The 72,089-nt window shown below is 40.1% G+C and overlaps 2 long non-coding RNA genes across 2 annotated transcripts; one reads left to right on the top strand and one right to left on the bottom strand.

Moving 5' to 3' along the window:
* Positions 1 to 31,157: 31,157 nt before the first annotated feature.
* LOC130457514 (uncharacterized) lies at positions 31,158 to 52,487 on the bottom strand. Its single transcript, XR_008916775.1, has 4 exons — positions 52,079 to 52,487; positions 39,497 to 39,539; positions 37,725 to 37,839; positions 31,158 to 31,530 (listed from the first exon to the last, which is right to left on the bottom strand). It is a non-coding gene; the product is annotated as an uncharacterized LOC130457514 (long non-coding RNA).
* On the top strand, positions 49,906 to 52,150 carry LOC130457515 (uncharacterized). Its single transcript, XR_008916776.1, has 3 exons — positions 49,906 to 50,309; positions 50,414 to 50,524; positions 52,050 to 52,150. It is a non-coding gene; the product is annotated as an uncharacterized LOC130457515 (long non-coding RNA).
* Positions 52,488 to 72,089: the final 19,602 nt, after the last annotated feature.

Genomic DNA, 72,089 nt, shown 5'->3' with positions numbered 1-72,089 from the left:
CAAGAAGTCTATTTCTATTATATTTTAAGGGAATTATTGCTATCCCTGCATCTTATCAGTATCAATTAATAAAGAACCTTTTTTTTTAAACCCTTCCCTTTCATTTTAGAATCAATAGTGTGTATTGGTTCAAAGACAGAAAAGCGGTAAAGGCTAGACAATGGGGATTAAGGGACTTGCCCAGGGTCACACAGCTAGGAAATGTCTGAGGTTAGATTTGAACCCAGGACCCTGACTCTCCATCTTCTGAGCCAACCAATTACCCCCTAATAAAGAACTTTTAAGATGAACAAAAGGCTTCCCTCATAAGAGCTCTGTGAGAGATGAAACAAACATTAGCAATCTCCACTTTACCACTGAGGGAAACTGAGACCCAAGGGGATTAAATGACTTGCCCAGGCTAGTAGATGTCAGAGCTGAAGGTTTGTTGGTCCATTCAATGTCAGGGAAGTAGGCTGTTGGTCAAGCAGTAAATGAATAAAGCAACAAGGAAGTGTAGTGTGCCGTTTGGCCACTAGGTGGTGCTGTTATTAATCATTGGGCTCATCTCTGCTTTCCCAGAGAAAAGTGGCCATCTCCCCTGGGCTCAGTAGGGAGCCTTCCATCTACATACTCAAATTGCTCCCTTTTCCTATCAGTCTGAATTCCCAACGCTCTTGTTAACATCTGAATTGGCCCCGGGTTCAATCTAGATCTAAGGGTATGTTCTAGAATATCCTCGAAAATGACGAAAATAGGGAATTACTGTCATTTTTGCCCCACGCCACATCTAGGACAAGTTCCTCCACTCTCCCTCCAATCCTCATTTCTAAGACAGCCAATTGACATTTTAGCGTGGTTTCTTTTGATGCCCTTGCATGATTTCTTTTTAAATTTTGATTTATGATTATGATTTCTTTTTTTAAAAACACACAAACTATAAATGAGTGTGAATAGAAATTCTACAGAACAAAACTGCCAAGAAATCATTTGCTGGATGATGTCCTCCTCAAAACCTTCTGACTGTTTCTCCAAACAGAATTCCTGCACTTGCCACTATTAGTCCGGGGCAGTAAAACAATTAGGCACAGGAGTTCCTTTGTCTGTTCAAAGGCTGGGGCCCCAATTACCTGGGGCAAGGAAATGGCAGAGGAAGGGAATTTGTCCTCCTTCCTGCTTACTATCTTCCACAGGCTCTCAAAGCTGTTAATCCAGACGCCCTGGAATCTGTCTTTGCTGTGGATCTTGTGCCTTACAACTTTCTCTCCCCAAGCCCCTCCAGCTCTGACTCCTATAGCCCCAAGAGGAAACTAGCATCCTAGCTCCGGATCTGGTCCCAGGCACAGAAGATGCAAACATGGAAAACTGCTAGCATAATGGACATGGCGGAAAATATCAGTCGGTAAAATGGGGCTGCCAGGTCCCCATGGTTCTCATTGGTGATGAGCACATCTGTCCTCCTTAGTACTGGCTGTATGGGATGCAACGAGGGGAAGGGTGAATTGGGGAGTCAATCTCCAAGCAGAGCCGTGAAAAATGCATTAAGGGAAGGGACAAGATTGAGCAGCATACCTCTATGCAGAATCTTCTCCTGCATTCTGACCTCTGGGGCCTCTTCAATGCCAGCCTCAAGCCTAAGGGAGCTGGGGGAAAGTAGCATCATAGACCTTGCTACATGTGTTTAGATGAAGGAGTGAGGCAACAAGTATTTCTTAAGTGCCAAGTGCTATAAAGTATTAACTCATTTTTATCCACATAACAACCCTTTAAGTTAGGACAACTACTCTTTAAAGGGAGGTGTTTTTAATATTCCATTTTATAGATGAGGTAACGAGGCTAAGTGACTTTCCCAGGGTCATAGTGAGGTCAAATCTGAACTCAGGTCGTCCTGACTCGAGCTCCAGAGCTCTAACCAGTTGGTCACCTAGCTATCTCTTTCCCATAGTATGGTTCTGCATATTTGCCTGAGGCATAGAGAAGGAAGAAAGGAGAGGAAAGAAAAAAGAAGAAAAGTAAAGAAAGAGGGAAGGAAGGGAGAAAAGAAGAGAGAGAATGGGAGAAAAAGAAGGAAGGAAGGGAGGGAGGAAAGAAGGAAGGAAGGCAGGAAGGAAGAGAGGGAGGGAGGGAGGGAGGAAGGAAGGAAGGAAGGAAGGAAGGAAGGAAGGAAGGAAGGAAGGAAGGAAGGAAGGAAGGAAGGAAGGAAGGAAGGAAGGAAGGAAGGAAGGAAGGAAGGGAGGGAGGGAGGGAGGGAGGAAGGAAGGAAGGAAGGAAGGAAGGAAGGGAGGGAGGAAGTGAAATAAGCATTATTGTCTACTGAGTGCCAGGCACTGTGCTAAATGCTTTAAAAATATTATCTCATTTGATAGGGGAAGGCAATGCCATTAGAGACCTGGCTCTTAGAATTCACATAGGTCCTAGAAACTTTTTTTTTAAATACTTAACATTCATCTTGATGTGTCTCTGGGGACAGGTTAGGGTTAACGTAGCCCTAAGTTTTATAGATTGAGGAGGACTCGGGCATCCTTTTGCAGAGCACCTGACTGAAGGGGTCGAATATTTGTCCAGCCTGCATAAAACATGAAAGCCCAGAGGTCCCTTAGCAGAAGCAGGTCTGCCCATGTCCTTGATCCTGTCTCTACATGCTGTACTAATATCCATATGGATTACCCCTCCTTCTTCTCCCCCTTGCCACCCCCAGGGACTGTGTGCCAAACTCATTGCTAAATATATATTAATAAACTCTGATCCATTATGACTGTCTCATGGTTTCCCCCTGCCTTTTGCTGCCTGCAAAACATTTTTCCGATTAGAAGGCCACCTGCTGTTTCGTCTATTACCAGTGAAACTGGATGAGTCTCCTTGGGTCCACTGGGGGTTGGCAAGTAAAGCTATTGTACAGGGTTGAAAGGGAAAGAATTAAAAAGGAAGTTAATGCAGTCACCAGGGAATAACTGGGGAGAGAAAATGCCACTCTAGGAAAAGAAAGGCTGCGCGCTGATTTTCTGAAACATTGTGGCCCCACACAGGACAGTTGTCATTTGGGTGGGACCTAGAGATTTCTAATGTGCTGATTGTTTCAAAGAATCCTGTAACAGGAAGTGATTTGAAGGGGGACAGAAGTAGGGGTGGGAGAAATCTTAACAGTTGCATCAGATTTCATGGTACCCCTATGCCTGATTTCATTTTATTCTTTCACTTTTAGTTTTTTCCAAAAAGCCAATAACATCATGTGGAAAACCTTTTAAAGTAGACTGATCATTGGAGAAATCACATCATTTGAGACCAAATCAACAGATGCCCAGAATAATGCTGCCTTAGAGACTAGGCCAGTAGGAGCCATTAGTGCCATGGTAAGAGTTGATGGCTCTAGACATTGATCACTCTCAGTTTGGAGAAAGAGCTTTGGGTCTGGAATCTGGAGGTCTGACTTTGAGATCAGCTCCTCTGCTTATCCGCTTTGTGCATTGGGCAAATTACAGAATCATTCATTCAATAAATGGTCATCATCATCATCATTCCCATTGTCCTGTCTACCCTTAGATTTGTCTCAAAAGTAGACTTTTGGTAAACCTACAGAAGACAAATTTACATCTTGGATAATTTATTTCAAATTGCTTGCCTTCTTTCGGAAAGAAGAGGGGAGGGGAAGAAAAAAAGAATATGGATTCAGTATTTTTTTAATAAAGCATAGGGTTTTGGACATAACTAATGTGAAAATTTATTTCCTTTGGATAAGTATATTTACCATAATTTATTACAGAATTAAAACAAAACAAAATTATTATATCACATATTATATATAAAATATTGAAATAAATGCTAACTTTTTAAAAATAAGTATACAACTGTGTTTTTAGTCTTTTACAAAAAGTGGTTATTTTATCCATTTGCTCAATAGTCCACCAAACAATAAGTATAAAAAGTTGGACAGTGAGTTGTCTGAGGGATATCTATATCTGAATTTTGTAGAATATAAGATAGGAAGCATAAGAAAATAATAATTATCAAAATCCTAAGGGAATAGAATGAGATATATTATCATGAAAGCAGCTAAATAGTCCATTTACCTAGCTGGGCAACCCCAGCAAGGCACTTTAATCTCCACCTGCCTCAGTTTCCTTCTCTGTAAAATGAGAATATTTATAAGCACCTGTCTCCCAAAGTGACTATGAGAATGAGTTGAGATGATCTTTGCTAAGTGCTCTATGCACATTAGTTATCACCACTATCGCTATCATTCTGCCAACTACTGGAGTTGGCCCAAGGATGCTCCGTCCTAATATTTTGTCCATCTACAGGAAGCAGCCATTTTATCAATCCATGTAGTAATCCACCAAACACTAAATATAAAAGAATGCTAGCAGGATATCTATTTGTCCCAGGATCATTATCATCTAAATTCCATTAAACAAGACGGCAATGAATGATCTTCCTGTTGATCAATGCAGAAAATGCAAGGAAAGAGTAGAGGATGTGTACAATATCTTTCCACTAACCAAAAAGTTAACACTTACCAAATATCTAGAGAAACCCAATCAATAACAAAAATGGATTAGATGCCTATTATGTGCCAGGCACTGATGATAGGAGGACAAAGAAGGAAACAATCCCTACTTTCAAGGGGTCTGCATTTTCATGGGAGGTCAAATACATATTACGTGTGCATACATACAAATATGGAGCCTAAATATACAGTTAATTCATACAAACACACACAGTTTGGTTAAGCAAGGTAGCTAGGGAAGAAGGGAACTAGCAGGAGGGGGGTCAAAAAGGATTCCTATAGAAGATGGTGCTAGAGCTGCATCTGGAAGGAAAAGGAAGACTAGAACCCACCAGAAGCACTCTATCCTTCATAAACTAACACATGACAAAGCCTCATACTATAAACACAGACAATTAGTTTAGGCAATTAGTTATAGGAGAGTTGTTGATGGGAATTGCAGAATGGAGATTCAACTGCAGAGATCCCTACACTGATATCTTGGGTCTAAACCAAAAACAAAGCAAAGCAGTAATGATAATAATAAAAGGTGATTGGGGAGGTGGGGGATGAGAGCTAGGTCACTCAGTGGATAGAGGACCAGGCCTGGCCTGGAGACAGAGTCCTGGGTTCAAATATGGATTCAGACACTTTCTAGCTGCATGACCCTGGGCAAGTCACTTAACCCCTATTGCCCTAGCTCTGAACGCTCAACTACCCTAGAACCAATATACAATACAGATTTTTTAAATATAATTTTTATTTTATTTTATTTTTCATATTTTTGCCATGTTTCTATGATCCATGTTCTCTCCCTCTCCTCTTCCCTCCCTCCTTCTGGAACTGACAAACAATTCCACTGAGTTGTACATATATTATGATATAGTATTGATTTTAAGATAGAAAGTAAAGCTTTTAAAAAAGGTAATAGGGTATATTGTTTGTTTGTTTAAAAACAAAACACATTGGGTTAGGTTAAATCAGACAACTTCAAATTCAAGCTCTGTCAGGTACATCGGGGACAAGTCCATGACCATAGTCTCTCTATGCCTCAGTTACTTCATCTATGAAACGGGAATGGTGATACTTGTATGACCTAAATCCCATTACAAGGAAAGTATTTTGTAAGCCTTACAGTGCCATAGAAATTGAGTTATAATTATAAATGCTGCTATCATTATCACGTGGGCAGCTAGGTGGCACAGTGGATAGAATATCTGGTCTGAAGTCAGGAAGACTCATCTTCCTGAGTTCAAATCCAGTCTCAGATATTTCCTAGCAATGTGGCCCTGGGAAAGTCACTTAATCCTGTGTGCCTCAGTTTCCTCCTCTGTGAAATGACCTGGAAAGAAAATGGCCAACCACTCCAGCATCTTTGCCAAGAAAACTCCAAATGGGGACATGAGGAGTCAGGCACAACTGAACAACAATAAAATCAGTCTAAAGTACAGTGACATGCCTTGCAACCAGGTTTTGTTGTATTTACCACACAACCAGCTACTGATTATCCATGGTAATTGACCACAAAACAGCATGGAGAATTGCCATCCGTTTAGCTATTAGCTTCTCTGCCATGACCCCTGAGCATCTGCTGACTTGTAGCCAAGTGTCCTCTCGTCTGGGCTTCCCCTCTCCTCTCTAGCTGCCTCTGTCCTCTGCAGAGGGAGGTCAGGCCTCCGTCAGGATCTGGCTGTGAAGACAACTAAGTCAGCTGGCTGCTGGGGGAGTGGGTTTCAAGAGGAAGTATGTCCTGATGAAATTAAAGCCCAGCCCAGCACTTCTTGGGAACAAAGCTGCAAAATGCCATCCCTGCAAATTCCCCAAAGACTAGTGAGAGATCAAGGAAGAAAGCAACAGAGATCTGAGTGTGAGAGAGAACTCACCAGAATATGCTACATCAGTTAAAGCTTCCCAGGAAAAAAGAAGAGTAGAGGAAAATCAGAAGTGGATAATGCTAGCCAAAGCAATTAAGGAGAATAAGATGTGCTCTTACAAATATCATGGGGAAAGGAGATTATAGAGAGGAAATAAGACTTAATAAATGCAGAGGACCATGAAATTGATGAGGACCATAAAGTGGCTGAAATACCCAATTCATTCTTTGTTAGCCTTTAACTGGAAAAACAAAGAAAAGACATTTGAGCAATTAGGAAGTAACTGAGACTTGAGAAAAATAGTTAACAATAAAATCCTGAGGAGGGAAATGTTTAATCTGTGTCTACCCACCAGTGGTCTCAAACTTTGCAATATGAAAATTACTTTAGTGAGCCAAATCCCACCACCACTATCAGCACCCTCCCTAAACACAAATCGTTTCCCATGGGGCAATATCCTGTGATATACTCTCAAATTATTCACTTAAAAAAATGAACCCTTACCTTCTCTCTCAGTATCAATTATTTTTAAATCTTTATTCTCTGTCTTGGAATCAACACTAGATTTCAGTTCTAAGGCAGAAGAGAGTTAGGGGCTAGGCAATCAGAGTTAAATGACTTGCCCAGGTGTAAATTTTAAAACTACTCTACCCTACTCAGGCCATACTTTAGAAGATCTGATTTAGCTATTTCCTGACTAATAACAATGGAGATACTTGATTTAACAGAATCAAGTCTTGGGAACTATACATTTCTCCACCCTACTTAGTTTAGCAAGGTCAGGAATGCCTGCACCATACTCAAGGATTAAGTATCTGAGGAAATGGCCTTCAACAGACATGTGCAGAAAAAGCGGACAGACCCCTGGGCTATCCTAAGTCAAGCTAAGCTATCATTGGTACAGATGAGATGCAGGAAAGTGACATAAAACCATCTATATAAGGCACATCACTTGCTCTCTCTCTCTCTTTCCCTGGAGAGGCAACTCTGGCTGGCAGCATGCTAAGCATTCTGACATCTTGGCGTGGTGGCAGCTATTGTCTGGGTTTGGCGGTGAGTTTACCCTTGAGCTGATTCAGGTTCAGGCATCTTGGCTGAGCCCTTTGGAGTTCAGGCTGATTCTTTCCTCCTTACTCTTCAAAACCTTATCTTCCTAGAGTCTCTGGTCTTCCTCCTGGCACTAGCCAGGCGAGAGAAAATCTTACACCCTTTTCTTTCTTCCTTCTTCTTAATTTCTTTCCACTATATAAATTAAATCACCCATAAATTTCCAACTGACTTGGTTATATTTCTTTTCTATTTGGGATATCCATGACGACCAAATAATTAACATAGTTTAGGTCACAATGCTAAATTATCCTTTACACAGGTCCCCCAGCTAGGAAGAGTCCAAGACCAGATTTGGACCAAGAACCTTCTATCTCTAGACCTGGTTCTCTATTGACTAACTGCCCATCAGTATCAATTCTTTATTTTTTCAGATTATATGTCAATATAATTTTTAATATTTGTTTTCTTACATTTTTTAATCCATGTTCTCTTCCTCCTTCCTACCACTCCTTAAAAAAGCAGGTAATATAAGTTGTAAATATATTATCACATAATATATATTTCCATGTTCATCATGTCATAAAACAAGACTCATATTGCTTATACTAGAAGAAAGTTCATGAAGGAAATAATGTGAAATACAAATTCTAAGAAAGAAGAACAGCAAGGGCTAGACAATCAGAGTTAAATGACTTGCCCAGGGTCACACAACTAGGAAATATCTGAAGCCAGATTTGAACCAAGTCCTCCTGACTCCAAGCCTGGAACTCTATCCACTGTGCTATCTAGCTTCCCTCAAATGACTAACATTTAGAGATATATGGAACCCATAATTAGGACAAAGTAATGGGACCTTTGCCCCAAATCACGAAAAGTAGAGGGTAAAAAAACTTAGCACGTGTTCCTTCAGCAATAGAGAAGCCACTAGATTAACAAATTCTCTTTCCTATTCAACTGAATTTGCCTTTTTTAAAATTATTTTTATATCACTAATAAAGATAATATGAGGAAGCTGTGACTTGCCCTGGGTGCCTCTTATGCTGCTTGCCTGCTTCAGTTACCAAATCTTCTAGTTATGGTTCCATTAGAGAGCCTAGAATTCAACCTCTTTAATTTCACAAATGACACAGAATGACTCAAGATCACATAGTAAATTAATGGCCAATCTGGGATTAGAACTCAGGTCTTCTGACTCTAATTGGTTGACATTTCCTACATCATAGAGCATTTTTCTATGTGAGAAATGAGAAAGCAGGATAAAGCAAGACACAGGGAGAAATGGAGATAGACATGATCTCAAAGTCTGCCCAATATTCTTAAATACTACATAAAAGGCACAGGAAGTTGTTATCACTGATTGCCCCAATCTCCCCAAAGCCTCCAGTTATTTACAGTTCCCATACAACCCGTTTTCTCATGGGAGAAAAATGTAACCTGCTAAACTCATTTAAAATAAAGATGTTTCACCTCTCCTAAGAGCACTAGCAATTTAAGAGAAGGTAGACTAAGTGGGTCTAGGCTTAATATTAAGAAATTGTTATATAATGGTGAAAGACAGCAGACAACCCTTTAAGATTATAAATTACAAAAGGAGGTATCCATCTGCATCAGGGAAGGAAGGAAGGAAGGAAGGAAGGAAGGAAGGAAGGAAGGAAGGAAGGAAGGAAGGAAGGAAGGAAGGAAGGAAGGAAGGAAGGAAGGAAGGAAGGAAGGAAGGAAGGAAGGAAGGAAGGAAGGAAGGGAGGAAGGGAGGAAGGGAGGAAGGGAGGAAGAAAGGGAGGAAGGGAGGAAGGGAGGGAGGGAGGGAGGAAGGGAGGAAGGAAGGAAGGAGGGAAGGAGGGAGGGATAGAGAAAATGGATATTTTGTCTGCTTGTTGTTCCTTGTTGAAACTCTGACCAGAATCAGTCTACATGTTTATCACAAAAAGGAATTGCTTTAAACATTTCATTGTAAATATTTATAGATTATAATTTTCTAGTATACTAAAACTTTTATATTCTACCTCTCTTTCCTTAATTTCTTTTATAACATAAATTGTCCTCTTAATGAAGTCACACATTATCTTACTCCAAGAGTCCATTATTCATACTCTCCTGTAGTATTTCAATTACCATCACATTAACTAACCATATTTCCCCTCATTCTTCTTTTGAAAATATTAGCCAGGCAATTTATAATCATGCCATTGCTCTTTTCTTTATACAACAATTATGTTCCCCAAAATTTTCCTCTTTTTTCCTTCAATGGAGTATTCATATGCCTTATTGGAACAAAGATCAAAATTAGTACAAAGCTAGAAGAAGAAGAAAAGAAAGACATGGCATATATTTTAAAAGGCTAACAAGTTATTGATAATGAACATGGTAATAAAACGAAGAAAGGATATTGGCACTGATTATAATGATCTTGTGTGTAGTTTAACCACTGTAAATTAATTGCCATAACAAGGGAAACAAAAGAGCCTACAAAGCACTCTTGATAGCAAACATTTAACTTTATTTGTCATATAGAGAGAGATCATGGACAAAGGCAACACCAGTTTCGAATATAAACTCATTTGTATCATATTCTGGCAAGGGATTGTGGATGATTATGAGGAGCAGCATTTTATTGCAAGGAAGACTGACTCAGTGACCCATTGTTCCTACACCAGCTTGTCAATTGGTGTTGGGGGAAGGTATCACTCAGTCTGCAGCTTTTTACATGATGATATTCATCAGATAGTAAAGTCGTCCCCCTTCCTGTTTGTACCTGGACTTTGTTAAGTATTTGCTGCCTTGGGGAGGAACTGAGATCCCCTGGATGTTCTCCTTTTGTTGATGCTGGGCCTATCTGAATTGTCTGCATCTTGTGATCTCATTACAAAAGTTATCAGTAAAAGCTGGCCCCATTGTGAAGCCATTGCTATTCCCCAGTGATCAGTTCATCAATGTTTTGCTGCCTTGATATATTTTAATAAATTCTGAATTTTCTTTGTCCTGAATTTTGCCTCCTTAATCAGGGTAGAAACTTGAACAAAGAATTTTCCTGTCAACAACTTCATAAAACAGAAGGAAGCTGTGAAGGATAAAAACCAAAATTTAAAAAAAGCCTTGTGAGAGACCACCTAAGCATATGTTACCCTGAGGACACTAAGGATGAAAGAGAAAGGAGGAGAACAAACAGAAGAAAACTGGAAAAGATCCACAGAAATTAACCCAACCAGCTATTTGAACTATTAGGGACAGAAAAGCCACCCCCAAACTGAATTCTACTGTCACAGCCTTGGATATGCTTACGTAAGAGATAGAAATTAAAGAGAACAAAGATAGGGAAAGCAACTGGATAAAATCAAGTGGGAATAGAGAAGCTATATGCAGGTGGGAACAGGGTGTTGAGGAATAGTTTCACAAGGTATGTAAAGGAAGAGAATATACCAAAGGTGTGTAAGGATAAGTGATAAGGGATAGAGAAAAATGCATAGATTGTCTTTAAGAGGAAAGGAGGAGGATTTAGACACAAACCCTGGGAGAAGATTCTGAAAGGAGAGGAGGATCTTGGGAGTTTACTGGGTTTAACAGTCTCTCCTGAGCTGACTTTTCCCCTGAGCTGGTAAGGAAGATTTTTGCTTTGACATCCCCTGGGAAAAGACTAATCTTGTAGAAAGATTAGGAATTCCTGGGTTGGAGAACTGCCTTGGAGGAGATCTGCCTTTCCCTAAAGTACAGAGACCAACCTGTCAGAAACAACTTGGTTAAGGTAAACCTAAGGGTTTTGTCACCTGGGACTTTGGGTTTATCTAGGAAGCCAACCCAGGCTTTAGGTAAGGACTCAATACATCTGTGAGTCCTGCATCCTCAGCCTTTTAAAGACAATCTGTAGTATATAGGTAGTCAGATAGCTTTTGGGGTCTAGATAAGATCAGGGAGTGAATAAGAAGGGCTTGAGAAGATCAGAAGAGCAAACCCCGGCTAGTAGGAGCATAGATTGGTGGGAGGAGTTATAGATTTATATATATATATATATATATATATATATATATATATATATATCCCACCCTATATATATATAGGGCTTTATTTATCATTTCCCTACCCTCAATAAACTTTGTTTTTTATAATTACAAGAGTTGTGCTTCACTGGACTTGGGAGGCTCTTAGTTGGAATTTTTTTTTCAATTTCCAATCCCTCTAGGTCCTTTCCATTAAACTATCTCCTTTTGGAGGTAGTTTTCTCTTTCAGGTGTGGGGAAAATCTTAGATCTTTTTTTTTAAACCCTTACCTTCCATCTTAGACTCAATACTGTGTATTAGTTTCAAGCCAGAAGAGTGGTAAGGGCTAGGCAATGGGGTTAAGTGACTCATCCAGGGTCACACAGCTAGGAAGTGTCTGAGATCAGATTTAAACCCAGGACCTCTCATCTCTAGGCCTGGCTCTCAATTCATTGAACTACCCAGCTTCCCCCTCTTAGATCTTATTAGTTGAAAAAAAAAAAGATGACCAAAAAAAGATTAGCAGCCACTCATAGTTATGCTCATATTTAGAATCATCTACATCCACATCAAGAAATTTCTAAGAAATCAGGAAGATTCATCTTCATGAATTCCAATCTGGTATCAGACACTAGCTGGCTGACCCAGGGAAAGTTAATTAACTCAGTTGACCTCAGTTTCCTCATCTGTCAAATGAACTGGAAAGAAATGATGAGCCACTCCAGTATCTTTGTAAAGAAAACTCCAAATGTAGTCACAAAGAATTGGATACAACTGAAAAAAAAGTCTAAAAATCAATAAAATGAAGATATTGGGGGAGAATAGTCAGGATTTCCAAAAGATGGGCTACAGTGGACCATATTATATTCACTTAAATGACCAAAAGATGTTTTGTTGTTATTGTTGTCATAACCACAATTGGAATTTCTTGACAAAGATACTGGTGTGGTTTTCCGTTTCCTTCTTCAGTTTATGTGAAGGATAAAGAAACTGTAGCAAACAGGGCTAAGAGATTTGCCCAGGGTCACACAACTATTAAGTATCTCAGATCCAATTTGAATTCCACAAGATGAGTTCCTGATTCTAGGCCTAGCATTCTATCCACTGCACCATTTACCTTCCCCACTGAAAAATGAAGAAAGTGCAAAATTTCAATGGGCTTTTTGTTTGCTGATTATTTTTAAGGCATTTTATTCAACAGGACAAAAGACTGCCTTAACAGCTTTCTTTCAGCAAAAATGTCCCCTATTCATATGTCAAAATCATTCAAGATTGATTGAAAGCTCCAATAACAGAAATAATCTTGTTCAATGACCCTCAGATCATTAACATCAGGGGAGGCATAAAACGGGAAGACAAGAGCTCTAAAGATATTCATCAATCTGAGGGAGGAGATCCTGAACAGAATCCAAGTTGAGGAGGAATTCCTTGGGAAAGATGAGGTTCTTCCAGATGTTCCTATCTATAGATGATATTACACTGACTGTGTCAAGCCCCAATACACTGGAAAGCTTCCTAGAAAAGATCTGTAAGCACTCAAAAGAATTTGACTAAATCATCCACATGGCAGTCAGGGATAGGAATCTGGACAGAACCTTGTATCTGGAGAAAGGCGTGAGTTCAAATGCATCCTTACTGGTTGTGTGGTCTTGAGAAAGTCAATTAATCTCTGTTTGCCTCAGTTTCCACATCTGTATGTGCCTTCCTGGCTTGTCGTGAGGACAAAATATGAGATAAATCCTAAAGTACTATATAATGCTAGTTATTATTATATGGGAAAAACTAAGGGGATAGAGAATGCCCATTTCCCAGATTATGACATGCAGTTTACTTATAGAGCTTATGCATCAGAATATATATGTGTGTATTTACACACACACATAGATGGCAGAGAGTATAATAAATTGGATCTAGAATTAGACAAGAGGAGAAATTGCCTGAATTGCCTTCAGAAAACTGTAAAGCTCCTTTAATAACTCCAAATTCTCCCACAAACAAAATCCCATCTGTTAAATACCAATATTCTAGCCATGTTATATGCCTGCAAAGCCTGGAATGCTTGTCTCAGGAGAACTGAAAATAGGCAGATTACAAGAGATAACCAAGACTTTTGAAGAACAGATGTGAAAGCTTGTATCAGAGAAATGTATCATGAAAAAAGAAAATGGGCTGCTTGTGTGGTGGTTTGGTGGCCAGGGTAAAGAAGGGTAGTAGGGTGAACAACCTGAGTCCTCTGCTCCACTGGGTATCTTCCCACCTCAAGAGAAAGTGAAGGAGGGCTTCAGAACATTGGGCAGACTTCCAGGAGCAATGCTATGAGAGGATGTTGACAAGAGTTACACAAGATGGGTAGGTAAGGTTGAGTTCTGATTGACCCCTTGAAAGGGAGTGGCCAGTCCCATGAAGTCTTAAGATCCGGTTGACAATTGGAATGATGTTCTTAGGTTTGGAGGCCCAGTTATCCTCAAGTTTTCTAGAAAGAAAGGATCAAAGGCGGGGTGAAATACATTCTTAGACCCTACTTTATAGAGAGAGGGATGAGAGTAAGCATAGGCAAGTAGGACATGCTCCCCATACTGAATTATGGGAATAATCCCAACAAATAATACTCTCAAGATTTAACATGGCATCATTCCCAAGCAATCACTTTTTCAAAGACCTTTCCCCCAATGCCTGCCAACTGGTCTCTGTTAAAATCTAAAAAAAATAAAATAAAGTAACCACAAACACAAACATCCTAGTACAATAAAACATCTTATCTTGAGAGGGGATTGCCAAATCCTCCCACTGAAGGCTGGACTTTTAATGTATTTAGCTCTGTCTTCAAAAGAGCTAAGTCTTAACCTTTGCCCAACTTGTCATGTTTAGGAATATTCCCTCCTCACTTCCTCTTCCTTCAAAACATAATTCAGATGTGACATCAGACATGCTTTTCCTTATCTCCCCAGTAATATTCTCTCCCTCTTACAAAATAATAATTTTAAATGATAATCATAATAATAAAAATAATAATTCACTTTTATATAATATCTTAAGGTTTACAAAACACTTTATAAATATCATCTCATTTTATTCTCACTACAAACCAGAAATAGGTAGTATTATTAACCTCACTTTACATAAGAGGACACTGAGGCAGACATCCAGCTAGAATGTTTGTAGTTAGATTTGAACATTAGTCTTCCTTACTGGAGGTCCATCAGTCTGTTCACTGAGCTACCTAGTATATATTTATTTATTCTATTCTATTCTACTATTTTATTCTATTATTTGTTTTATTTATTATGTTATACATTATATTGTTTATTATATGTATATTTTTAGATATAGATATAGATATCCTGGCTTTCTACTTATGGTCTGTTTAAAAGTCATTTCTCATCTCTGATATATTTATGTATATGTGATATATAAATATATAATTATATATATATATATAAATACATTTTCTTTCCCTCTCTTCGCAAACAAGTAATCTGCATTTTTCAAGGGCAGTGACTCAGTATCAAGGTAGCATATGTTGTTGCATATGTTGGTTTTTTATTTATTATTTTATTTTTTCCAGATTACATGTAGATACAATTTTTAAAAATAAAATCCTTACCTTCCATCTTATAATCAATACTGGGTATTGGTTCTAAGGCAGAAGAGTGGTAAGAGCTAGGCAATGGGGGTTAAGTGACTTACCCAGGGTCACCCAGCTAGGAAGTATCTGAGGTCAAATTTTAATCCAGGACCTCCCATATCTGGGTCTGACTCTCAATCCACTGAGCCATCTAGCTGCCCCCTAGATACAATTTTTAATACTCATTTTCTGACATTTTGCAATCCATGTTCTCTTTCTCCCTTTCACTCCTCCCCCCCAAAAGAAGGTAATATAATAAAGCTTGTACATATTATCATACAATCTAATGCAATACAATATAATTCCATGTTTGTTATTATAAAAACAAAATACATATTGCTTACATAAGAGAAAAATCCATGGAGGAAATAAAGTGAAGAATGGCATGCTTCAATCTACATTCAGACTCTGTTGTTTCCTTCTCTAGCAGTGGATAGAATTTTCAGCAGGAGTCCCTTGGAGTCTTCCTGAATCGTTGCCTTGTTGATGATAATTAAGTCATTCACAGTTGATCATCATTTACTATTGCTGTTACTGTGTACAATGTTCTCCTAGTTCTACTCGATTCACTTTGCATCAGTTCATACAAGGTTTTCCAGAGTTTTTTGTGATAATTTTCTTTGTAATTTCTTATGGTACAATAGTATTCCATTACAACTGTATACCTCAACTTGTTCAGTCATCCCCCAATTGATGGACATCCTTTCAGTTTCTAGTCCTTGGTACCCCAAAAAGAACTGCTATAAATATTTTTGTACAAGTCCATCCTTTTCCTCAATCTTTTATCTCTTTGGGTTATAGGCCTAGTAGTGGTACTGCTGGGTCAAAGGGTATACACAGTTTTATGGCCTTTTGGACAAGATACCAAATTGCTCTCCAAATTGGTAGTATCAATTCGCAGCTCCACCAACAGTGTATTAGTGTCTCAGTTTTTCCACATCCTCTCCAACATTTATCATTTTCTTTTTATGTTGGACAGTCTGTTAGGTGTGAGGTAGTACTTCAGAGTTGTTTTAATTTACATTTCTCTAATTAATAGTGATTTGGGGCATTTATTTCATTTGATGGATAGTTTTAATTTCTTTTTCTGAGAATTGCCTGTTCATATCCTTTGACTATTTGTCAGTTTGTGAGAAGGGAATCTGTGTTTTGATTTGATCAATCAGAGATTTGAACTTCCCTTCCATTTGTTCTGAATTTGGATCAATCAGTGACCAGGGAATTGATCCTACAGGCACTGCCCCCACCCCTGTGGTGTCAGGTAATTGAGGAACTGTGATTGGTTCCTGGGGGGGGGGGTGATATAGAAGAGCTAGTGGGTGTAGTGAGGACTTATAAGATAAGCCCCAGCAGGAAGCTGGGGGAATTTATTGTTTTCTGAGGCTGAGATTCAAAGACAGACACTGAGTTTTTAGGCTCTGGATTATGAGGCTAGAAAATTTTTCATCTCATTTCTATATTTCTCTCTTATTTTCTTTTTCTTATTAATAAATCTGGCTATTAACAGTCTTGTGACTTACAGGTTAATTATAATTTTTGGCAACCACTCATTCTAATCATTACAAATTGGTGAATGGTTTGTATTCTTAAAAATTCCATATGCTGTTGCTATTGTTCACTCATTTCTATCATGTCCAACTCTTTGTGACCCCATTTGGAGTTTTCTTGGCAAAAATCCTGGAGGGGTTTGCCAGTTCCTTCTCCAGCTCATTTTATAGATGAGGAAATTGGGGCAAACAGGGTTACGTGACTTGCTCACGGTCCACAGCTAGTATCCACCACCAGATTTAAACTCAGAAAGATGAGTCCACTGCACCACATAGCTGTGCTATCTTGCATGTAATACACACTGGATAAATATTGAATTGAATTGAATATGCAATTCATCTTCCAATGAACCCAGAAAATCATAATAGGAAAATAAGAAGACTCAAATGAAAATCTAGGCAAGCAGTGCAGCAGGGATAGATTAGCTAGCACAGGTTAATGATTAAAGGCTTCAAATCAAATTTGTTCTCAATCCTGTGGATGCCACAATAAAGTAGATACAGGAAACAGCTGTTGTTCTAGAAGGCCCTAAAGAGTTTTAGTGCCACAAGGAACACTAAGAGACCAAATCAAAAATTACAAAAGTAGCCATCTATGTGGCGAGGATGTCAGAACAGCCAGTCCTGTTCCTGCAAGCCTTTCTCCTTCCTTAATCGCACTTCCATCACTTCTACCATAAGAAGATTGTCCCCAGAATAGAGATACTAGAAGAGAGGTTTCCCAGAGTTACTTCTCTGCAACTGGAGGAAGGCACATGGAAGCCATAACTGTTTTCTTACTTGTAGGATCACTTTTTAGACCTCTTTGCTAGTTCTTCATGCCCCGTCCTCTCTGCCTGAATAGAACCCAAAGTTCTGCCCTGGCTCTTTTCTCATCTCTATTTCTTTACTGATTGACTAATGATCTCACCATCAGACACAGGTTCAATGATCATCTCTATGCTGATGGCCCCAAATTTGCACATCTAGTCCTTATCTCTCTCCTGAGCTCCAGTTGCACATTAGCAAATACCTGGTAAGTATCTCCATTTTGGTTGTACCATAGGCCTTCGAAACTCAACAATCAAGAACAGAGTTCATTACTCAGTCAGTCTAATAGAGGTGATATTCCATCATGTCCAGAGCTACAGTTCTACCAGCTATGGGGCTACTCTATCACCCTTTAGGCTACTCCAGCTGCCCCAAGCCCAATATATTAGCCCCTGGGTCATTTCGCCAGTCTAGGCTATTATACTATCTTAAAAACTACTTTTTCTTCAAATAAAATTCTTTCTTATTTCTGGATGGAAAGGAGTCTGAGACATCCATTCTTGGGGTGAGAACTTGTGTGTATTTCTCCCACAACAAATCAGCAAGCATTTTCATTTTTTTACTAAATTTTTACTTTCTGTCTTAGAGATAATTCAAAAACAAAAGGGTAAAAGCTAGGCAAACTGGGTTAAGTGACTTGTCCAGGGTCACATACTTAGCAAGTACCAGATTTGAACCCAGGTGCTTCCAACTTCAGTGATTTATCCACTGTGTCCCTAACTGCCCCTTCAATAACCATTTTAGAATGCTTACTACATGCCAGACACTGAGCTAAGCACTGATGCTACAAAGAAGGTTAAAAAAAAACCAACTAAACCCTACCTTCAAGAAGCTTACATTCCATTGGGGAGAAAATATGTAAATAACTAAGATATATTCCAAGAAGATGAAACAGATTCTGAGAGAGGAAGGTACTAGCACCTGGGGGAGTCTGGGCAGCAAAAAAAAGCTTGTATTATATTTCCCCCCTAAAGCCATTCCTTCAGTAGGATTTCCTTAATTCTGTCCAGGACATTGGGACCCTCCAGGTCTCAGGTTTGCAATCTTGGGAGTCAATCCTGAGTCCTTCCTCTTCACCCATCTCTTATGAGTTGGCAAAGCTTGTCAATTCTACCTCTCTCCTTCTCACTACTTAGACAACCCCTCACTTTAGGTTCTCATGACATCATATCTAGACTATTGAAAAAGGGAGGTCATTGGTCTCTCGCCCCCAGTTACTCCCTTTCCCATCCATCATCCACACAGCTGCCAGACTGATATTTGTGATGCACAAATAGCAACTCTTCACTCCCTTGCTCAAGAAGCTTCAGTGATTCCCTGTGACTCTGGCATCAAATACAAACTCTTCTGGCACTTAAAATCCTTAGCAACATAAAATAGTTACAGTCTATCTTTCCAGGCTTATTTCACACACTCCCCCTCATACACTTTTTTTTTCTTCTTGCTAATCTGATCTACATGCTCTTTCGTGAAGACCACAGTCTGAAACTATCTTCATGCTTTTATTCTGGCTGCACTCCAGGTTTGGAATGCTCTCTCTTCACTCTGACTCGAGATTCCCTAGTTGTTTTCAAGGCTCAGTTCAAATGCCACCTCCCACCCAAGGCCTTTCCCCATCTCTTCAGCTGTTAGCATTCTCTTCCTCCTGAAATTACTTGGTATTTATTTACTTATCTGTGCATGTGTTGCATTCTCCTCTACCCCCGTAGAATGTAAATTCCTTAAGAATCCAGATTCTTTCTTTCTTCCCCCCTTCCTTGATTTTTCTTTATTTTTTCCTTCTTTCTTTCTCTCTTTTGCTCTTTCTCTCTCTTCCTTCCATTCTTTCTTTTTCCTTCCCTCCTTCCTTCCTTGCTTTTTTATTTTTCCTTCTTTCTTTCTCTCTTCTGCTCTTTCTTTATCTTTCTTTCTCTTCCTTCCATTATTTCTTTCTTTCTCCTTCCCTCCTTCTTTCCTTGCTTTTTTCTTTATTTTTTCTCCTTTCTTTCTCTCTTCCTCTCTCTATCATTCTTTCTTTATATTTCTTCTTTCCTTCCTTCCTTCCTTCTTAACTTTCCTCTTTTCTTACTTCCTTCCCTTTTCCTTTCTTCCCTCTTTCCCCCCTTCCTTCCCACTTTTCTTTATGTCTTTTCCTTCTTTCTTCCCTCCCTCCTTGACTTCCTTCCCTCTCCCTCTTTCTTTCCCTCCCTCCTTTCTTCCTCTCTTCTTTCCCTCTTTCCTTCCCTCTCCTTCTCTATTTTCCTTCTTGCCTCCCTCCCTCCCATCCTTTCTTTTCTTTCTTCTTTTCATTCCTTTCCCCAGAGACCCAACCCAGTACTGTATATCTATCTAGTAGGCACTTGGGATAAATGTCTATATATCTATCTAGTAGGCACTTGGGATAAATGTTTGTCATTACCAAATATAACAGCAATCAGGCAAGTTCGATATCCTGGAGTTCAACCCTCCCATTTTACAGGTAAGGAAACTGAGACTTCAGTGACTTTAGATCAGTCATAGGTAGAGAGCTAGGAAGTGAACTCAATTTCTCAGACCTTAAATTCATCACCAGATTGTGCGTGCTGCTTAATGGGCTCCTCAGGCACCATGGCTCTTCTGCCTCTGAGTGTGCATAAGTTAAGTAGCATTCCTCCTCAAGTTTGGGGATTCTCTCTCTTTGCCCCGCCTCTCCCCTCTTTCTGCCTCTTTTGACATATGCAGATGTGCTTAAACCTGCTCTTTTAAAAGGTCTTAAAGAGCAGAGCTGTCACAAAGTCAGTTTGCAAGGAGAACACATTTGCATCTTTTTCTCAGTTAGTACATTAATTGCAGATAATAAAGGTATTTAGCAACAGAAGAATGGTTGATGATCCTGAACTATAATAAAAAGACCTTGCCAGGAGCCATTTCCTTTGTCAAGAAAGAACTTGCTCTAAGAAAATGGGAAGCTGTGATTCATTCCTGTGCTCCAGAGATGTTAGTCTAAGTGATTCAGCACATCAGGCGTGGCCGACGCATGGTCCGCAAGCCGGCTGGGGTGCGCCCAGTTCACCGAAAGGGGTCTAAAACTACTAGGACCACCTTAGCAAGAAAGGTGGCCCACTTTGAAGCCTACATTCTTTTTCTGAGGAGTGGTTTAATATGAAAATGCTGCTTTGTGATCAGCCACTTCAGTCAGTGCTTTGGGAGAACACGTGGCATGCCCAGTTGGCAGAGATTTGGCCACCAAAAAAGATGCACTGTGGTTGCTTAGGAAGTCTTAGACAGAGGGTCAATCCTCATGATTTCCAAGCAAATCAATCCCAAGACTAGGCTTATCTCCTTTATGGGTGAACTGTTCTTGAACTATCTGTGGGATGGATGACACCTTCTCGGTGACTGATGCTTCTCGGGCTCGGCTGATCCCATCGCCAGGTGGATGAATCATGGTTGATCAGTTCAACTCAGAGTGAGGCAGCATGGTTTGGGCACAGGTCTCTGCCACTACATGTAGAATTTTCTTGAGAACAGACCAAGGGCAAATATATACTTTAGCAAGTCCGTGGTGGTTTTTTTTTCCTTTTTTCTCTTTTAATGTGGAAGGGAGTCTTCTTGACCTTGGGAGGGCCCATTCCAGTTTGGCAACATCTCTGATGCTTATATGGCCTTGGATAAATCATGTATGGGCAGCTAAGATGTTGTAGTGGATAGAATACTGGGTCTGGAGTCAAAAAGATCTGAATTCAAAAGTAGACTCAAACACTTACTAGCCATCTGACCCTGGGCAGGTCACAACCTCTATTTGCCTCAGTTCCTCATCTGTAAAATGGGGACACACTAGAGAAGCAAATGACAAACATATCTCAGTATCTTTGCCAAGAAAGCCCCACGGGATCATGAAGAGTCAGACAAGACTGAACACCACCAAATCACTTAACCCCTCTGGGTTTCTTTCTTCATGTCTAAATGAAAGGGTTCGAATCCATGGCCTCTGAGGACACTCCCAGTTCTAGCTTTGTGTTCCTATGGCCCCATCACTTAGTTAAACATGTTTTGCTGCCAGGATTCTAACTTGGTTGATGAGTTCCCTGGGCAGTCACATCAGCCTTTTTTTCTCCTTCTCATCAGAATGTTTTGCTTTGGATCTTTTGAAGTTTACTTCTGGGCTGCCTTCTCCTGTAGAATTTGTTTTAAACCCTTACCTTCCATCTTGGAATCAATACTGTGTATTGGTTTCAAGGAAGAAGAGTGTTAAGGGCTAGGCAATGGGGGTTAAGTGACTTGCCCAGGGTCACACAGTTGGGAAGTGTCTGAGGTCAAATTTGAACCCAGGACCTCTCATTTCTAGGCCTGGCTTTCAATCCACTGAGCTACCCAGCTGCTTCCTCCTATAGAATTTTAAAACATGAGCTCCTACCTAGACTCTAGCTGAATTTTTCAAAATCTTCTCTTGTGAAATCTAGGGCATATGTCTTACCATGCCTGCTTTTTCTCTCTTTTTTTCAAAACAGAGTGATCCAGGCCCTGGGAAGGGTCCATCATTTCTACTCTAGTAAACAAGCCCTTCCTGTTGGTAAGGACTTGATTCAGAATAAAAGTCCTTCCTTAATGATTCCTCCACCCTGACCCATAGCCAATCAATTGACAAACTTTATGGATTTTATCCTACGAAGTCGCTTATCTCAGTTCCCTTTTCTCCACTCACACAGTACTTTCTAGTGCAAACCCCCATCACGTCTCACCTTGTTGTTCTTGTTCAGTTATTTCATCTGACTCTTATGACTCCAGTAGGGTTTTTTGGCAAGGATACTGGAGTGGTTTGCCATTTCCTTCTTCAGCTCATTTTACAGATGAGGAAACTGAGGCAAGCATGTCTCACCTAGACTATCATGAAAGTGTTCTAATTGCCTTTTCTATCTCTAGACTCTCCCCTCTCCAGTCCATCCAGCTACCAAATTGATCTTTCTCGACCATAAAGATGACCACATCAATTGCTCTCCTTAAGACATACCAATGGCTTCCTGTTGCCTCTAAGACAAAGCACAAACTCCTCTGTTTGGTATTTCAAGCCTTTCCCAATCTGGCTCCAGCCTCTTTCCAGGTTCATTGCATGTTACTTCCCTTTATACAAAGCTCCTGTAAATTAAGCTGACCTATTTGCTATTTCCTGTTTAGTATGCCCTATCTCCCATCTCCACACCTTTGCACAGGTTGACTCTTGAGTCTTGAGTGCACTTTCTTTTCACTGACATCTTATAGAATCTCACGCTTCACACAAGGCTCATTTTCAGGGTCAATTTGTATATAAGATCTATCCAACACCCCTCCTTCTCCACCCCATCCCAAGTTTAAACTGTTTACCTTTTTGAAATTACTTTATATAATTTTGGTTTTTCTTGTCTGCAGACATTTCTAAGTTCTTTGACGGCGAGGATGGTTTAATTTTTGTCTTTGCATCCCCAGAGCCTGGCATAGTGTTTGGAACAGAATAATTGACAGTTATATGACCCTGGATAAGTCACTTAACCTTGTTTGACCCAGTTGCTTCATCTATAAAATAAGCCAAAGAAGGAAATGGAAAACTATTCCAGTATCCTTGCCAAGAAAACCCCAAATGAGATCAAAGAGTCAGACCCACCAAGAAAGCCTAAACAACAAATGCTGATTAAGCTGTGTTGAAAATAAAATTAGTGTTCTAAAACTATTAGCTACTGTGTGGTGGGCAGAGAGAGTTCTAGCTGCTGTCTGTGTAAGGAGCTGAGGATGAGGATGATTGGGAGAGAGATCCCCAATCAAACTGATGAGCTTACAGGGTAAAGAGCCTTTGCTTGAGACCTTAGAGAACACCTTTCCCTATAAAGTAGGGAGATGCCTGCTGACACCTTTTTAGGTGGGAGATGCCTGCTGACACTTTTTTAGGAAGACAAGGAGAAATCCTGATTAGATGTCTTTCTTTCTTTCTTTCTTTCTTTCCTTCTTTCCTTCTTTCCTTCTTTCTTTCTTTCTTTCTTCCCTCCTTCCTTCCCTCCTTCCTTCCCTCCTTTCTTTCTTTCTTTCTTTCTTTCTTTCTTTCTTTCTTTCTTTCTTTCTTTCTTTCTTTCTTTCTTTCTTTCTTTCTTTCTTTCTTTCTTTCTTCCCTTCTTCCTTCCTTCCTTCCTTCCTTCCTTCCTTCCTCCCTTCCTTCCTTCCTTCCTTTCCTCCTATCCTTGAATCTATACTAATGTAGATGCCAAGATAGAAGAGTGGTATAAGTGGTAAGGACAAGGCAATTGGGGTTAAGTGATTTGGCCAGGATCACCCAGCTAGGAAGAATCAGAGATTAGAACCCAGGACCTCCCAATTCCAGGCCTGTTTCTCTATCTACTGAGCTACCCAGCTGCCCCTACTTTATGCCTTTTTTGAAAACAGGGTAGAGAAAAGAGAACTGAGAATGGACTATACCAATTTGAGAGATGGAAGGGACATCTGGAAAGTATCATGGGTTTCTGCAAAGTAGACATGTTTGCCCACATGATCCAAGAGGGCTGTTCCTGAATAATGCACTGGATCCCCAAACTCCTGAGTAAAAAAGGAGAAATAGTTCACATTTATATATCACCTTAAGGTTGCATATTTATTTAAATTGATTAATTTAAATTTTTATTTAAATTGATTTTTCACAACAACCCTATGAGGCAAATTCTCTTATCATCCCCATTTCATAGATAAGGAAACAGAGACTGAGAGAGTTTAAGTGACTAGCCCAGGGTTACACCAATTATTAATAAGAATCAGAGGCAAAACTTAGACCTGGAACTTAGATCTACTTGTTTTAGTCACTACATTGAACTGCTTCTCAATTTTCCAAGCAGTATAATCCCAGAAGCTAAGCTTCTAACAGAGAAGACATATTGCTTGGGCAGCTTAGGGGTTTCACTTAAAGGTAACATCAAGTTTATGAGTTTAGAAGTTAAAGAGAGATTGGGGATGCAGCTGGGTAGCTGAGTGGATTGAGAGCCAGACCCAGAGATGGGAGGTCCTGGGCTCAAAATCTGACCTCAAATGTTTCCTCGTTGTGTGACCCTGGACAAGTCACTTAACTCCTATTGCCCAGCTCTTACCATTCTTCTGCCTTGGAACCAATACACAATATTGATTCTAAGATGGAAGGTAAGGGTTTAAAAAAAAAAAGATAGATTGGGACTTTCTAAGAAGCATATCTACTGAAGAGAAATGAAAATTATCTACATACTCCCCTGCTTCCTTGGGCCAAAAGCACATAATTTACTGTTGCTTACTCTTCCATCCATGTGGTCCCAAAGAAAAGTCTCTACTTTCAACAACTGAGCTGCCAACCATGGCTGCCTCAAGCCCTGGAGATGGCAGTGGCCAATGAAGTGGTGAAAAGTCTGGAGTATCTTGGAGAAGTTCCCAGAAGCTACATGTGCTTACCCACATGGCCCCTGAGTTGTCATGGACAGAATCTCTGATCCTAGACTCCTGTGAAGAGCATAGTAATCTAACATTGCTAGGTGGCATGAGTTTACAGTCCACTAAAACCACAAGATTTTTTTTTAGGACAAAATGCATCTTATACATCACCCTATGCTTGTGAAGTTATGCAAGTCTGCCTCACTTAAGTCCAGTTCATGTTCAAGTCAAGACATCATCCTCTGATGTGATTGGTCCTCTTCAAAAATGAAGGACAGGGGCAGGTAGGTGGCTCAGTCGGTCGAGAGTCAGGCTCAGAGACAGGAGGCCCTGGGTTCAAATCTGGCCTCAGATACTGTATGTCTATGTGACCCTGGGCAAGTCACTTAACCCCCATTGCCTATCTCTTATCACCCTTCTGCCTTGGAAACAACACACAAAATTAATTCCAAGATGTTTAAGAAAAAAAAAAAGGACAAACAACACCTTACCTAAATGGGCAACAATGATGAAAATGTTACCTCTGCCTCCAAAATCTTCAGTGTCTCTCCCATGATGTCCTCCTCTTTATTGACGCTTTATAGATTTCTTCTGGAAGTATCCTTTCTATGTAAATCACCAGAAGTGAGCATTAGAAATTCGGTTTGACAAGTTTTCGGAGGTGATCTATGCTTTCCTGGATGAGATGTCCTATATAGTTGATCTCCATTTTTCTTATCAAATAAACAAGTTGCTTCCTTAGTGCTTCTCAACAGGGAACCACCTATCATCATTACTCATCTCTTTTTCCTCTGACCTTAATGGAAAGATCTCTCACTTGACAGCTCTATGTATCTATATCATCATTCCAAGATTGACTCTCCAGAGAATCTAATTCTCTCTTCTTTGGTAGGAACAAATGCTCTATGGGTAGAGAGTCAGGTCTGGAGATGGGAAGTGCTGAGTTCAAATATGACCTCAGACATTTCCCAGATGCCTGACCTTGGGCAAGGCACTTAATCCTGACAGCCTAGCCCTTGTGACTTTTCTGCCTTGGAAAGGATACTCCATATTGATTCTAAAACAGAAGGCAAATACCACTACTGAATTTATACCCCAAAGAGATAATAAGGAAAAAGATTTGAACAAGAATATTCATAGTTATGCTCTTTGTGGTGACAAAAAATTGGAAAGTGAGGGGATGCCCTTCAATTGGGGAATGGCTAAACAAACTGTGGTATATGTTGGTGATGGAATACTATTGTGCTAAAAGGAATAATAAAGTGGAGGAATTCCATGGAGACTGGAACGACCTCCAGGAAGTGATGCAGAGCAAAAGGAGCAGAACCAGGAGAACATTGTACACATTGTATCCATATACACTGTGGCACAATCGAATGTAATGGACCTTTCTACCGGTAGCAATACAATGATCCAGGACAATTCTGAGGGACTTATGAGAAAGAACGCTATCCCCATCCAGAGAAAGAACCGTGGGAGTAGAAACACAGAAGAAAAACAACTGCTTGATCACATGGGTTGATGGGGACATGATTGGGGATATAGACTCTAAATAATCACACTGGTACAAATATCAATGATATGGAAATAGGTCTTGATCAATGACACATGTAAAACCCAGTGGAATTGCTCATTGGCTATGGGTGGGGGTGGGAGGAGGGAAAGGAAAGAACATGAATCATGTTCATGGAAAAACATTCTTCATCAATTAAATAAAATTTAAAAAATAAATAAAACAGAAGGCAAGGGTTTAAAACAAACAAAAAGAATGAAAGCTAATGGAGGGAATTCAAAAATTAATCAAAGTATCTAAGTGCTCAGAGGAAGAAAGATGATAACCTCATTATCCTCTAACCAGAACATATGGAGAATTGGGTCTAGTTCTGGGCATTTTATTTTAGGAGGGATGTTGACAAGCAAAAATGACTACAAAAAAACCCTGCAAATCACTTCCACTTAACATCTGTTTATTGTCCCCTTTTTATCTACAAATGGTCTAAAGACGATCTAGCAGAGTTCTGGAAATACTGATCAGTTAGAGTCAGTGTCTGTATTTTTGTACATTTGCTATTTGGGGAGAGGAGGTTGAAAACTTTTAAAAAACAGTTTGGGTAGAATTTTGATGAAAATGGGATGCTATGCAGTATTTTCTCTTCCTTGTTCTTTTTCCTTATTTAGACTTTAATGGCTGTTGAGAGCTCTTTCAACTCTCATATTCCATGATTCTCTGCATTCTGAGATGAAATAGGCAAAGAGAAGCAAACTGGAGTAAGAAATAGATTCTGGTTCTGGATAGGCTCCTAGCTAGGAGGTGACAAGGTAGCAAAGCCCTGCTGAATATTAATGTTTTCTGTTGTTGTTTGGCCTTCGTTTTCTTTCTTTAAAAAAGACAAAAACCAACAGCAAACCCTTACTGTCTAAGAACTAATACACACAAATATCATTTCTAAGAAAGAAAAGCGGTAAGAGCTAGGCAATTGGGGTTAAGTGACTTGCCCAAAGTCACACAGCTAGGAAGTGTCTGAGGCCAAATTTGAACCCAGCTTCTCCTCTCTCTATCTACTGAGCCACTTCAATGCCTCTCTTCCTTCAACTTTAAGAAGACCAATGATATCTAATGATGCCAAGAGAGTTGCCCGTGGAAAGCAGAATAATAGCCCAAAGAAAGATAGAAGCCCAATCAGATAGATTAGTGAATGAAAAATATTAATTAAGCATCTATTATGTATCAAGCGTGGCATTAAGTGGTGAAGAGACAAACGGAAAAGCTCACAGTTATAACAACAGAAGACAACTCATCTAGTAGGGTTTATCTTCAGAGCCAATTAGAAGGACCCAAGGGTTATTAAGGTGAAACTGCAAGTGAGATGGCAAGACCTAGAGGTTTCGAGGGGACTTGCTATTGTTGTTTTAGTGGTGTTTGACCCTGTTTGGGATTTTCTTGGCAGAGATACCAAAATGGTTTGCCGTTTCCCATTTTACAAATAAGGAAACTGAGGCAAACAGAGGGAAGTGGCTTGCCCTGGGTCACACAGCTAGTGTCTGAGGTCAGGTTTGAACTCAGATCTTCCTGACTCCAGGTCTAGAGCTCTATGCACTGAGGCACCTATCTGCCCTTAAAGGAGGTAGGAAAAAGTCAAATAATGTCAAGACTTTGGGCTCATCCCTTTGCCAGGCTGAGTGATGTATGTCATTATTAAAGAGATGAAACACTCTTTCACTGTGGATTTTATGTTCTCACAGGGCAGCCAGAATCCTATTGTAAAGGTCTTCCTCACCACCCCCACCCCCAAGTCTCATTTTACCTCCACAGTTCTAATAAGTAGGGTTTGAGGATGCCAAGGTATTGTGCTGTAATCCCCAGTTGTAAAGTGGAAATTTAAATGGGGAAGTGCTTCCTCCTGGGATTCTGCTAGGCAAGAGAAAGGGAATGCCCTCGTTTGAGGAATTGTTGCTGAGAATGTTTCTGATATTTTTCATTTCCTCTTCTCTTCCAATAAATGCTTTTGCTCATTCTATGCTGCTGTTTGCCTAGGTTTCGGTTAGCACAGAACAGTGTGTGCCAAAACAGACTAGGGACAGAAAGCTCAAGATACTGGCGATGCCAAGTAGATTGTGTGAATTGTTGAAAATGGTACTTCTGGTGACGATACAATGTGAAATTAGCACAGTATGCCGTGCATAGCAAGCACTTAACAAATGCTTTATTCATTCATTTAAATATTATTTTTATCAAGTTTTATAAAAACACAGAATCTTTTTTTTTTTAACCAAACCATTTTGGCAGTAACTGAGACTTGAGTTTACTTTTTGGAAGTCCGCCATTTTCACAATGGGATGTGGGCTGGTACAAGTGAAGAAACATTTATATTTAACAGAATGTATCCCACAAGAATGGACCCTTCCCCCAAGTCCATGAGGAGCTAGTGTGGACTGACCCATGGACAATCATTCTACTAGGTCTCCCATTTGTTTCCCGCCTGTAAAGACAAAGTATCCTTTTTCCCCTTGTCAACCGGTGGTGATCATACTCAGAACTTTCTACCTCTCTTCTTGAAATATTCATGAGATGTGTGTGAGACTTCTGAGGGCTCTATCGATGATCAGTCAATGAGTCAATAAACATGTGCTAAGCTCTGGAGAATCAAAAAAGAGGCAAAAGGCAATCTCTCTGCCCTCAAGGAACTTACAATCTAAATGGGGGAGACAACATATAAGGAAATATATTCAAACAAGCTATCTACAGATAAATGTTATTGAGGCACTGACTCTTTGTGACCCCATTTGGGGTTTTCTTGGCAAAAATACTGAAGTCATTTACACTTCTTTCTCAACCTCATTTTTCAGTTGAGGAAACTGAGACAAGCAAGGTCAAGTGACTTGCCCATAGTCGCCTCGCTGGTAGATGTCTGAGGCCAGATTTGAACTCTGAAAGATAAGTCTTCTAGTCTCTAGACCCAATATTCTAACCACTATGACATCTAGCATCCCCACAGGATAATTTATAATTTAATCTAATGATAATAATGTAATAATTTAAAGAGGGAAAGCATTGGAATTAAGAGGGTTTGGGGACAGGCTTCCTATAGACTAAGATGGGGTTTTAGTTGGGACTTAATGGGAGCCAAGGAATTCAACAGTTGGAACAGAGAGAGTATTTCAGTCAGAGGGGACGGACAGAGAAAGCCTTTGGCCTCTTTTATTACTTAATCTATAACCCTATTTTCCAACATAATTTTGTTGGTTTTCCTCATGTCCACCTTTGCCAACATCAACAGGCATCAACATGTATATGTTGATGTTGTGTCAATATTCTTTTTAATTATTACAATGTAGTTCATTGACTGTTGTCAAATTCTTTAGAAAATTGTTTGACTTCTTTATGCTTTGAGGTGGCCATTGGTGAACAAGTTGCAGTTATCTTCACAGGGCCGTGTTCAGTATTACTCGTTATGGACCATATAAGGTAAGAGAACTATCCCAGGAACTCGTGTTTTCTAGGCTTTGAGCACAGGAACAGACCATGTCAATTGTTTTATTTAAAACACCAAAAATTAAATTTACGTTTCTATACTGCGAAACTCGTGACTCTTCGTCTCCTTGTCCTCCTTTTCTGACCCCGCCACTGCAGAAGGGAAGGGAAGTCATAGAGAAGTGAGACCAATTTTGTATTTCTGACTGACCACCATGTCCAAAACAAATGTCATCGCTGGCGGCTGGCCTTCTGGAGATGAACCTATCCTTACTTAGTGAGCTAGGAGAGTCTTTGGTGAATGGGCACAGTGGGTTAGATTCATACATGAGACCATTATGGGTTGGCCACACTTGTCAGATTTTGAGCCTGTTATCATTGACTTTGAGATCCCATCATGCCATGATGAGGCAATGGAACAGGAGCCTAGGGAAAGGGCTCTGCCCCCCATCCTTTAATGTTTCAATTAAAGCAGCCTAAAATGATCTTAGCTTTTCTAGCTACCTATTATACTCCTGATATCTTCCCAGCTTCCAGTTCACTAAAACTTTTAGGCCACTGGTCCTCAATGACTGGTCCAGGGATCCCTGGGGTCCCAAAGGCCTTCTTAGGGGGTTGTCAAGGTCAAAACTATTTTCATAATAATACTAAAATGTTTAAGGGAAATAGCAAAAAAAACTCATATAATTCTTAGAAGGGATCCCCAATAATTAAGAGTGTAAAAGGGGTCCTAAGACCAAAAAGTTTGAGAACCCTGTTATGGGGAGGGGAGACGGGGTGGTTTTTTTCCATTTGAAATCTGTTGTAATCATAGTAATATAAGGAAATCATCAGTGTAAATTAGAGCTTTCCATTCATTCTTCATACTATTTCCGCAGCCCTTTCCATGATATCCTCCTTGCCCTTCTTTACGGCTCTGTAACCCTGTTTCCTGTTCACCGCCCCCTCTCATAGCTGATATTTCCATCTGTCTCCATTCTCTCTCTTAGCTGCATGCACCCCATGTCTTTCCCACATGCTAGGATTTTTCACAGCCTCCATCATGCCCAAGCCCAGCAACTAGGTGAGCTATGTAACCCCCAGTGTTGTTGGTCTTGGTAGATAGGAATGTGCCACTAAACCACAATGTACCTAATGGATGTCATTACAGAAACTGATAGAAAGAGCACCCAGAAGTCTCATCTTTGGAACAAGGGGGCCTACACTGGCAGTTTGCGAGGACCCTGGGGGCTGAACTTAATTTGCATAACTATTTGCAATGCACAATTTCCTTTTTACCCATTTAGATGGAATTAAATTCATTTTGGAATGCTCAGACTTATTGTTTCTTGATTCCCCCCCCCCCTTCTTCAAATGCACATGCTTCTGTATCTCCAAGTTCCAAATTTAGGACCTTGAAAATGAGTCCAACCAAGTCACGCCCTCACCTGGGTCAAATTCTCCTTAGTTCTGTCTTGGCAAACTGGAAGAAGAAGGAACATATTAACCTTATATTTATTTCTATGCCCCACGAGACCAGAGGATCCTTGGCCATGCTCTGTGGTACTAGTCATCATCCATTAACCCTTTCAAAAGAAAGGCTAATGCCCAAAAGAAATATTTTGCCCTAAAAAATATTTTCTCTCTCTTTTTTTCTTTTCTTTCTTTTTTTCTCTTCTTTATTCCTTTGTGTTCTATACAGCCCCATTCTATTGAGGATGGTCTCTCTGTCTCTTCCTTCTTTTAGGCACATCCTATATCTTCCTCACTTGCTGACATTTCACATTAAAAATGAATTCATCCTTGGAGCTTGGAAATCTTTCTTCCCTCTTATCCTCATCAGAACTTCTCTTCACAGGAACTAACCCTTCCTAGGGGAGAAAAGGGTGGGGGAGGATGAAAAAAAGGTTAGGAAAGGTTACATCTGCACCTTGTTGAGCATAAGACTCTAAATAATAGAATCTGGACCTCAGGGACCATTAACCTAACTCTTGTAGCTCAGTCATCTTTCAGTCATGCCTGACTCTTTGTGACCCCATGGAGTTTTCTTGGTAAAGATACTAGAGTGATTTACCATCTCCTTCTCCAGCTGATTTGACAGATGAGGAAACTGAGGTAAACTGGACTATGTGATTTACCCAGGGTCACACAGCTAGAAAGTATCTAAGGTCAGATTTGAATTCAAGTCTTCCTGTCTCCAGTAGAACTTGCTCTCTATCCACTGTGCCACCTATTTGCCTTAACCCTTATCTGACCAATAATCCATTGTAAAGCATCTCCAATGAGTGATAATCCAGTTATTGACCAAAGATCTCTTTGAGGTAGAGGTAACCCACTACCTCCCAAAATAGCCCTGTCCTTGTTTGGAAAGATCCAATTGCTAGGACATTTCCCCTCACGTCGAGCTAAATCTATTTCTATACTACTGCTGCCTATTGCTTCCAGTTTTGCCCTCTGGGGCCTAACAGAACAAGTCCAATCCCTCTTCCTCATGACAGCCCTATAAGATATGAGAGAACAACTATTATATCTCTCCTAATTCTTCCCTTCTTCAAGTTAGATCCCCATTTCCTTCAACCTATCTTCATAAGGCATCATTTCCAGCCCCATCTATCCTGATCACCCTTCCCTGCACCATCTCTATCTTTGTAGAGCCAGTGATAAAGGTTTTTATTTTTAAGTGTAAAAGCCTTTCTTAGGGAAAAAAAAGCAATATGTTGGATATGGCACATTGGCCAGTAGCTTGCTGACTTCTGCGCCATTTCTGATTCTCTCCCAACTAATACCCCCCAGCTTGATCTCAGTTAGTTTCCTCTTCCCAGACTGAAAAGAACTGCAAATTCCAGCTTGGATTTTGTTTTTGTTTTTTAAAACCCTTATCTTCCAGAAAGAACCTACTTGAACAACAGTACTTACAGCAGCTCTTTTTGTAATGGCAAAGAATTAAAAATTGAAAGGATGCCCATCATTTGGGGAATGGCTGAACAAATTGTAGTACATGTTGGTGATGGAATATTATCATAAGAAATGCTAAGCATGGGGGCAGCTGGGTAGCTCAGTGGATTGAGAGCCAGGCCTAGAGATGGGAGGTCCTAGGTTCAAATCTGACCTCAGACACTTCTCAGCTGTGTGACCCTGGGCAAGTCACTTGACCCCCATTGCCTAGCCCTTACCACTCTTCTGCCTTGGAACCAATACACAGTATTGACTCCAAGACAGAAGGTAAGGGTTTTAAAAACAACAAAAAGAAAGGAAATGCTAAGCATGGTGGTTTCAGAAAAAGCTAGAAAGATCTGCAGGAACTGATGCAGAGTGAAATAAACAAAACCAGAAGAACATTTGTACACAGTAAGAGCAATATTGGATGATGATTATCTGTGAAAACTTGGCTACTCTCAGCAATGCAATGCAATGCAATGATTTGGGACAATCCTGAAAGGCGGGGAATGCTATCCACTCAAGAGAAAGAACCATTGCAGTCAGATGGATGCGGATCAAAGCATATTATCTTTTATCTTTTATATCAGTGTATTTCTAGTCTTATTTTGAGGTTCTGGTTACATATGAGAGTGCTCTTACAACAATGACCAATATGGAAGTCTGTTTTGCATGACAATAAAAATAAAGTTGAAAAAATGAAAAAAACCCTTATTTTATATCTTAGAATTCATACTAAAGAAAAATAATAAATGTTGGAGGGGATGTGGCAAAATCAGGACACTAATGCATTGCTTGTGGAATAGTGAATTAATCCAGCTATTCTGGAAGGCAGTTTGGAATTGTGTCCAAAGGGCTTTAAATGACTGCCTGCCCTTTGATCCCATAGCACTGCTGGGTTTATACCCCAAAGAGATAATAGGGAAAAAATACATGTACAAAAACATTCATAGCTGCACTCTTTGTGGTGGCCAAAAATTGGAAAATGAGGGGATGCCCTTCGATTGGGGAATGGCTGAACAAATTGTGGTATATGTTGGTGATGGAATACTATTGTGCTATAAGGATTGATGATCTGGATGCTTTCCATATGAACTGGGAGAACCTCAGTGAACTGATGCAGAGTGAAAGGAGCAGAACCAGGAGAACATTGTACACAGAAAGTAAAACACTGTGGAAAAATCCAATGAAATAGACTTTGCTGCTAGTAGAATGCAACAAGCCAGAACACGCCTGAAGGACTTATGGGAAAGAATGCTATCCACATTGAGAGAAAGAACTATGGGAGTAGAATTGCAAAAAGAACATATGACATTACTTATCACTTGTATATATGGGTATGTGTTTGGGGGTTTAAGCTTTAAAAAATCTCCCCATAACAAAAATGAATAATATGGAAATAGGTATCAAGTGATGACATTTGTAGAACTCAGTGGAATTGCTTGTTGGCTCTGGGAGGGGGGAGGAAAGAAGGGAGGGAAAGAAAATGAATCACATAAACATGGAAAAATATTTTAAACTTAATTAATTAAAAAAGATTCTATCCTACAGTATGACTTTAAAAAAAAATCCTTACTAAGCAAACAATAGCAACAAGGGCTAGGCAATTGAGATTAAGTGACTTGCCCAGGGTCACACACAGCTAGGAAATATCTGAGGTCACATTTGAACCCAGTCTTCTTATACTTTCCTCTCCCCCCATACTTTATAATCCAGCCTCATGGTCTTTGAGCTGTTCCTTGTATAGGATATCCCTTCTTCCAATTCCATAACTTTTCTTTTCTTTTTTTTTTTTTTAATACTTGATCTTAGCCAAAAGACTGCAAAGCAGAGGGACTTGGGTGGAGCTGCTCCCTTCCCCCACTCTCCCATGGCCTGACATTTTTTTTACATTCTCTGCCCCTCTGCCCACCAGCCCAATGGAAGCACACAGAGGGTAAGCAGGCACAGGCAGCAGAGCTGGAGGGGAGCAGAGTGCTAGGGCCACTCCCCTCTCCCTCTCTACACTTACTGAGGACATTCCTTACTTCGCCTATCCCTCTACCCAGCAATCCAATGAGAGCACTTGCTCCCTCCTCTATGTGGGGTAAGGGTGGGGAGCATACCTAGCACTGGGTGGGGGAGGGCATGGCACTTGGTCTGAGTGGGGTGATGGTGGGGCCTAGCACTCCTTCTCTAAAAGGTCCACCATTACTTTTATAAGATTTGCCCTTTAGAAAGATCTCTTTGGTAGCTGAAGTGAGGAGGGAAAGATTTCAGGCAGGGTTACATACCAGCAGCTATTGTGATGGTCTAAGTGTGAGAGGATAAAAGTCTATACCAAGTATCAGTGTCAGAGGACAAAAGAGCACCCAGACCCCAGGACAATAAGGAAAATGAAGATCTATTATAACAGCAGATTCTTGATCCCATCATCAGGAACCATCCTTGGCTACAAGAGCTAGAAGAGGAGTGAAAGAAATGGGATCATTTTTCCTGGAAAGTCAAGAAGAAAACAAAAGGCATTCAGTGTGGGATCTTTTTAGGAAACTGGAAACAAAGGGAGTTACTTTAAAAAGATCTTTTCATCAAGAATAGTGTAAGGAATAGGATTCTCTCTGTCTCTCCCAAGAGCTCTGAACTTCTGTACTGTCCTGGTGGGTACACAAAGCAGAGAAGCCTGAATGTCAGGTGAGAATCATCAGGACACACAAAAGTGGCTTTGATTTCAGATGTCATTGAAGACAGAAGACCCAACATGCCAGAAGGAGATGGTTCCTTCCCTCAAATGGTGACAGTTTGTAAAGGACACAAATTGGGGGTTGTCTGATGCTTCCAGCAGCTTGGAAACATTTTCGTTAAGATTATATCTGTGATTCGATCAATAGTGAATCCTTCCTACAGATTCAGCAGATTCTAACGGGATCATGGAAAGGGTCCTGGATTTAATCATGACTAGCCTAATACCTGTGTGATCTGGGGCTACTCATTTAATCAACTTCTCTGAGCCTCAATTTGTTCATCTGAAAAATGAGGTTGAACTAGATGATATCTGATATCCCTATAAATGTTAATTTATGATTATTAAATAATCATATAAATAATTATATTTTTATTTTATTTTTGTTTTGTTTCATTTTATTATATTTATTTTATATTTATATTTTATTATATATTGTTTTTATATATTATCTATTATTTTTAGATGTTATATATTTATTATATTATTACTAAAAATAATTAATTGCATAATTCAATTATAATTGTGACAGGACCCAACTAACATGAATTCTGTTGTTGTTGCAAATACCAGCCCACATCAACAAGAAGAATTTGCTGCCCTGGATAAATGGGTATATTGCTTTCCTTCCTTTCCTTTTTTCCCCAAACTGTAACAGTTAAAATTTAGGGAAACTGAGGCAGATAGAAATTAGTTTCTCTCTGCAAGGAGTATTATATTTTTAGAGGTTTATTAAAGGTTAAAATATAAAGAAAATACAAGTAAGAAAGGCATGTGCTGGGCCAAGAGGCCCAATTCAATTTCACTCACATCATAAGACACGTCTGCTTGCCAGCGGAGACAGGAAGAGAAGAGTCCCCATGGTAGGAGACCTTTTAAATAATAATTTGCTCTTGGCCCAGGTGAGAATTCAGTGAGATTACAAAGCATTCTGGGGAAGTGGAGCAAGGACTTCTGGGGATTGAAGTCCTGGATTCAAGTCTCCATTTTTTTTTACATAACCCAGGCAGCTATGGCTTCTTATCTCCTACAAACATCTCCCCCTATGCCCGTATGTTGTCATTGTTGTTGTTATTCATTTGTTTCAGTTGTGTCCTACTCTGTGACCCCATAATATGGAGGGTTTATGTATAAACATACAGATGTGTGTATTAACTATATAGCTGTCATTGAATCCTACTTGACTTTATGATCCCATCTGGGGGATTTTCTTAGTAAAGACACTGGAGTGGTTTGCTATTTCCTTCTGTAGCTCATTTGAAACATAAAAAAACCCAAAGCAAACAGGGTTAAATGACTTGCCCAGGGTCACACAGTCACAACATGTCTGAGACCACATTTGAACTTAGGTCTTCCTAATACCCTATTATACCACCTTACACTTTATCACTAGTAAAAATTCTGTAGCAGTAATTCCAAAATACTTTCCTTATAATGACCTTGTGACAAAGATAATTCAAGTATTATTTTCCTTAATCTAGTAACATTAAAATGAGGCACCTGGGGGCTTAGACCCAATGTGCTAAAATTTAGAGAACTGCATGCATCTCCCTTCAGAAGCTAAGAACAACTTAATTTAACCTTAATTAGCAAAGCAATTCATTAAAGTAAGAAGCTGTCAGATGGTATGTTTCCTTCCTTTTCTTCCTCACTTCCAATCAAAACTGAGATGAATTTTTCCCCAGCAGCTACTTCCCAGTATCCCAAGATCCCCCTGATTCAACAACCAGATTTACCCTTAAAATTTTCTTTGAAATTTGCCACTTGCCCCAGGCACAAAAACTGCTGGTTACAACTCAGAGTGTTTCAATTTTACACAGAAGAAAAATATGTTTGTCAGAAAAGGTAAGTAGCTTACTTGAAGTCACATAGCTTGTAGGAACTTTTGAACTGGATGTCCCATTGTAAAAGTTAAATTAGTTTCTAGTAATAAAAGCATTATATTTTAAGAGATTTATTAAAGATTATTAGAAATCAAGGATACAAAATAATAAACACATGCCTAGGGCTGATTAGCCCATTCACATTTTACTCACTACATCTTGCAATCGCCTAGTGGAGGAAGAGAGAGGCTGAAGTAGGCATTACAGCCAGTTTAAATACAAATTGTGATCTCACCCAGGTGGGGACTCAGGTGAGATTATAGGGAATTCTGGGAAGTACCAAGGACTTCTGGGGATTGAAGTCTGGGGTTCAAATCTTCATTTTACATTATCCCCCTGAGGCCCAAGGAAGACTAGTCTCTCCGCTGAGGCTTGTAAACATACCAACTTTGAAATTACAATAATTTGAGGATAAGAGGAAAAGAGAAAAACAAAGATTGCTAGGCACATTGACAAAAAGCCAGTTAGGGGGCAGTCCCCTTTGGCATAAGAGTATACATACAAGTAAATGTTCAATCAACCACACCCAAAGTTTATTCTTGATCTTCTCATGCACAGCTTATGGTCTGTGGAGGCATCTTCATCGTGTCTTCTCCAAACAGTTCAGTTTCTGGACTCAGAGAGGTAGCATGTTTCTTAACCTAAAATTACTCTCAAAAGGAATTTACATTTTGCAATTTAGAATAATAATAATTTTACATTACCCCCCTGAAGAGGGTGATTGAAAAACACAGGGATCATTTAGGGATGCCTGGCTAAGTTATGAGGTATATGAATCAATTGGCAAGAGAAATTTAAAAAATCAGAAAATCCAAATAAAAAGGATAATTTCTAGATGAAATATAGACTATCAAACTCTTATGTGTAAAAAATTCTAAGTAAGGAAAAATAAATCTATAACAGGTTTTTGAATCAGGACCCAATTGAAATGATATAAGCAAGTAAGCATTTACCCAGTCAGTAGCCAGGACTACAAAAAGTTGCCACACTATGAAAGACAGAAAAGGGACTAGATTATAGGAGCCAAATTTGAGATACTTGTCTGTAAGTATTTTCACAAAGAGTGTGGATACAAGGAAGACCTACTTCTTAACATATGTCAAGCTTCACAACCTTGAGTCTCACAGTAGGTTCAAGTCTTTTGTATTGGCTTAGAAGTGCATCAATCTTTCCTGGATTGGTTTCTTCTTTTTTTTTTTGACCTGTGTCTTTTGGCACTATTCAGGTTAAGTTTATGCTCCTTTTTTGTATTTGCAAATTTTGGCTGAATTTAATCCCCAAAACCCTTCCCCTGCAATCCTAGTTTCTCATGTCCCTTCATGGTCGCCAAACTGTAAAGGGTGAATCCCAAATAATAAAATATCCAAGTCAGCTGCCAAATTTTATGGTGATTTAATTGATATAGTAGAGAAGATTTTAAGAAGAAGGAGGAAAGAAGGGGCTAATACCGGGCAGTAAGATAGGAGATCTAGAAAGTAAGGGTTTGAGTGTAAAGGAGGAAAGAATCAGCTTGACCTCCAGGAGGAAAGAATCAGCTTGACCTCCAAAGAGGCTTAACTAAAATGCCAGAATCTGAAGTCAGCTCCAGGGCAAACTCACCATCCAACACTCCAAGATGTTGGAACCCTTAGCACGCTGCCAATCCAGAGTCGTCTCTCCAGAGAAAGAAAAAGAGGCAGAAACTGATGTGCCTTATATGGACGTTTTTATATCACTTTTCTGCATCTCATCTGAAGGCCATCTCCTCAGATAATTAAATCTTGAGTTTGATGCAGATCTTTCAAAATCTTGTTAAAATGAGTAGGGTGGAGAATGTGGGTTTTCCAAGACCTGATTCTGTTATTCCAAGCATCTCCATTGTTATTGATCAGAAAGTAGCTAAATCAGATCTTCTAAAGAATGGTCTGATTAGGGTGGAATAGTTTTAAAATTCACACTTGTCCTGGAATCAGACAGAATCATTAAGCAAAATCCCATAAATTTTCTTTTTAAACAATTAATGGCATCATTTTTATAGTCTCAAGCTTTGGGGGCATGCATTGACATTATAGCAAATATATTTTAAACTTATATTACGGCAAAATAAAAAAGTTAAATAAAATCTTAATACTGGTGACGTGCTTTAAATATAAAAAGGAGAAAAAAATAAAAAGGAGAGAAAAAAATAAAAAACTGAAATAGTATATTGCACATGCAAGCAAAATATAATAATAAAAGAGTTTTTAAATTCAAAAATATAGCTTATAATCATTGACACACTGTGTCAGCTAAGGAAATGTATAATATAAGGTTTCTCACCAAAAATTAGATTGATTTCCTCTTCATATCTGGCCATGATCCACTGTGAATACGAGCAAATGAATTTTACAAGGTAACAGGTTTTTTTTAATAAAGGACAGTAGTACAAATATGTAGGTATCAATATCCCCAAATTCTCAATAGCCCAATTACTTACAATAGCAAACAAACCCACTATCATATTTCACATAAGTTGCTGTATGGCATTTTTAAAAGCCTATGAACTGATGGTTATTTGTCACAATTTTTACAAATGTAGCAAATCTTTCACCCTTGGCAAATACATTTTCAAACAAAGTAAAACTTATTTGTGTCTAGATCATCATCATGAAATCTAGATATCATTAGAAAATGTGGCAGAGGAGTCTAGGAAAAACTCAAACCTCTGTACTGTTGATGTTGGGTAAAGTGAGCTGAAGAGTTATAAATGAGAGATGTTCCTCTTTTGGGGAGCCATCCAGGGGTACCATGCCCTGGGATTAACTTCCTAGCTCCTTTGGTATGAGACTGTGATGTCCCATCCATTCACATTTTTATAAATGTGGGAGATGGAGATTAAATTTGTATTTCACTTCAGCTACTAAAATGGACCTTATCTCATGTTAGGGGCAGGCAAAATGACCAGAGTTTGTTAAAAAAAATTCTAAAAACCATGTCTAAAGAACCCTTAAAATCAATTTGAGATATTTAGCTCATTAAAATTTCCAAAGGTTGTTCTGATGAAGTCCATCTATCCTCTATGTGACAATTTACAAAGTCAAAAATAGAAAAAGCTGTTTTTATATGGGCTTATTCAACAATATTTGTTCAGTATAGTTATAGGGGGAAAGCAACAGAATATAATAGTTAAAACCCAGTACATTAAAATGATTCAGTGTAACAGAATAGTATTGAATTCATTAATATATGAACTTAAAACCAACAAAATTAAATCTTAAACAAAACAATCAGCAAGATGCAATAAAATACAGAGATTTTTAATAAAACATTGGAGTCTGAAATGCCTTAAAAATATAACCTCCAGTCTCTTTAGAGTTCATTTTTTTAGTTAATTACCCATTTAGATGCCTATTGTCAGAAGGCAGAAGATTGGTAATGGGGGTCAAGTGACCCTCCCAGGGCCACACATCCAGGAAGTGTCTGAGGCCAGATTCTCTAGGACTGGTTCTCAATCCACTGAGCCACTGAGCTGCTCCCCTATAGTGAGGGTAGGTTTTTGGAATCTGAGATTGGGCCAAAGAGTTGCAGGGAGCTGAATTTTCCCCCTGAATTCCAGGTGAGATAAGTAACAGAATCAGTGCACTCAAAAGATATCCTGTGAAATAAGCCATGCTTATAACTTCCTGTTTGGAAAAGTCTCTTCCTTCCCCTCATTGTCCCTCCCTGTGATCCCTGTAGCCTAAGGAAGAACACCCCCATTTTTACAAGCTGGTGTTTGATTCCAAAGACACAGAAGCTACCAGCAGCCTGGGTCCTGGGACTGGGCCTGGGGTGATGAGCGATCAGAGGCCAGAGCTGCAGGGGCTGGGGCTGGGGCAGCAATCTGGGTCAAGCAGGTCTGGACTGCTGGAGTGCAGAAGCAGACAGCAGGAGCCAGGCTGGGCCAACAGGGCTGGGACCAGGTGGGCGATATTGGTCAAGAAGGTCAGGAGGAGCTCAAGAATCAACTTGGCTGAAAAGCCTTGGCAGGAGGAACATGGCTTAAAAGAAGAATTATCTAGGCTATCTTTTAAATAAAATTTTTTGAGAAGTTCTCATGAAATCTAGTGGTTGCCATTTACTGTTACACCATAGGCATCTCAATCTCAAAATGTCCAATATAAAATTCATTACCTTTGACCCCAAACCTACCGTTATTCTGAACTTCTGTACTATTACCCAGGGTATGTATCATCATTCTTCTAGCCACTCAGGTTCCCACCCTCCATATTTTCCTCTGCCCCTAACTCTCATTGGCCCATATGGCCAATCAATTTTTGAATCTTCTTGTTTCTGTCTCCTTAACAATTCTTGTAAATGTTCCCCTTTTTCCATTTTTACAGCCACCATCTTAGTATAGGCCTTTACTATCTCTTGCCATGATCATTGCAATGGCCTCCTAATTGTCCTCCCTGCCTCAAATTGCACTTGAATTCAGAGTCCAATCTATCCTTTGCATAACCATCAAAGGTAATTTTGTAAAAGGCAGATCTGACCATTTCATCCTATTACTCAATAAAATTCAGTGGCTCCCAATTGCCTCCAGGATCAAATGTCAAGTTCTCAGTTTGAAATGTAAACTTTTTATCTTTCCAGGTCTCTAGGACATTGTTTCCCACTACAAGTTAGATAGCCCAGTCATACTGGCCTACTATCCATTACTCACATCCAAGACTCGATCACTAATGTCCTTGTCTTTGTACTAGATGTGCCTCATGCCTGGTGTATTTTCTCTGTTTGCTACCACCTTTGAGAACTCCTGGCTTTTAAGGCTCAACCCAGGCATCACCTTTGGAAGGAGGCTTTTCTCTGTCCTGTCCTTTCCACTGCTAATTCCTTACCACTAAAGGGAGATTGTATGGACTCTACATTGGCAACTTGCATATCCCTATACCTGTACATGTTATCTCTCCTATTAGAATATAAGGTTCTTGAGGTCAGGATTGTTTTCTATTTTTCTTTTTAGTGCTAGAACTTAGTCAGCTGAGATAGTTTACCAGGATGTGGCTGCTGCTTGTGGTACAGCTTCTTGGAGCCACAGGTGAGAGCCGGGCAGCAGGTGGACACCAATGGAGAATGAGAAGCCCTGAAAAGGGTTTAACAAGCCCTCACACCAAAGGGGCTTGGCTTTCCTAAACATGCCGTACAACCCTGGGCTAAAGCAGGTGGACAGTAACCAACAGACATCAAACTCAGTAAAGAATTAGGGAGTGTCTACCCCAGGCATGTGAAGACTTCCTCTGGCAAAAGGGACACATGAGAACAATTTGTTCCAAAGGTAATGAAGGCAGTTGAAGCAGGTCCTGTAGAGCACCTGAGAACTTTGTCAGACACTGAAGACATCTAGATCATCCACTGTATCTTCTCCCTGACTTTGGTCTTGCCACTGGATTTGAATGACTTAGGAAGAAAGAGTGAAGCTGCTGACTACTTTGTGTAGCTCTGCCACATTTAAATCTAACTTATATAAGAGCCAAAAGACATAATTAGAGATGTCACTCTGGCCCTCTTCAAATATGGACAACAACCAACCAGCACGTAGAACTTTGCCTGGCTATGCTTAAAAAATTCTTATTAATTGAAAGATGATTGGAGACTGCTGGGTGGCTCAGTGGATCGAGAGCCAGGCCCAGAGATGGGAAGTCCTGGGTGCAAATCTGGCTTTGGCCATTTCCTAGCTGGGTGACCTTGGGCAAGTCACTTAATTCCCATTGCATAGTCCTTAGAACCAATACATAGTATTGATTCTAAGATGGAAAGGAAGGGGTGGGGAGAGAGAAAGAGAGAGGCAGAGGCAGAGGGAAAGGAAAGAAGGAAAGGAAGGGTGGGAGGAAAGGAGGAAGAAAGAAAGAGAGGAAGGGAGGAAGAAAGAAAGAGAGGAAGGGAGGAAGAAAGAAAGAGAGGAAGGGAGGAAGAAAGAAAGAGAGGAAGGGAGGAAGGGAGGGAAGGAAGGAAGGAAGATATTTGATAGAGTCAGAATTTGAATCCAAGTCTCTCTCTTGACTCTAGTTCTGGAGCTTATCCCACTATGCCATAGAGAAGTACCATGCTATTGCATTCAGCTGCCTTCCAGGAGGAAGGCAACAGCTGCTTTATTCTATGATTTATAGAACAGATTTGCATTTCTTAGTCTTTGAAGCTTGCCTATAATCTGGCACATAAATATTTGAAAGACAGGCTGGCATGGCGAAAGCAGATTGAAGCAGCCTAATCAAACTGCTATCTTGGCAGTTATGAATTTTCGTCTTGTATTTATTTAAAACTCCCTCATTGCCCTAGGGTCTCTCAGGGTGTGTATACAAATGTAAAATCCAAGGTTAAAACTGAATACAAGAAAAAAACAAAAAACAAAAAAAACCCAGAATGCAAGAGCCCAAACTGCTAGAAGGAAAAGCTGGTGGGTCTCCCCCTGGGAGGCTGGGCCTGCCCAGGGAGGCCGGTTTGGCAGCACCTACTCGGTGAAGGTAAAGAACAGTGGGCAAAAGGCAGGTGCTGCTGCCCACAGATCGCTCACATAAGCAGGGACTTTACCACTGCTTAAGATGGCAGATTCATCTCAAATTAAAGTGTTTCCAAGTTGCTGGGATTCTCACCATTGCCAGCATTTGTGTCCTTTACAAAACTTTGTTTGCCAGGATAGAACTGACTCCTCACCAAAGGGGAGGCTGGACAGCCCGGATCTCTTTTGCCTTCAGTCCATTAACCGCTTCTACTTACCTTTCCCCTGTCTGGAGAACCTGCTTTAAATTGGAGCAAACCCTTCCCTCTCAACCTGACCTTAAATCAATGGCCAAAGACAAAACAGACCTTCCTATGAGCAAGTCAAACCTTTACCATGACCATGATCCACTCAGGATCCTAAGTAGAAGAAAGGGAAGAAACATTTCTTAAATGCCCACTATGTGCCAAGCATTATACTAAGTGCTTTATAAGTATTTCTCATTTGATTCTCATAACAGCCCTGAGTGATTGGTGCTATTATTATCCCCATTTTATAGTTGAGGAAACTGTGGCCAATGAAAGTCAAGTGACTTGCACAAGGTCACACAATTAGACTTTTCACTCAGGTCTTCCTAACTCTAGGCCTGGTACTTTATCCACTGAACCACCTAGCTGGCTCTGTGCAGTTTTTTTTTTAAACCTTTACCTTCTATCTAAATATCAGTTTCAAAGCATAACAGTAAAAGTTAGGCCACCAGGGTTAAGTGGCTTGCCCAGGGTCACACAGCTAGGAAGAATCTGAGGTCATATTTGAGCCCAGGGCTTTCAATCTCCAAACCAGGTTCTCTCTCCAATGAGCCATCAAGCTGTCCCTCTGGGCAGGTTTGAGGCTAGAAGTCTTGAGAATAGCCATGCCCTTTCTCAAATATATAAAGAATGGAGTCAAATTTATAATACTACAAAGCATTTCCCAATTGACAACTAGTCAAAGGATATAAACAGGCAATTCCCAGATGAAGAAAGTATAACTATCTTTAGTCATATGAAAAAAATGCTCCAAACCATTATTAATTACAAAAATGCAAATTAAAACAACTCTGAAGTAGCAACTCACACCTATCAGACTGGCTAACATGACAAAAAAGAAAAATTATATACGGTGGGGAGCATGTAGAAAAATTAAGACACTGATACATTGTTGGTGGAGCTGTGAACTGATACAACCATTCTAGAGAACAATCTGGACCAGACTCAAAGTGCCATAAAACTGTGCTTACTCTCTGACTCAGCAATACCATCATTAGGTCTGTGTCCCTCCAGAAGGATTAAAGCTTGGGGGAAAGGACCTAAGTGTACAAAAATATTTGTAGCAACTCTTTTTGTGGTAGCAAAGAACTGGAACCTAAAGGGATGCCCATCAACTGAAGAATGACTAAACAAGTTGTGGTATATGATTGTATGGATTAATACTGGCCAAGATGATCACCCAAAAACCCTAAAAAGACTTACACAAAGTGATGCAAAGTGAAGTGAGCAGAACCAGGAGAACCTTGTACACAGTAGCAACAATGTGTGACAACTAACAGTGAACGACTTAATTATCATCAACAAGGCAAGGATCCAGGAAGACTCCAAGGAACTCCTGATGAAAAAAGACTTTCTGCTGCTAGAGAAGGCAACAACAGAGTCTGGATGCAGATTGAAGCATGCCATTCTTCACTTTATTTCCTCCATGAATTTTTCTCTAGTGTAAGTGATACGTGTCTTCTTTCATGACAGGATGAACACGGAAATATATATTGCATGGTAACACAGGTACAGCTTATATCCTATTAGGGGGCTGATGAGAGGCAGGGTGAGAATATGGGTCCCAAGATGTCAGGAAATGATTATTGAAAGTTGTTCTAACAAGTAATTTGTGGAAAAAATTTAAAACTGATTTAAAAAAAATTTTAAAGAGAGAATAGCTGTGCCTCTTTCCTCCCAAACCCCTCAGGCCCTGCCTCCAGCCCAGCCTTTATAGCATCATTATGGGAAGCAACTGCTGTGGAAATTCTTACATGGGAACTGCTTCTTCAAGTGATATAGCCATAGCTTCTGAAGGTCCAGAAGAAGAAAAAAAGTTTTTGCCACCAAAGTCCAAGTCACTGTCAAATGGTTCAACATCAGAAACATAACTTGGCAGCAGAAATGACATTAAGGAAACTGCATAACCATCTGCTCTCCTGCTGTACCCTAAGGACCATGGGATCTTTCCGTTTGACTTGCAACAGAAAGCTGTGTCTATTGTCACTCCCATTGGAATGTGAATCCGTGGAGAACAGAAGAGGTCTTAATTTTCTTTTCATGTCTTTAGCATTTAGCACAGTCATGACTGACTTTGTGATCCATTTGATTTTGGAGTGATTTGCCATTTCCTTCTCCAGCTCATTTGATAGATGAGGAAACTGAGGCACAACGAGTGAAATGACTTGCTCAGGGTCACTTTGGCAAATAGTACTTCATATAAGCTTTTTCATCCTTTTATTCATTCATTCACAATGGAAACAAGGAAGCATGCATGGGAGCTTCTCAAGGTTCACATTTTTAAGGAGTGGCAGTCTCTAAAAAGGAATATTATTTTCAAAATTGTCATGGTGGCTCAAAAAGACCCTTGTTCGTTCATCAGACTCCCTTTGCCTCTTTGTTCAGATGCTCCAAGATCTTTTTTTGGTCAGGTCTTGTGATTTCATTGATATAGAGAGGCCCCAGTGTGGGAGTTCCTTCCAATGGCAGCGATTGGCATATAATCTTAGAGAGCTGTCTGTCTCCATATAATCCCTCTTTTTTCTGTCTTAGAGTCAATACTAAGTAACAGTTGTAAGGCAGAAGAGCAGTAAGAGCCAGGCAATTAGGGTTAAGTAACTTGCCCCAGATCACACAGCTAGGAGATGTCTGAGGTCACATTTGAACCCAGGACCTCCTGTCTCCAGGTCTGGCTTTCTATCTACTGAGCCAATTAGCTGCCCCGTCTACATATACTCATGGAGAACCATCTTCTAGGCCCCTGGAAGGTAAAGGATTTGCCAAGCTATTGTGTATCAAAGACTGAACTCAAACCTAAGGCTTCTTAACTCTAGGACTTAGTATCTACTGTTGCAAAACTTTTATTCAGCATCAAACCTGTAGTACCCCCTTTATGCATTCAAAACTATTCCCAACCCATACTGCTAAACCCTGGCATAGCTTAAGAAAGAGATAAACTAAAGCCAGGGGGAGCTAGTAGAGCTTAGCTTGCTGGAAGTATTCAATTTTGTCCCTAGACCAGGGTCAGAACTGTGCCCTCAAGTCAAGTCAGCAAAGATTTGCTAAGTGCCAACCAGGTGCCAGGCACTGTGCTAAGCAATGAGGGTTCAAAGAAGAACAAAAAAGTCCTGACTCTGAAGGAGCTCCCAGTCTAATGGAGGAAGGCAACATGCAAACAACTATGTTTAAACAAGATATAGGACAAATTGGAGATGATTAGCAGAAGGGAGGCATTATGGGAGATTGAAAAAGCTCATGTAGAAGGTGGGATTTTAGCTGAGACTTGAAGGAAGTCAGGGAAACCAGGAGGTAGAGAAAAGGATGGAGAACATTCTGGACATGGGTCATGGTCGGGAAAATTCATAGTCAGTAGATGGAGGCTCTTGTTCAAAGAGCAGCAGGTGTCACTGGAGCACAGAGGATCTGGGGAGGAATAAAAAGACAGAAAAGAGGAGCAGCTAGGTTGAACAGTTAATAAAGAGCCAGATCTGGAAACGGGAGATCCTGGGTTCAAATTTGGACTTAAACATTTCCTAGTAAGTGATTTAACTCCAATTGCCAAGCCCTTGGAACCAATAGACAGGACTGATTCTAAGATGTTAGGTAATGCTTTTTTAAAATTATATTTAGACAAGGGGAAGCTAGTTAGTTCAGTGGATAGAGAGCCAGGACTGGAGACAGGAAGTCCTGGGCTCAAATCTAATCTCAGAAATTTTCTGGAAGTATGATCCTGGGCAAATCACTTAACCCCACTTTCCTAGCTCTTACTGCTCTTCTGTCTTAGAATTGGTACTAATTCTAAGAAAGAAGATAAAGGTTTTAAATTTTTTAAAAAAGTTTAAATGATAACAAAGGTGGGTAGGCAGGTTATGAAGGGCCTTGAATGCCAGAGGATTTTATACTTGATTGCTGATGTGCTAGGAACCAATGGAATTTATTAAGTAGTGAGATGAAAAAGTTAGACCTTTGCTTCAGGAAGACCATTTGACAGCTGAGAGGAGGATGTCCTGGAATGGGGAGAGACTTGAGGCCAAAAACACCTTCTGATCATTAGATATAGAGGCATCCTGTTGCCAAGTTCTTCAGGTCTACTGATCAGTATGCTGGAACATTCTGTGCCCAGATTAGAAAGCATCCATCCATTATAGTCGCCACACACCCACACATACATAGATACTCAGATATAACCTATCAATGGAAGAGAGAAGGCACTGGGGGAAAAAAGTAATCCAGATAACACTTACAGATGAATTATAGATTTTCTTTGCTCTCTAGTCAACCCACATATAATAATTCTATCTGTCCCAATATTACCAGGCCTCCAAGGTAGACTGTTTCCCCCAAATCTCTGAATCAAGAATATAAGAGGGGAATAGAGGCCACCCTTACCATCAGGGGAGGTTTCTAGCTTGGCTCTGGTTTACTCAAAAGTTCTAAGATACCCGACACCTAAACATGGGTTTTTCTTGAGCTGGGTGGTGCAGATTTTGGTCAAACAGAGACATTCTCTGAGTATGCTGGGCAGAAATCTCTTAAGAGAGACAAGACACGGAAAGGTTAAATATAGGACTGAAAACATAATGCAATGAAAAGACCACCACATCTGGAGTCACAGGATCTGGGTTCAAATCCCATCTCTATTCCTCTCCATGTGGCTGTGGGCAAGTTACTTAGCTTTTGGCCTTTTTTTGTTTCCTCACCTGTGAAATGATTATTGGACTAAATTACTTTCTCTTAAAACCCTTACCTTCTGTCTTAGAATTAATATTATTTATTAGTTCTAAGGCTGAAGACTGCTAAAAGCTAGGCAATGGAGGTTAAATGACTTCCCCAGGGTCACGCAGCTAGGAAGTATCTAAAGCCAGATTTTTTTTTTCAAACCCATATCATCCATTTTGGAATCAATACAGTGTATTGGTTCCAAGGTAGAAGAGCAGTAAGGGCTAGGTGATGGGGGTTAAGTGACTTATCCAGGTTCATATAGGTAGAAGGTATCTAAGGCCAGAGTTGAACTCAGGGTCTCCTGTCTCTCCACCTGGCTCTCAATCCGCTGAGCCACCTAGCTGCCCCTACTAGATGACTTCTAAGGACATTCCTAGCTCTAAAAAAAGGAGGGTTAGAGAGAGGGAACAAGTATTTATTAATCCTATGTTCTACAGAAAGTCCTTCCCAATCCCTCTTAATTCTAGTGCCTTCCCATTAGCCTATATCAACCTTGTTTGTAGATATTTGTTTGTTTGTTGTGTTCCTTGTTAGATTGTGAGTTCCTTGAAGGCAGGGTCTGTCTCTAACATCTTCTTATATTCCCTTTATTTATATTTAGCACAGTACTTGGCACATTGTAGGTACTTAAAAACTCCTTATTGATTGAAATTACTCTACTAAGTAATATTCTCTCATTTGATCCCCACAACAACCCTCTGAAGTAGGTACTATTTAGCCCCATTTTACAAATTTTTTCATTTCATTTTAATTTTATTTTTCTTCAATTATATATAAACAAAAAAATTTAACATTCTATTTTTAACTTTGAGTTTCAAATTCACTTCCTCCTTCCCTTCCCCACTCCTTGAGAAAGCAAGCAATTTGACACAGATTATACATGTGCAATCATGCAAAACATTTCCACATTAACCATGTAGCAAAAGAAAATACAAACAAAAAAGAAAATAATCAAGTTTTAAAAAGGATGTTTCAATCTATATTGACTCCATCAGTTCTTTCTCTAGAAATAGATCATGTTTTTCATCAGAAGTCCTTTAGAATTCTCTTAGATCTTTATATTGCTGAGAATAGCGAAGTTCTTCAAAGCTGATACAATATTACTGTTACTATCTTCAATGTGCCCCTGGTTCTGCTTATTTCACTTTGTGTCAGTTAATTTAAGTCTTACCAGGTTTTTTCCCTAAAAAAATCATGAATTCATAATTTCTGATAGCCCAAAGCCCCATTTTATAGTTGAAGAGCCTATAAGCACATGAGATGAGACAAGCTGAGGCAGGAGCACTCAGCTGAAAGTCAGCTGAGTCTGATTCCTCCCAATGTTAACAGGAGGCTTCCCATCAGCTGTATCTAATTCCTGCTGGGTCTACTGTGGCAGATGAAGGAGTGATTCCGCCCAGTGAACTGTGGAGTTAGGTTTCCCATCCAGAAGCCAAGTGAAAAGCCCTAATACCTAAGACAAGCTGAGCTTTACTGAGAGAAGTTCCTAGTGATTCCCACAGCGATCTCTGGTTACAAGCCCTGCTCACTCAAAAGAAAGAGCCATCTCCTGCTGGGCCTTCTAGGTTCCCATTAATGAACAGATGTGTCTTCTCCTGCTATGGAAGATATGTAGGGGGAAATGGGCTTGCCCTATCAGCCCCCTGCAGCTTGGGATACAAGGATGGTAAGAAGGTTTCCTGCTTGACTTAACCCTTTGTGCTTACCCTCTCTAGCTAAGTGCCCTTTTCCCTAACTCAGATCATGTTTGTCGAATCTGTACTTGGTCAGGAAATCAGTGGAAATGAAGGCTTGTGAGCAGGAATCTAAGAAGATGTTGGATCCAAACCCATTCCAGGAATCAGAAAGCAGCCATGGAGGCTATACAGACAAAAGCCACAAGTAAGCATGGGCAAAAGCCCTTCTTTTTCTTATTCCCTCTAAGGTTTTCAGAAAAGATTTTAATAGCGCCTTGAGAGAGTCATTTCACTGCCAAGGCCTTAATTTTCTAGTCTGTAAAATAAATGGGTTGGTCAAGAGGAACTCCAAGATCACCTCCAGCTCTAAATCCTTACCTAGATGAAATAGGGCTGGGGAGGTATCAAAGAATCACAAGAAAGGATTAATGAGTTTATAGAGTACAGAAACCTTTAAAAATCTATAATGTAGCTCTAGATGCTGACACAGCTTTCAAAGATCTAACCAGCCCTGCTTCTGATCTCTCCCCTTTCTTGATCATTCTTACTAGCCTCTCCCTAAGACTAATGTTTCCCTTAGATCAAGGGTTCTTAACCTTGGGTCCCCAACTCCCCAAACGGTCTGTGGATAGATTGCAAGGAGTCAATGAGCTTAGATGGGAAAAAATCCCATCTTTATTTTCACTGACTTCTAATTGAAATTTAGCATTTCCCCTAATCAGATTTTTTTAACCCTTACCTTCCGTTTTAGAATCAATACTTGGTTCCAAGGCACAAGAGTGATAACAGCTGGTTAAATGACTTGCTCAGGATCATACAGTTAGGAAGTGTGTGAGGACAGATTTGAACCTAGGAACTCCGGTCTCTAAGCCTGGCTCTCAGTCCACTGAGCCACCTAGCTGCCCCTTCCAATGGCATTTTATTTTATAATGGTTTCTTAACCCTTACTTTCTGCCTTAGAATCAATACTGTATATTGGTCCCAAGGCAGAAGAGTAGTAAGGGCACTTAGGCAATGGGGGTTAAGTGACTTGCCCAAGGTCACACAGCTAGGAAGTGTCTGAGGCAAGATTTGGACCTAGGACTTCCCATCCTTAGGCCTGGCTCTCAATCCACTGAGCTACCCAGCTGCCCCCCATTTGGATTTTAAAAACAAAATTATTGTTCTGAGAAGGGGTCCAGAGGCTTCACCAGACTGCTGAAGGGTTTCATGATACCAAAAAAAAAAAGTGAAATGAAATTTATTGCCATAAATGAATGCCTGTTTTAGCTAGCATCCAGACTTAGCCTTTCCCTGTGGCCAGCTGCCATGGTTCCCAGAGAAGACAGGTCCACTCTCTGCCCCTTCCCCTTTTTGTTTTCAAAGTTGATGCCCATTGTGGCCCTCATTTCCAAGTTCCATTTCCCTGGAGATTGTGGCTTTTCTGTCCTCAACTTAACCAGCAGGATATAAATGACACACACACACACTCTGGGTCCAATTCATGTTTGAAGCTTTTGGGCTTAGGCTACCCACTCTGCTCACTTCCCTCATGGCTGCTCCTACATCCTTTCAGAACTCCCCTTGCACTTTTACATCTGAAATACTTTTCCCAGCCAATAAAAATCATATACTAGCTTCACTAACAGCGAGAAAGTCATTGGAAAAAAGTTGTATTGATTTGGGGGGGTTTCATATCACTCTTACTTCCCAGCGACTCCCCCACCCTCAAGAGAACAATCTCTTTTTAGGTCAGTTTAACCAAAACAGATCCACTCACGGGCCCCTGTGTGAGGACGTGGACTTCGTGGCACCCCAGTATTTCTCTCCATCTCTGAGGACAGGCAGAAGGGCACGCTTCATCATGAATGCTCTGAAGTCACAAATGGTCACTGAATGCAGAATCAAATCCCAACGTTCTGATGTCTTTCAAAGGACCGCTTCATCCCAGCAGGACTCGGTGGGAGGGAGGGAAAATGGGTGGCAAGATCAGTGAAATGAGAAGGACTCTCTCTGTGGGCAGAAAAGACTGAACTCAAATGCTCCCACAGCATGTGGGTCTCTCTATAATAGGCTGATTTTAAATTGAATTACTGTACTCACGGAAGTCACCTGTGAGTCCTTTCATTTCAAATCATCCTAATTGTCCAACAGGGCCCAGAACATTTAGCAACCCACACTTTTTTTTTTAGTTAACTAGCCTGTAGCAAATATCACACAAATGATCCAATAAGGGAAAATCAGTGATATTTACTGCTGGCCTGCCCCTAAGTGGTAACTGGCCTCAGACACGCAGAGACACAGCTAATTAGAAGAGATTGCCTTAAACAACGAAGAAGCCATTCAAAGGAGCAGTTGGGCTCGGGGAATTACCCGATATTGGGAGCTGGCACCCCCAGATCCTGGAAAAGACAAGCAGACAGGCAGGCCAGGCAGGCCCCGGTGACAGGCGTGTTTTCTTTTTCTTTCTCGTCCCTAAACAATATGGTAGACACCCATCATCATAATAGAATAACGACACTAGCTAATTTCCCGAGGCTTCAATCTCAGCAGGGGAGAATATAATATTGCAAGCTAGCAGAACCCAACCTGGTGGTGAGATACAGTAGTCCTCTTTTACATTACATTAAATGTTACTATTTCTGAAGGGACTATCTGTGGATGCCCGGGGTAACCCATAGCAACCAGCTAATAAATTGTAACTTGCACTGCCTCAGCTTATTGTAGGCTTGGAGAACAGCATGGAAAAGGCAAAACAAAACAAAAAAGAGGGGGGAAAAAAGCAAGGGCTGGCAAAAATCCGCACCCCCAGCCCCCAATCAGCCTCCGCAAGGGGAGGCAGCATCAGCATTCCCCAGCAGAATTACTTTAGATTAAATGAGGCAATGAATGGTTAAGGTCTGTCAATTCTTGGTCCTTGGGCTTATCAGGATGCGGCATGATACTCTCTAGAAGTTCGGAAGGCACACTCCAACTGAGTATAATGATAGCCTCTCTTCCTCGTCCTTTCAGAGCATGTCTGGCAAGTCCCGGAGATGCTGACCTCTTGGGAGGAGCTATGTGTATAAGGTTTTTAAAAAACCCAACAACAAACTCCTTAGCATGGTATTTAAGGGCATCCAGAGTCCAGCTCCAGCCTACCTTTTCAGCTTTATTTCACTCTGAACTTCTGCCATTTCTGTGTGACCTTCAGCTCAGCCATTAACTATCTGTACTATCTCAGGCAAATCACTGGGTCCTCATTTGCCCATCTGTAAAAGGAGGGGTTTGGACCAGATGCCCCCAAGTTCCCTTCCAGCTAGAGGTCTATAATCCTTTCAAGTCATTTAGCTTTTCTGGATCCCAAGTTTTTCATCTATAAAAAGAACAGGATGCCCTCTATGACCTCTAAGTCCTTTCCAGACAGTGGCATGCTGCCATGTTTAACCTGATTTTTTTTTAATGTAAGCATGGCATACTTTTTCTCCTTTTTTAAAATTTTATTTTTATTTTCACTTCCAAATTCTCTCCTTCCTCCACCCATTGGAAAGGCTAGAAATATGTGGCTGCTATACATATGAAAGCATGGCACACTTTTAAGTTTAATCTCTTTTCATTATTATTATTATTAACATTTTCTCCATCCCTTTCTTAAGTCTAGAAATTAACAAGACAATAAATCAAGTCCAGATTTGTAGCCTTTGCCAACTTCCAAAGTATAAATGCTCACACTGAAAATTTAGCAATCACAAGCAAGTTCAAACTGGCTTCATCGAATCCCTGCTTCCAGCTCTCAATCTCTGGCCCTTAATGCACTCTGTTTCAATCAAACAAGATTATTAATGCTTGCTTGTAAGAGGCAGCTGTGGCTCTGTGGTTAACAACACTGGTCTGGAGTCAGGAAGACCTGAGTTCAAATCTAGCCTCAGACATTTCTTAGCTGTATGACCCTGGGCAAGTCACTTAACCTGTGGTTATCTGACAAAAAGATTCACTTAGAGAAGGAAATGGGGAACCATTCCAGTCAAGAGTTGAATGTGACCAAGAACCAATGGTATGATCTCCTCTTGTCTTCTCTCACTTTTGTGTCTTCTACGGTCTTCCAATGTGTCTTGAAAGCCCTCCTTCCACATCTTGGCCTTTTGAAATCCATAATAAGGAGATAAAGAAAATAGGTTTGTGACATACTCATTCCTTACTACCTATATTTTGTTGCTGCTGGACTTCGTTAATTCAACTTTTCAATTTGACCAGTAGAGGAAATCTCACCTTGGCATTTTGAATCTCCCTTTAACAGGAGTTTGCCTTAATAAGAATAATCCATAAGTACGACATGAACCATTGGCAGGAGCAAAGTCCTAACACAGGGACTGAAAAGATCAATTAGGAGTTGCTAATAGCCTCTTAGAAGACTATTGTAGAGGACAGCTGGGTGGCTCAGTGGATTGAGTGCCAGACCCCTGGGTTCAAATATGGCTTCATATCCTTCCTAGCTGTGTGACCCTGGGCAAGTCACTTATCCCCCATTGCCTAGTCCTTACCACTCTTCTGCCTTAGAACCAATACCCAGTATTGATTCTAAGATGGAAGATAAGGGCACATAAAGAAAAAGACCGTCATAAATGATGACCTCCATTCTTTGGATGGTTGTGTTAGCAAACCCTGGCCTTTGTGATTCCTTAAGCCCTGGGGGATCCAAAGTTGACTTGGTCCCTAGAGAAAAATAGCCTAGAGTCCAAGAACAGGTGAGCTGGGACTAGTAGCCTAGATATGAGAGTACCTACCATCCATTACCATGTGTGCTTTCCAACATCATGGGAAAAGGGCTATGGTTTTTCAAAAGGCAGCATTCCTGTTGGTTGGGCCACCTCTTGTATGGATTGCCTCCTAAAGCAATAGTGCATCATGAATGTAGAAATAAATATATTACAGGGCAACTGGGTGGCTCAGTGGATAGAGAACCAGACCTAGAGATAGGAGATCCTGGATTCAAATATGACCTCAGACACTTCCTAGCTGTGTGACCCTGGACAAGTCACTTAACCCCAACAGCCTAGCCCTTACAACTCTTCTGCCTTGGAATTAATATTTAGTAGCAATTCTAAGATTGAAGGTAAGGGTTGTTATTATTTTTTTTAATAATGATCTTGTTGACCCAGCCCAGTAGCAGCAAAAACATGGATTCATCCATTGGCTAAGCTGCATTTGGAAGCAAACTTGGTGGGCTGAATGCTTTGTAGTAAATGATTTCAAGGTAAGCCCATCCTTCCCAGGAACTGAGGAATAGATGAGTGTGATCCTCCTAACTGGGAAGAGAGAAATGCTTTATAACTTCTGTTCTCCCTATATCTTTGCTGTAAGTACCTTTCCTCAAAGCTAATTATTGGTAGTTGGCTAAAGGAAACTAAGATACTAGTCATGGGTGATTGATTGATACTGATATTAGAAAGAATACAATAGGACAGGGGATCAAGCCAATAACCTCAGAGAAGACACCTCTGACTCCCTCAAGGGTACTCCAAGAACACTGAGGGGGGGATGTAATCTTGCTCAGTTACCTGCCTCCCCGGTTTAATCTCTCTTGGCATGAGGTCCCTCGGCCCATATGGGCTACAGATATCATATCTGCAGAGCACTACGACAAATTCAGGTTATCTAATCTCAACAGGGCCCTCATTGTTACTCAGCATTCATTTTATTATCCTGTGATTGGTTCTTTATCACATCTCACAAGGAACAGCTCCAGACCATTCCTTTCTCCTTAAACTCCTACCCCTCTTCCACTCCTTCCCTCCCTGAGAAGTCTAATAGTTTATTGAGAAAATCAAGTTGATCTGACACAAGCTAGATCTCTCTGTCTCTGTCTCTGTCTCTTCCTCTCCCTCCCTCCATTTTCCTCTCCTCTCTTTCTACACACACACACACACACACACACACACACACATACACACATATATATATCTGTATGTCTATAATATATATTATATATATTTTATGTATGGATATATGACATATAGACATATATAGATGAAATGTCATCCGTGTTCTTCAATGATTAAGGAAGACATGGCTCTTCTTGTTGAGGCTTACCTTGATCCCATCCTTGTACCCTTGATCCCTTCCCTTCCAATCTCCTTTAGGCCATTATCCCAACAATCAGCCCTTCCCCATCTGTCATCTTCCTTCTCTCTCTTCCCGTTTTCTCCTTTATCTGCCACCTTCAAGCATACTCATCTCTCCTTTCCCTAAAAACCCTTCACTTGACTCTGCCATCTACTCAAAGATTGCCTATATCTCTTCTGAGCAGCCTTTTCTCTTCTGTAATGGCTCTTACTGCAGGCTATTCCTCATTCACTCTTGCTGCCATTACTTCCTTGCCCCCTATTTGCTTTTATCCCTTACTTTTAAGCTTCTGACCCCAACATGCTACAGAAATCGCTCTCTCTGAAATCACCGATTATCTCTTAACTACCAAATCCCATGGACTTCTCTCATTTCTCATCCTCTTTCATTTCTCTGAAGCTTTTGACACCATTGGCCATTTCCTCTTCCTAGATTTCTTTCTTCTCTTGGCTTTTTAAAAAACCCTTACCTTGGGGGCAGCTGGGTAGCTCAGTGGATTGAGAGCCAGGCCTAGAGATGGGAGGTCCTAGGTTCAAATCTGGCCTCAGACACTTCCCAGCTGTGTGACCCTGGGCAAGTCACTTGACCCCCATTGCCTAGCCCTTACCACTCTTCTGCCTTGGAGCCAATACACAGTATTGACTCCAAGACGGAAGGTAAGGGTTTAAAAAAAAAAACCCTTACCTTATCTCAGAACCAATACTATGTATTGATTCCAAGGCAGAAGAGACTAAGGGCTAGGCAATGGGGTTAAGTGACTTGCCCTGAGTCACACAGCTAGCAAGTGTATATGGTCAGATTTGAACTCAGGACTTCCCATCTCCAGATCTGTCTAACTACTGAGCACCTAGCTTCCTAGCTCTTGGCTTCTGAAACACTGTTCCTTCTACTTTCCCTCTTACCTATCCAACTATTCTTCTGAGTACCCATTGCTGTCCCTTGAATGTTCTTCAAGGCTCTATCCTGAGTCCCTTGCTCTTCTCATTCTATCAATAATCAATAATCAACAAAGTTATTAAGTGTCAGCTAAATGCCAGGCACTGTGCTAGGTCTTAGAGATACATATATAATGAATGAAACAATAACTACCCACAAGAAACTCTTTATTCCTTAAGAATCTTAACTGCTTTCATGAGTTCAATTATCATCTCTATGCAGATGATGCCCAAATCCATATATTCAACTATTCAACCCTTATGTTTCTACTCAATGCCAGGCTAACAATATTAACTTCCTACTGGGCATCTCGATCTGGATATCCCAGTGATCTCTCCAAAATGGAACTCGTCTTCCTTCTCTTTATATCTGCCATTCCTCCAAGCTTCTCAATTTTGACTGAGGGCATTGCTGTTTTCCCAGGTATCCACATTCATGATTTCTAGACTATCTGGAACTATTCCCTCTCCCTCATGCCCCACATTCAATCATTCGCCAAGTATTGCTCATTCTGTTTCGATAGTATTTCCTGAATCTATTCCCTTCTCTCTACTCACATGGCTGCCATTAAATTTAGGACCTCCATCACCTCTCACCAGGACTGCTGTCATAGCCTCCTAATTGGTCTCCCTGCTTCTATTCTCTCATTTTAATAATCCATTTTCCACAGAACTGCCAAAGTAATCTTCCTAAGGTACAGGTCTTGTCACATGAATCTCCTGCTCAAAAGCCTTTAGTGGACTTTATTATCTCTGAGATCAAATACAAAAATCTTCTACGTCGCTCCAGTCTACCTTTCTAGATGTATTTCCCAATACTCCTCATCATCCATTCTGTATTCTAGTCAAAATAGACTACTCACTTGTCTTCAAAATTATTATTCCATCTCCTACCTCCAAGCATTTGTACAACCTATCACCCAGGCCTTGTACTCATTCTCATCTCATTCCAGCCTCAAGGCTTATCTCCACTCAGGTGCCCCTCTGAAGGTCCCAGTTGTTAATGGTCTCAACTGACTCAAATTAGTTTCTATGGATTTATCTGTGTACATATCATATGTAACCAGCTGGAAACTAAGTCTCTTCTTCCTTCATCTCCCCTTGGTTGACTCTGTCTCTTTGAGTGGAGGATTGGAAGGAATTCCTCCCAAAGTCTTCCTTTAAAGAGGGCTCAGAAGGCCAGTTAACTTCATTTCCCACCAGCTGCACTGCTCAGTTGGACTCCATCATCATTATGCTACTGGACCCAGGACCTCCCCATCCCTGTCACATACACCTTTCAGCTTACTTGTTTTAATTGTCTTTTTCCAATAGATCATAAACTCCTTGAGGACAGGGATTGCCTTCCTTTTCCTTATTTCTATCCCTACCTCTTGGCACAATGCCAAGCAGGTTCTTTAAAATGGTTGCCATATTAGGGGCAGCTAAGTGGCTCAGTGGGTTGAGAGCCAGGCCTAGAGACAGGATGACCTGGGTTCAAATGTGGCCTCAGACACTTCCTAGCTGTGTGACTCTGAGCAAGTCACTTAACCCCAGTTACCTATCCCTTACTGCTCTTCAGCCTGGGAACCGATACTTAATAATGCTTCTAAGATAGAAAGTTAGGGTTAAAAAAAAGAAAAGAAAAAAGCAATTTGTTGAATTGATTTGGATGAAAAATGGTAGGCACTATCTTCAAGGAGCTCAGGCTTTTCTAGGGAGAGACATCATACACAATTAAGTATAATACAGGCTTAAGTATTGAATGTTGTATTGACTCAATGGAGATCAATGCATATCATCTTCCACATTTGTTTATTTACGGTTTTATTTGGGGGTTTTGGTTTTATGAGTATTTTCTTACAACAATGATCAACATGGAAGTATGTTTTGCCTGATAATATATGTATAACCCAGATGAAATTGCTTACCATCTCAGAGAGGATGGAGAGAAGGGAAGGAGGGAGACAATTTGAGTCTTATGATTTTGGAAAATGTATGTTATTACATGTAATTGGGAAAATAAAACATATTTGAATTTTTTAAAAGAATGCTATGTTCTCAGTACTGATCATTCCCAGTCTGCTGGTCAACCATCAACGGTGATGGGGGGAATGGTTGAAGGAGAGCCACCACTCTTAGTAGTCCCTGATAACTCTTAAGTAATAGTCACTCCAACCTGTTTGTACCTGGGAATATTCACTTACAGCCCAACCTGGCTCAAACTCTTTTACTGATTTGGACCTAGCTAAATTGTCTCATGAAAAAGCTGGCCCACCTTGAAACCTTGCTGATCCCCAGTAATCTTTGGTCAATCAACCTGTTGCTATTTTGATGTCCTTTTCATAAACTCCTTTTCATTTTCTTTGTCCTGAGTTTTACCACATTAATCAAGGTAAAAACCCAAAAGACAGAATTTTTCTTTCAATCCAGATAAAATGCTCTGAGAGAATTTGAGTAGGGAGGGCACACTTTCATTTAGGAAAATTAGGGAAGGCTTCACAGAAGAGGTGACACCTCAATTGTGCCTTGAATGGAGAGGAGTCTATGAGGTAGAGTTGAGGAGAGAGTGCGTCCCATGGGTGGGGGACAGCCTACCCACATGCACAGTCAGCATGTTGAATTTAAGGAACAGCTAGGCAGTTTGGCTGCAGTGTAGATGTGAATGATGGTAAGCTTAATTAAATGGCTTGGTGCCTTGAAGTGACTATTACTTAATGGCCTAGAAAATGCCAAGACATTCATACTTCTTGGCAAAGAACCAAAGGATACCCTCCTCCCTTTCTGAGTTTCTGGTCCTATCCAAGCTTTGATAGAAAAGAACAGAAAATATCCGAGAGGCTCAGATCCTGAGTGCTTTTCCTTCCCATCTACCCTTGGAGGCTTGTATTTCATCTCTATTTAGGATAAAATAATGGATTATTTTACAAGTTCCCTTTTGTCATTAAGAGGCCAGGTGGGGTAGAAGAAAGAACATTCCATTTGGAATCAGAAGTAGATGTAAATCTTTGCTCCACCACTTACTGGTCATATGACTGTGAGCAAGTCACTTACCAGCTTCTCTCAGCCTAAAAAATTAGAAGACATTATCTGCCTCATAGAATTTGTAAAATTTAATTTGTAAATGTAAAAGAGCAGCTAGAAGGAACAATGAATAAGGCAATTAACTTGGAATCAAGAAGACTCATCTTTCTGAGTTCAAATCTGTCCTCAGATACTTCCTAGTTGTGTGACTCTGGGAAAGTCATTCCTCCCTCTTTAACTCAGTTTCCTCACTTGTCAAACAAACTAAAAAAGAAAATGGCAAACTACTCTGATTTCTTTGCCAAGAAAACTCCAAATGGGATAAAAAAGAGTCAGATATGACTGAAATAAATGAACAATAAGAGTTTCATGGTTTGTAAGGCACTTTATGTATATTATCTCATTTGAACCTCACAGTAGCCTTCGGGGGTAGGCAATGGTATTAGCCCCATTTTACAGATGTAGAAGTTGAAGCTGAGAGGTTGTGACTTACCAGAGGTCATACAGCTAGTATCATTGGCAGGATTCCAACTCAAATCTTCCTGATTTGAAATCCTGTCTACTATGTTGTCTGGAAGATTCATATAAATATACAAACACTGGCAATTCTTTATTGTCTGTTATCTCTTCATAGATGGCATTCGATCTCTCGTTCCCATGCCTTTGTCCAGACAAACTCTTCTTTGAATGCTGTTCCTCTAGCCCTCTGCCACTTTCAAAGCCCAGTTTAAGTGCCCCCTCTTAGAAGAAACCTTTTGAAATCTCCCCTTTCCTAGTTAGGGCTCCCTTAATATTCCTCTCTCCCTATATGATATATATATACATATATAAATATACAGTATTTTATGTAAAAGCCTGAGAATTCAAGTGATCATTTGCATATGAAAGGGTCAGGAGAGGACCCTGGGAATGGTGGAGAAAATGGACTTGCTCCTGGATTGCCTCAGTGTCTTTTTCTCACCTTCTCATTTATGTCAGTACATAGGAGAAACTCAGAGATTTCAACTGGGTGAGCCTGGTGTGAGTGTCTTTTAGAGAAGAGAAAATCTGGTCCCTAGGTTGAAGATTCTGTAGCTCAGGAGACAGTAGATCTCAGAGTCAAGACTATAAAAGAACAGAATTGAGGGGTTTCCTGTTAGGCCTAGGGTAAATATTCTGTTTTTAAGACTCTAGCAGAGCAGTGGATAGAAGGCTGGATCTGGAGATGGGAGGTCCAACGTTCAAATCTGACCTCAGATAAGTCTTAGATGTGAGACCCTGGGCAAGTCACTTACCCCCAACTACCTGGTCCTTACCACTCTTCTGCCTTGGAACCAATACTTAGTATTGATTCTAAGAGAGAAGGTAAATAAGTAAATGAGGCTAGCAGTGCAAAATTTTAAGTGGCAAGAGACTACAGTTGACTAACATCAATTTTTCTCTGCAAAGAGCAGGGTCCATGGATTCCAGGAGAGCAATATGGCCAAGCGAGACATCTCACCTAGCAAAGAACAGCGGGGACTTTGTAAGAAGATACCTTGCCTCAGAAGTGTGGTACCCCTCTTTGCTGATATGTGACTTGATGACAATATTCCCTATACGTGTGTCCCTCTTCTCATTCCCTGCAGTGATCCTGGCTGTTTTTAACAAAGAATGTTGCCTCTTGTTATTTCTATTCAGTAAATTCCTTTCATCCAGTATTCCCCTCTGAAATATTAATTATTGAAAGGTAAAAGCATCGCTGGGGGCTCATGGGCTCTAAGTTGAGGAATGTACAACCACAGGATTATTGAACCTAGAGTAGTCACCATCTAAGACTCAGTCTGTGAGTACAAGTTAAAGGGAGAATTGTGCTTTAATATTTAACATTTACTTCTCTACTGAAATGCTGTTTTTGCCTAATAGACTAAAAACTCCTTGAGGTCAGAGTCTGTTTTCATTTTTATCTTTGGAGCCCTAATTCTTGGCAAAGATCCTTAGTGAGCACTTGTTCAATTGATTCAATGGGAGTCTCTGGACACTCTGAATTCTTAAAAAGCACTTTTTCACAAAGAAGGAGAATGGATTTGGTCAGATAAGGACCCAGCTTTGGGGAAATGGGTCATATTTAAGGTAAAAAGAAAACAAAAGAATTAATCTTGATAATAATAAAAGAATGGGCAAGATCATGTCCCGATTGGGGTGCCAGTATTGAAGGATGGGCCATCCTGGCCTTGGATACATTGTGAGGATCTACCTGGAAAAGAAACAATTTTGAAAGTGACAAGATTGCCAAAGCAAAGCATATAAATATCTTGGCCCAGAGTGAGAAACTAATTTAAAAGCATTGGACCTGGAGTCAGGAAGATAAAAGTTTAAATCCAGCCTCAGAGCTTAGCTATATGACCCTGGTCAAGTCATCTCACTTCTGTCTGCCTCAGTTTCCCTATCTCTTAAACGGGCATAATAACAGCAGGTGCCTCACAAGGTTGTTGCAATGAAATGAGATTTCAATTGCAATGTACTTAGTAGAGTGCCTGACACAAAGTAAGCTCTATTTAAATTTAGGTACTATTATTGTTGTCAATTTTTCATTCAGACCATTCCTGTTGACAGTTAACTTTAGGTGCATTTTTAATCTGTTAAACCTCCTGTCTATTTCAGCTAGTCATCAGTTGCCTTTTGACTTCTGTTACCCAACAGAAGGCAAAGCAGGAACAGCAACTGTTAGCAGCAGATTGACAAAGGGAGGCATGTGTAGACCAACACCTGTCAGAGAGTGGAAAGAGTAAAGGCTCAGAGTCAGGAGATCTGTCGGGGTTTTAATAAGTTTGGACCCAGAGAACTCTTTGACCCCTTCTAGCATCCACACTCTGTGATCTCTGACTCTTAGGCTTCTCTTGAGTTGCTCTCCTGTTCTCTCCCATTTCCTTCCTCTCTGATCCTCTCACCAGTGGCCTCAAAGGTTTGCTTCTATTCCCTATCTAGTCTGCTAAATTTCAGGCCCTCCTCTCACCCTGGTCTGCCCCAAAGCAACTGGAACCATTTATCCAAACACACATACACAGACAGGGAAAGAGTTTTGCTATTTGTTAGGCAGGCATAAATTGAGATGAAAAGCCAGCTGATGCTTGCTGAGACCTTCATTGTGCAAAGCAATGTAAATTGCTACTTTGTACTATACGTTGAGATGCCCCTGGCTTCTCCAGGATGAGAAAAGATGACTGTGAGTCCAAGGTAGGCAAGTGATGGAGATTAGCTCCTTCTAGCTTACCAGAGCTCAATTTAAAAAATTTTGGCATAAGCAATTACCCCCTCAGAAACTGACAAATGCTACAAATCAGGCCTTGATAGATTTTTTTGGGGGGGTCCTGACTTAAGAAAATGTTAATAATGCAGGTTAAATTTTAAAAATCCATCCCTCCCCACCCCTAGCTGGTGGTTAAACATTTACCAGCTCTAGTCCCAGAACAATAAAGGAAATGGAAGGGGTCCCAAATTTTGATCAGAGATGGAGGGCAATCAGAGCAAGTCAAAAACTTCAAGAGGGAGGGAAGTGCCTAAGGATCCGAAGACCTGCATTTCTTAGATAGCCAAGGTAGTAATAAAAACTGGAGATCACTCATTGACTCATTAAATAGAAATTTACTATGCAGCTGCTATATTCAATGTACAGTGCTAGGCATCGTGGGAGTTAAAAATAAACATAAAATACAGTCCCTGTCATCAAAGAGCTGACAGCATAGTAGGGGAAACATAACATTAACACAAATAACTAGGCATTTTCCTGTGTTCTGTAGTTGGCCCCTTTCTCTCCTCCGCAACATTTGACACTGTGGGCACTTCCCAATTCACTTTCATGACATTGCTTTCTCCTGGTTCTCTTTCTTGTCGGACTTGTCTCCTTCACTGTTTTATCTTTCTCCTTTTGCCCTCCTAACTATGGTTGGCTTCAATGCTGTCCTCAGTTTTTGCCTCTTCTATTAATCTCAACTTTGTCAATTATTATTATTTCCACTTCACAGGTGATGAAACTGACGCAGAGAGGGTCACATCCCAACTAACTGTCTGAATTTGTATTTGAATTCAGGCTCTGGCCTTAGAATTTTGTGTTTATTTGTTTGCTTTTAAAACCATTCCCTTTTGTCTTATCAGTTCTAAGACAGAAGAGCAATAAGGGTTAAAAAATTGGGGTTAAGTGACTTGCCCAGGGTCACACAGCTAGGCCAGATTTGAACTCAGGTTCTCCTGACTCCAGGCCTGGCACTCCATCCATTGTGTTATCTAGCTGCCCCACAGTAGATAGAATGTTGACCTGGGATTAGAAACCCTAAATTCAAATTTGACCTCAAGACATTAACTATGTGATTCTAGGCAAGTCATTTAACTACTGTCTGCCTGTAAATGAGGATAATAATTTCTCCTACTTCCCAAGGTTATTGTGAGGCTCAAATAAGATAATATTTGTAAAGCACTTTGCAAATCTTAAAGTGTTATATAAATATTTATTACTGCTGTTTAGTCATGACCAATAAGGGATTTTCTTAACAAAGATACAGAAGTAGTCTGCCATTTCCTTCTCCAGCTTATTTTACAGATGAGGAAACTAAAGCAAACTTGCCCAGGGTCTAACAGTAAGTATCCGAAGCCAGATTCAAATGCAATAAGATGAATCTTTCTAATTCCAGGTGGGGCACTCTATGGTGCTCTATCCACTGCACCACTGCTGCCAGATATATATGATAGCTATTATTATTCCTGCCTTCCTGCCCAGAGTGCTATCTGCTACAACACCTAGATGAGGGCTAAAACAATGATGAAAATCCCAAGACTTTGTGCACAAAGGTTCAAAAGGACCTGGAGTTGGAACCAAAGGACATACAGGTTTTACATCTCAACTCAGTCACTTACTATCCATGTAGCCTTGGGCAAGACACAGTTCTCTGAATCTGTTTCTTCATCTAAATCTCTGATCCTTGGTCCTGATACCCCTAACATCTCCAATCTTAACCCAATTCCTTGACTGTGAGAATGGGCAAAGATGGTATTTAATGGTGGAAACCCCAGACTATCCCTAACCTCTTGTCTCCCAAATGGATTGCAATCAAGGAATCAAAGGCAGGAACAGAAACTCCAGAGAGTCTGAAAAATCTCTCCAAGGGAATACAAACAATGACAGTAGTACTGGAACATTCCATGGGAATCTCTTTTTTAGTTCTTAGTTTGAGGGTGTCCAGCTTGGTCTGGTTACTCCAACTCCAGAATTTTTAAATAAATAGCAACTGATAAGCAAGTTGTGCAGTCTTACCCCACCCTCTACTCTTCCATAGCCACACCCTGATATTTTTTACATCCCTCAAATCTGTGTCCTTCCCTTCCCCCACACCAAGCCTCAAGCCATTAGAAACCTATGAAGTGGCTGGGGTTGGGCTGGGGTGGGGTTCAGAAATTGTTGGGGGCCCCAAGCCTTAAATAGGCTCCCAGAGTTTCAGCTGTCTGTTATGTCTTGAGGATGAAAGGAACCACTGGTTTCCATTCCATCTGGAGGCAAGGAATGGTGGTGGGAAAAAAAAGTATCCTGGCACAGGACCATAAGACTACCATTGTTACCAGCAGGGCTGTGACAGTCAAGTGAAGGGTGTATTTTTAGTCCAGGACCAAACCAGACTTGTAAGTGGTTCAGGATCACAGAAGAAAAAGAGCAACTTTTGACTTGAGTTCGAATAGGGTAGTCCATGAAGAAAGGGGACTTTGTTTTTAGAGCAGTTTTTTCTCCCACATCAATTGAATGTTAGTATCATTCTTGAGTAGTTCCAGCTGTTTAAGCACAGACTCTTGGGATGCCTTTTACAGACACATCTGTTTTCAAGTTAAGGTTTCTCATTCTGCTTTCCTTCCTACTCTCCCTCTTCAGTTCAGCAAGAAGTAACAAGCCACCTACTCGTAACTGCAGATATTTGAACATAGTATAAACTCTAGGGAAACTGTTATAAACAAGACCCAGTCTCTGCCTGCACAGAACTTACAATCTGACTATCCCATTCTCTTTTATTCATTCCTCTTTTCTTTTCTTTCTTTCATGAGCAGACAATGGAGAAAAGGCAGAAAGGAGGAAGGGGCAAAAATATTGTAGACCTTGCCAGTTATTATGAAAGCATCTCAAGTTATTGAGAATATAAAGGTTATAATATTATATTATTATTTATATCATATTGACATTATAAAGAAGGAAAGGAGAAAAGTGTCATAGGCATTTACTAGTTATTATGGAAGTATCTCAAAATCAAGACGAGATTATTAATATTATAAAGGTTATATTATGTAATTATTGATATAATATTGATGTTTTAAGGAAGAAGGAAGGGAAAAAGTGTAGACATTTCTAGTCATTATGGAAGAATCTAAATGTCAAGGCAAGGTTATTGATATTATAAAGGTTATAATATATTATCATTGATATATTATAAAGAATAAAGAGGAAGAAGGTGAAGAAAAAAGTGTTGTAAGCACTGCTAGTCATTATTGGAGGAATCTCAATGTTTAGGTAAGGTTATTGATGTTATAAAAGTTATAATGTATTATTGGTATTGATATTATAAAGATTATAATATAATATTATTGATATTATAAAGGAGAAGGAGGAAGAAAGAGAGAAAATGATGGCAACATTGCTGGTTATGGAATCATCTCAAAGTCAAGATAAAGTTCTTGATATTATGAAGGTTAAAAGATTATTAATATTTTTAAAATTATAATATAATGTTATTGATATAAAGAAGGAGGAAAAGTGTAAAGATTGAAATTTAGGGGAGACTGAGGCAGGTAGAAATTAGTTTCTCTCTGTAAGGAGTATTATATTTTTATGAGGTTTATTAAAGATTAAGAATTAAAGAAAGTACAGGATAAGAAACACGTGCCTAGGCCAGAGAGGCCTAGACAAGATAATCTCACATCATGGAAGAGCCGTGTCTGCTCTAAAACAGAAGTCCAAAAAGACCACAAAAGCCTTTGCAATCAGGTTAAATCCCTTCTCGATCTCGGCCCACCTGAGAATTCAGTGAGATTACAAAGCATTTTGGGGAAGTGGAGCAAGGGTTTGTGGGGATTGAAGTCCAGAGTTCAAATCCATTTTTTACAAAAGGAAGGAAGGAAGGGAGAAAGTGATGTAGACATTGCTGGTTATTACAGAATCATCTCAAAGTCAAGATAAGGTTATTGATATTATAAAGGTTATAATATTATTGATATAAATATTATAATATATTATTGATATGAGGATTATAATATGATAGATATTATAAAGATTATAATATTGATATTATAAAGAAAGAAGAAGAGAGAAAAATGATGGAGACTTTGCTGATTATGGAATCATCTCAAAGTCAAGATAAGTTTATTGATATTATGAAGGTTATAATATTATTGATAGAAATATTATAATATATTGTTGATATGAGGATTATAATATGATAGATATTATAAAGATTATAATATTGATATTATAAAGAAAGAAGAAGAGAGAAAAATGATGGAGACTTTGCTGATCATGGAATCATCTCAAAGTTAAGATAAGGTTATTGATATTATGAAGGTTATAAGATCATTGATATTTTAAAATTATAATATGATATTATTGATATTGATATTGTAAAGAAGGAGGAGAAGGAACGAAGGGAGAAAGTGATGTAGATATTGCTAATGATTACAGAATCACCTCAAAGCCAAAATAAGATTATTGATATAAAAGTTATAATATTGAAATTAGAAAGATTATAATTCTATTGATATTGATATTATAAAGAAGGAGGAGGAAGAAAGGAGAACAAAGATGTAGATATTGCTGGTTATTATGGAATCATCTCAAAGTCAAGATAAGGTTATTGATATTATAAAGGTTATAATATATTAATATTGAAGAAAAAGGAGAAAGGAGAGGAGCAAAGTGTTATAGGCCTTGCTCATCATTATGGAAATATCTCAATATCAAGGAAATGCTATTTAATGTTATGCCATTTATAGTATGTTATTATTGATATAATAAGGATATTACAAAGAAAGAGGGGGGGGAGTGTTATAGGTATTGCTAGTCATTATGGAAGCAGTCTGATGTCATGATAAGGTTATTGATATCACAATCTTTCTTCAGCATAAGACCACTTCAATTTCATAGAGAATATCCCATTGGAGTCCCTTGTTTTATGACTAGGTGCAAATGAATACACTGGTTTTTTTCTTCAGGTGTGACTTTTTTCTTATACATACTATATGCTCATTCTATATGCTTAATAAATTTCCATCCTTGTTTGCAAAAAAAAAAAATTATACATACAGTACTACTGATCTCCAAAGTAGATAATCTGCATGATTGTGATCAGGTGTCTTAGTCTATTATGTCAAATGTTCATGATTAATCATATTTTCCCAAATCTCAAGTCAGTATTTTATGGGCTCTCTCTCAACCACTCTATCTCCTTACTGAACTAATTGAACTAACTACATTGGAAAGACGTGGGAATTTATAAGATAAAAATAAAAATATCTCTCTATGGGCTAGTACCATAAAAAACCCCAACCTATTTATAACCAAATATTATCAAACAATTATTTAATGGCACTATACTGAGTACAATGAGTTTATGAGCTGTGAAGAGCTAAATTCCCACTAAAGATACTCAAATTTGGACTTCCATCTTGGAATCAATACTCTGCAGTAAGGGTTGTGCAATGGGGGTCAAGTGACTTGCCCAGGGTCACATAGCCAGGAAGTGTCTAGGCCAGATTTGAAACTAGGACCTCCCATCTCTAGACCTGGTTCTATATATATCATATAGTTTGTGCCACATAAAAAAAGTACTGGTCTGGGAATTGTGGTCTTCCTATTTATTCATTTATGACTTTGGACAAATCACTAAACTTCCCTGAGCCTCATTTTCCTCTTCTTTCAAATAAGGGACCTTTCAAATAAGGGATTTATACCAATCCCTAGAGCTCCTTCCAGTGCTAAAATTTTACAAACCTAGCTAAAAGTAATCCAGTTCCAACATGAATTTATTTAGTACCTACTATGTGCAAGTTACTATGCCAGGTGCTGGGATTTTATGTAGGAAAAGAAAAACAGGAGGGCTTTGAGAAATAGACAGATAATAATACAGGAAAGAAAGTCTAAGAGGATCAGGAGAAGTTAACTAAGCCTTTAATGAAGCATCTGAAAGGAAGGATCTAAGAGGAGTTGAGAAGGGTCAATCCCTGTGCAAAAGCTTAGAGGTGGGAGATAGATAGCATGTTGAGTCTGGAGAACATCAAGTAGATAGTTTGGGTAAAAGCCTTGTGTGAAAGAAGACTAATATATGAGACCCTGAGAGGGGTCCAATTGCATTTTGTTGTTTATCCTTTTTTCAAAGAGGACCAGTAACATCACAGGGTGATGTTTTAACTTGTGCCTGAATTGGACTTAAGGAGGCAGAATTGCTCAAAATTATCAGTCTCATTCTCTCTAGGGTCACTGAAGGCCAACGGCAAGACAAAAATCAGAACAACTGGCAGTGACCCAGAATGAAGCCTGAGACCTTGGCATCTTCACTATCTGACCAAGCTCTCAATACTCCACAGTGTCTGCTTCAGCAATCTTCATAGCTATTGGAACAAACTGTTCTCATCCACCCATTCCACCAGAGAAGTGTTCACATGTTTGGAGGAGACATCTCCCTAACTCCCCTGCAGGTTTGAGCCTATTGGTTACCCTCCACTTGGTTTAGTCTATTGCTGAGAGAAGGTTTTATAGGATTGTGGCTGCTGTGTATGCTAACAAGTGGACACCAGTGGTGAATGGGGGTTCAAGAAGAACTAGTACCTCTAGTGTGAGGGCTTGTCTAAATGCATTTTTAAACCCTCCCCCTTCTATCTTAGAATCAATACTAAGTATTGATTCCAAGGCAGAAGAGCAACTCGCTCAGGGCCACATAGGTAAGAAGTGCCTGAGATCAAATTTGAACCCAAGACCTCATATTTCTAGGCCTGGCTCTCAATCCACTGAGTCACCTACATGCTCCTCCTAATTTCATTTTAGAGCTTAGGAAGTGAGTTGTCAGAGACAATGTAAAAATGGAGACTTGAACTCTGGACTCCAAATCCCAGGAGTCCTTGCTAGCTCCCAGAATGCCCTCTAATCTCATGAGATTTCCACCTGGTCGAGGTCAAGAATTTCTATTTAACCTGGATATAAAGGCTATTGGGTCTCTTCCTTACTTCTGCTTCGGAGCACACGTGGCTCTCCACCTAGCAGGCAAGATATGAGTGGTCGTAAATTGGCTCTTTGGGCCTAGACACGTGCCTTTCTTACTTGTATTTTCTTTATATTTTAATCTTCAATAAACCCCTAAAAATATAATACTCCTTGCAGAGAGAAACTAATTTATACCTTGCCTCAGTTTTCCCCCAATTTTTAATCTTTACAACAATGGACTTGCCCCAGTCCTATATAGCTACCTCCCCTACTCACAAGGGAATAAATTAGAAAGTCTAGTGTGTTTGGGGCTTTTTTGTTTGTTTGTTTTTCAGTGGAAATACTGACCCTTAAAAGAAGGGAGAGGGCTGGCAGTTTTGAGCAGGGATGCAGCTGAGTCTCCAAGGAAACAGATCTAGAGAAGTTTCCCTCTGCTTCTAGGGTAAAGGACCTGGTTCATTCTGGAAAAAATTGACTGCCCTCACCAAGGACTTCTTTGCACCCAAAGGTGGTAGAGAGAGCAGCCAAGGAATATAGTCACATGCAGAAAACCCAACAGATGGCAGGTCCAGGAAGCCCAGCACTGCAGCATCTCATCCTCCTTACATATAGTCCATGTTGGGGAAAATGGGGCTGGGAGGGGGGAGTGTTGTATGATCTCCATGCTTGCTCAGCTCCCACATTTGTACTATGTCTATTTGTGGGAGCATATTCCCTCGACTGATAGGGAAGTAGTCTAATGGAAGTCTCTTAATATGCTACTCTGGTAAATGGTTTTGTTCTTTGACTGATGATTAAAAGGGAAACACCTTGGTAGAGGTGGCCAATCTAAAGTATACTATAGCCCCTCTAACCCAATTCAAAAGCCCTGACTTACCTGTCAGAGCTAAACCTGCAGTAATAGAGGAAGCTCTCTTTTCCCACACCGAGAGGCTGAATACCAACTAGTTGCCAATTCCCCAGCCCTCACTGTGTGTGTCAGCATCAGTCCCAATCCTTGACCTACATGCCAGGTCTATGCTCTCTGCTCTCTACCCCAATGCCTGTCCTGTTTGACCCAGATAAGGACCCTAGGGGAAAAAAAAACATCCAGTTTCAACCATGTTGGATCTCTAACATCCTCTAGGACCCCCAACAAACTGCACCATCTCTATCAACCTTGACCACCCCCTTCATCAGATCTCCCCCACAATAAGCTTGCTTCACTGTCTCTCTGCTCCTTCTTTTCTTGTATCAATTCCTGTCTGCTAACATTCCTCCCCTCACCCCTCCATTTTCTCCTTAGAAGCATCAGTCATGCTCCAGGACTGGTACTAACAATCCCAGCAGCCATACTTAAGTTTCAAATCTTGATCTAGGGGATTTTAGAGCTAAGATTAGATGGAAACAGCCCTAGAGCAGCTTTGGTGAATGTTTTCAAGATTGTGTGCCCAAAGTGCAACTTCATGCTGCTTGTGTGCCCCCAACCTTACCCCAGATAGGGGAGGAAGGAAGTGCTCACATCAGGTGGCTGGACAGAGGGATGGGGTATGCAAAAGATGTCCCTGGGGGCTGTGGAGAGGGGGAACAGA

Source organism: Monodelphis domestica, chromosome 2 (genome assembly GCF_027887165.1).
Source record: "Monodelphis domestica isolate mMonDom1 chromosome 2, mMonDom1.pri, whole genome shotgun sequence".
Lineage (NCBI taxonomy): Eukaryota > Metazoa > Chordata > Mammalia > Didelphimorphia > Didelphidae > Monodelphis > Monodelphis domestica.
Note: the sequence above shows the minus strand (reverse complement) of the source record. Positions and strands in the feature narration are given on the sequence as shown.